The sequence below is a fragment of the Sminthopsis crassicaudata genome, chromosome 1, assembly GCF_048593235.1.
Source record: "Sminthopsis crassicaudata isolate SCR6 chromosome 1, ASM4859323v1, whole genome shotgun sequence".
Taxonomy (NCBI): domain Eukaryota; kingdom Metazoa; phylum Chordata; class Mammalia; order Dasyuromorphia; family Dasyuridae; genus Sminthopsis; species Sminthopsis crassicaudata.
In genome coordinates this window covers 622711320-622783408 of record NC_133617.1, presented here as the reverse complement: position 1 = coordinate 622783408, position 72089 = coordinate 622711320, and the positions used below count along the sequence as shown (strand labels likewise).

The window sequence follows — 72089 nt, the reverse complement described above, 5'->3', positions numbered from 1 at the left end:
AGTACAGGCAAAAAGAAATACAGTTCATGTCCTCAAGGATCTTACATTTTAATAGGGGAAAGAAAGAGGGAGGAATTACTCTTACTTTTAGGGCATAATGGGAAAGTCTAAGATGCAGCCTGGTGGGATATAAATGATGTGGAATTCAGCACCAAAATCATGTAGGTTTTATGTAGACACCATTTGATTATAGGCACTAAAAATTAGGAATGGTAAATATGAAATAGAATGGAACTCACAATTATCCAGAAGGGAGCACCCCATAAAGCTGCAGCATGCCCTTAGCTGGCAGGCTAAATCCATAGAAGGATTTAATACCCTAAAAGAATTAGTTAGCTATAAAGAGGAGAAATGGGGTTGGGAATCATAGTGGAGTTAGAAGAGATATTACATGACATGGGGGAAGGGGAAAGACACTACAAGGCAGTGTTATGATGGACTGATCCAAAGGAAGGCAGCAGCCATTAGATGGCCCACAAGTAGATATTACAGGGGAAATTTAGCCTCAGGGATATGACTTGGATTTCTGACAGAGCATAGCAAGGTGAGACTGCTTGAGACCTTTATAGAGAGTAGGTCTCAGGAATTTTACATAACTTGGATTTCTGACTGGATGATCTCCACAGAGGATAGGACCATGAAGCTAAACTGAACTCTATCAGTGCCTTATCCTTGCCAGCCTCAGTTATTAGTTTTTATCAGTTCCTCTACTAACCATATCCAACATTGAAAACCTCATCATAAAGACATAGCTGGCTTGGGTTCCTTAAATAGTTTTTTTTTTTTTTATTAATAAACCTTAACATTTATTTATTTATTTATTTTAAAATATAAATAGTTATCACTCTCCACTTCTAGCCTTCTCTTTGATCTACTCTACATCTATTCTGGCTTTTGCTCTTGAAGAGGACCAGGATATCAGGGAAGTAATGACATGCCATGCCAGTAACTTGGATTTAAGTGGGGGAGAGCTGAGCAAGATCAGGAGCCTCACATTACCTCCAGAGCCATCTGGGTCCCGTGGCAGATGTAGATTAGGATGACTGGAGATGGCCCTGGATGAAATGGGTGGCCTTTTTAAGCTAAGATCTTATAAACAGATCTCTGTGTGACTGAGGCTGCACTCATTCAATGATTAAGACTAGGTAGCAATTAAGCAAAGAATCTCCTTTTTCACCTAGTCAAAAAAAAATCTAAATAAATAAATGAATACATGAATCTGGTAGGGAGAGACCTCAGAGTTTCTGTTGAAAGCAGAAACGACTGCTATTTACATTTAATCTAAGTCAAATAGGACTCAAACATTGACCAAATGGGGCTTGGCCTAGGACTATTGGAGGCTAAAAAGAATCAGATTGGTTTTGGTTTAAGAAATGGTCCTTAAGGAAAAATCTAGCCATAATTCCCAACATCTTGGAAAGGTTCAGAGGAAAAAAAGAGAAAAAAATGCTTAGAAGAGCAGTTGTAGGTAAAGGTATGCTATTCTATGTGGACAGAGAAAGAAAAGGAGGGAAGAAAGAAAAGAAAAAATGAAAGTCTTTCAACTGACCAATTTCACTTTGTTGGCCAGCTTTACTCACAGTGGTTGTTTTTTTGTTCTTCATTCTTGAAGAGAACCATGACAAAAGGGAAGTGATGCCATGACATGCAAGTGAATTGGATTTAATGAGGGAGGGCTGTGCAAGTTTATCTACTTCACTTTCCCCTCCAAAGCCATTTGGGTCTGGTGGCAAGGTATAGATCAGGATGACTGAAGATGGTCCTGAATGAATAAGAGCACCAGGACCTTTTTAAGCTAAGGTTTTCAACAAATTTCAGTTTGACTGAGGTAGTACCCATTTAGTGATTAAGGCTATGGCAATTGAGGCAAAGAATCTCCTCTTTCACCTAGTCTAAAAAAATCTGACTCTACCCTATGATGAATGGTTGGTGGTGAATTCTTGCTATATTATGAGAAAGCCTATTTGATAGGGTGCAGCATTTTAGGTGAAACATAGCAGTGATTCTGAGGTTCCCTGACCTTAGAGTGCTATTGTTCTAACAATGTCTGTCAATAATTCTAAAGTCTTCTGGTCTTAGGATAGCCCTACAAATATTACTGACTGTCAGACAGATGATCTGTTGATGAGTAACAGCCAAATTCCTGAGACATAGTGAATAAACCACCCCTCAAACCTACCTGTAAGTCATAAAATTAGAAGCTCTGGTCTCTCTAACTTTGTCCTACAAATTTGTTTTCTTTCTCCTGGTTCTTTGCTAAATCCTTTTGGAACTATCCTGCTTCAGTGGGCATTACAATTATCATAAACTTTGCCCTTTGATTTGCAGATGGGTTCAAACATACAAATAATTTTGAGAACCTCATGATACTGGTCTGTGACTCCAACTTTTGGGGGTCTTCTTTTGAATCTCAACATATTTATGCTTTGTTTACTCTCTGATCTGTTGCATCTTAGATATCCTCTTTTCTTCTACCTCTATCTTTGCCCTACTTTTGAACTCTCTTTTGTATTTTCTTTCCTAGTAGAATGTAAGATCCATGAGGGTTAGAAACATTGGTTTTTTTGTTTTGTTTTTTATTTTTATATCCCTATCACTTAGTACAGTTCATGGCGTTATTAAGTGCTTAATACTCTATTTTCTATCTATCTCGCTATAGGCCTTTTGAAATTGACTGTTTTAACCTATATGTCTCTGTTAATTTTCACATGATTTGAGCTGTTCATCATTCTAATCTGTCTAGATGTTTTTAGATCCTGGTTCTGTGATCCAGAACAGCATCTGTCCCTCCAAGACTTGAGTCATCTGCAAATTTAACAAGTATAGCAACTGTGTCTTCATCTAAGTCACTGAAACCAAATGGCCATGGGGACAAGGGAAGATCCTTGCAGCTGAGAATATGGCCATAGGAAAAATGATAGAAGTTCCAGAGTGTTGAAACTAAAATATCGAATCAACAAAGTAGGTCCTGCTAATACTATTATGGTTTATTGCCTATATCCATAATTGAAGAAAATTCTAAATTTCATTCAGAAGTTAATGGGGACAAAGCCAAGATATGAAGTAGAGGGAGCACTTCTCCCCAAAGAAAAAGAAAAACAAACTCCTCCAAATAGATCTACAAAATGTATCAGATCAAATCTTGTTGGGAAAATATAAGAAAAAAAATCATAGTGAATCATTATTCCAGTTCAGGTTGGCATAGGGAAATAGACGGAATGGTTTGAGGGCATCATAGATGGGGTCTGGCCAAGAACACACTGGTGGTGAAAACTTTGTAATGCAGAGAGAGGCTATATAATTGTGCAAGAAGAGATACCAGATTCAGAAAAGAGAGGCCTAAGCTTGTGCCTGGTACAAGAACAGGTACCAGCTGGTAGCTTTATCATTTACTGCCCAGTTCCAGTTCACAGATCCAGGATAGACTAAGGAAGATACCTATGCTTAAGAGTGGAATTCTGAGGTGAGGAGTGCTTATGATAGCTCTAGGCTGTGTAAAGAATAAATTCAGAAGCAAATAGTAGCTTGTGCCAATTGGGTCCCAGGAATGGAATGGGGTTTCAGTTTTAGCTTGTTGTTTAGTTTTTTTTAGTCATGTCTGACTCTTTATGTCCCCATTTTGGGGATTTCTTGGCAAAGATACTGGTGTAGTTTACCATTTTCTTTTCTATCCATTTTACAGATAAGAAACTGAGGCAAATTGGGTGAAGCAATTTCCCCAGAGCTATAGAGTTTGTAAGTTTTGTCTGAGGCCAGATTTGAACAGGGGAAGATGAATATCCCTAACTTCAGGTACAGCACTTTATCCACTCTGTCACCTAGCTGTTTGGCAGTTTGGCTAGAGGGGAAAAAATTGAAAAAGAAAAGTTATGGAAGAAAGAAAATTTTTTCTAATTTATTTATTTTTAATACACATTGCTTTATGAATCATATTGGAAGAGAAAAAAATCAGAGCAAAATAGAAAAACCATAGGGGAGATAAACAAATAAAATGAAGTGAATATAGTATGTGTTGATTTACATTCAGTCTTCTTAGTTCTTTTTCTGGATGCAGTTGGCATTTTCTGTCCAAAGTCTATTGGGACTGCTTTAGATCATTGAACCACTGGGAAGAACCAAGTCTTTCATAGTTGATCATCACACATTTTTGCTGTTATTGTGTACAATGCATTCCTGGTTCTACTTGTTTCATTCAGCATCAGCTCATGTAAATCTTTCTAGGCCTTTTTAAAGTCATCTTTTCATCTTTTTTTTTTTTTTTAATGGAACAATAATATTCCATTACCTTCACATATCACAATTTGTTCGGCCATTTTGACTTTATTTTGGTATAGGTATATATTTTTTCTAGTTTTCCCAGCAATTTTTGTCAAATAGTGAGTTCTTATTCCAGAAACTGGAGTTGGGGGTTTATCAAATACTAAATTGTGATAAACCTTGATTATTGTGTCATGTTATATCTAATCTGTTTCACTGATCCACCTCTCTATTTCTTAGTCAATACCGAATGGTTTTGATAACTGTTTCTTTATAATATAGTTTTAGCTTTGGTACTACTAAGCCATCACCCTTTGTATTTTTTTCCCGTTAATTCTCTTGTTATTCTTGGTCTTTTCTTCTTCTAGATGAATTTTGTTACTATTTTGTCTAGTTTTATAAAAAAGTTTGATAGTTTTATTGGTATGGCATTGAATAAGTAGACCAATTTAGGCAGAGTTGTCATCTTTATTTTATTAGCCTGGCCTCATTATCAACGACTGATATTTTTCCAATTGTTTAGATCTGACTTTATTTGTGTTAAGTGCTTTGTAATTGTGTTCATAAAGTTCTTAGGCTTGTCTTGATAGGTAGACCTATAATATTGATTGGAAAGAAAATTATAGACCAATTTCACTAATGAATATTGATATACAAATTTTAAATAAAATATTAGCAAAGAGATTACAACAATTTATCAATAGGATAATACACTATGATTAAATGAGATTTATACCGGAAATGCAAGGCTGATTCAATATAAGGAAAACTATTATCATAATTGATCATATTAATAACAAAACCAACAGAAATCATATTATAATCTCTATAGATGCTGAAAAAGTTTGATAAAAAGCAACACCCATTACTATTTTTAATTAATTTTATAATTATAATTTTTTGACAGTACATATGCATAAGTAAATTTTTTTTTTACAACATTGTCCCTTGTATTCATCCAAATTTTCCCCTCCCTTTACTCCCTCCCCTAAATGATAGGCAATCCCATATATATTAAATGTGTTACAGTATAACCTAGATACAATATATGTGTGTAAAACCAATTTTCTTGTTGCACGGTAAGAATTGAATTCCGAAGGTATAAGTAACCTGGGTAGAAAGACAGTAGTATAAACAGTTTATATTCAATTCCCAGTGTTCCTTCTCTAGGTGTAGCTATTTCTGTCCATCACTGATCAACTGGAAGTGAATTAGATCTTCTTTATGTTGAAGATATCCACTTCAATCAGAATTTATCTTCATATAGTATCGTTGTTGAAGTGTATAGTGATCTCCTGGTTCTGCTCATTTCGCTCAGTATCAGTAAATCTCTGGGGAGACTGGGGATTTTGCATGGCCTTCCCTCATTTCAATCCAATTTATTTGAATATCATGGCATCATCTCCCTGATATCATGGTTCTCTTTGAGAATGAACACCAAACAGCAACCTCTATAAATAACAATGGTAGGTACTCTATTGGGGACTTAACTAGAACTGGCCAGTTGGGCAATAGATCTTTCTTCCTTTCCTTTCCTTTCCTTTCTTTTCCCTTTTCCCTTTCTTTTCCCCTTTCATTTCCCTTTCCCTTCCTTCTGTTCATATAGGGTATTATACCCTTACTTGAAGGTACTGTACCCAAAAGAATTAAATTTAGATCACTGAAACCTCAAGAGATAGCTTAAGGTTTACTTTTTTAATTTTTAAAGATTTCTTTCTTAAGGACCATGTTTTAAATTGAAACCACTCTGGCTGTCATTGATTGGCTAATAAAAGATCCTAGGCCAAACCTCACTTGGTCATTGTTTAGGCCCTAACGGACATTTTTGCAGTCAAATGTGGTCATTAAGATTTCTTAATTTAAAAAAAATTCTGAATTAAATACTGCAATAAAATCGAAATTTCCATATGCAGAGTAAAATGGAAAAAGTGAATCATATGTGAAACTAATAATCTCCATTATATACAGATTTATTTTCTCTTAAAATATGTAATAAATTCAACATGTAACTTTCAAAGTTGTCCTACTTGTTTGTAATTATTTCTAGCCTTCTTTCCACTCTCTTCTGTACATTAAGAATGTTTCAAAGTCATTATGATTTCGCAACATTCAGTTTTGATTTTTTGTCATTCTTTCCATTGACATTGTTATACTTACTATAGGTATTATTTTCTGATTCTACTCCACTTTGCATCAATTTATATGTCTTCCCATGCTTCTCCAAATTCATCATATTTATCTGTTAGGTTCCTTACTAGGTGGTAAGTTGGTACTTAACAATTCTCTAGCTCAGAATTCACGCCTTTAGTTCACACCTTTAAAAGGAGTTTACACTTTTAGTCTTCTGAAAGGAGTTTACACCTTTAAAAGGAGCTAGCTCATTGTAAGTAGTTCCCAAAAGCCCCTGGGAATACCCACAAGCCCATTCTCTGGGAGGATTTAAGACCCAGGATTCAGGAAGAAGGGATTCAAGATTCTACTGTGGTGCTGACTGGGGACACTTGGACAAGAGCAGATTCACAAGTCTAAAGGAAAAGTCTGCTCATGGAGATTCACAACTAGGATTGACTTCCGGGAAACCCACAATCCCATACTCTTGGAGGCAGAGTCTGATTCATTCTCATGTATACCTTCCCTCTGGCTGGAGGCTTTGGATTCAGAGGGAGTTGGAGACTGAAACTAAGTTTGGAGGCTCCAGAAGCCTCCCAAGAAACCTGCTCCCAGAGAAAAGGATTTACAGAAAAGAAACCTCCTAGAGAAGGATTATAATTGAGAGACAATAGAACATTACATTTTGGCGCCCAATGTGGGGCAAGGACTTTTGATTATCCTGACTGGCTGATTCTGAGCTTTTCAGGGAGCTAGCCTGGACTCTACATTCATCTTCTTTTAGAGCACATTAATATTTAATTTCATTAATGTACCAAAATTTATTTCACCATTCCTCAGGTGATAATCATCTATATTGCTTCTAATTCCTTGCTACTACAAAAATTGCTGTTACAAATAGTCTGAAGTATGGCAGACTTTTATTATTGTCATTGATTTCTTTGGGATCTCTGCCCAGCAATGTACTTTCTGAGATCCACTTGGTATGGAAAGAGCTTTAATTCTTCAAAAAAAAAATGACATCTTTTATATCACCTTAATTCCTTAACAAAACTTTATCCCCTCCCCTACCTATCAAGACTTCCCTTTTAATGAAGGATATAAAAAATAAGAGGAAAAAAGGAACTCACATATTTATAAACAAAAAAAAAATTACTCTAATGCAATTTTAAATAGGTCCTTAAAAGAGTGGCAATTCTTGGACATAAGCCAAACATTACAAAATTCTCACAGGGCAAAAATTAATTTAATTAATGGTTGAAGTAGGAGACTATATAGAGAGAAATTAGTTTATGAAACATTGAGACTCCAGAAGGTGATAGATGGTAGATACAGGAAAGAGATACCCCTAGACTTATGCTTAGGGGATCTCTACTAAGGAGACTGTGGTTAGGGGAGAGAACAGGGCAAGACCAGGACAAGAAGGAGATCACCAGTGAATTATTCTAACTAGTTGGTGAATCTAGTTGGCTAAAGGAATTATGTGTTGACAGTAAACTCTAAATTTTGGCACTCTGGGGAAAAGCATCAGATGTTCTTCCCTAGTTATAGCTCCTGTGCACTAGATTTAGATCACAATGATTCTGTACTCTGACGTACTAGAATAGTAGAGTTGGAAGTAATCTTCCAAATTTGAGATTATATAATTTAATCTCCCTCTTTTACAGATGAGGAAATTAAGGTCTAGAAAGATGAAATGTCCCATATTAGATCACAAAGCTAGTTTAGTGGCAATACTAAGTTTAAAACTTGCATTTTCTGATCCCATGTTAGTATGTTTCTATGTAAGTTAGTCCAATCACTTAAAAGTATAACACTTCAATATTTCGAGAACCAGTCATTTCATTTATGAGTATTCTTTTTCCCTTATTTGATATTGAGCCTGCCTCTTATGATTTGGTAAAAAGCTTTTAATAGTTACTCTGGACAAAAAATTCATACTGTTACCAACCCATTGATAAGCTTTTCTAGTCTTCTGATGAGAATTCCATTAGGAGAGGGGTGGAGAAAGGAAGAAAAGGATAAAAAAAATTACATGATAACTTTGCCATATTTAAAAGGAATAACAAATTGTATACGAAACTGCAAATTTATTATGTACAATCATCTTTTTTATTCTATTAAGTTATGAAAATGCTTTACCCTTGAATCCATCAGTGCTACTACTGGGCTTATATCCCAAGGAAATACTAAAGAAGGGAAAGGGACATGTATGTGCCAAAATGTTTGTGGCAGCCCTTTTTGTAGTGGCTAGAAACTGGAAAATGAATGGATGCCCATCAATTGGAGAATGGTTGGGTAAATTATGGTATATGAATGTTATGGAATATTATTGTTCTGTAAGAAACGACCAACAGGAGGAATACAGAGAGGCTTGGAGAGACTTACATGAACTGATGCTGAGTGAAATGAGCAGAACTAGGAGATCATTATACACTTCAACAACAATACTATATGAGGATGTATTCTGATGGAAGTAGATATCTTCAACATAGAGAAGAGTTAATCCAATTCCAATTGATCAATTATGGACAGAATCAGCTACACCCAGAAAAGAAACACTGGGAAATGAGTGTAAACTGTTAGCATTTTTTTGTTTTTCTCCCCAGGTTATTTTTACCTTCTGAATCCAATTCTTCCTTTGCAACAACAACAACAACAAAATTCAGTTCTGCACATATATATTGTACCTAGGATATACTATAACATATTTAATATGTATGGGAATGCCTGCCATCTAGGGGAGGAGGTGAGGGAAGAAGGGGAAAAATTTGGAACAGAAGGGAGTACAAGGGATAATGTTGTAAAAAATTACCTATGCTTATGTACTGTCAAAAATGTTATAATTATAAAATTAATTTTAAAAAGAGAAAAAAAATCAGACCAACTCCTTCTAAAAAAAAGTTATGGAAATGTTTATTTTAGTTCATAAATTAAAAATAAAATAAAACTAAAAAACCCCCCAAACACTTAATAAAGATTTGCTATGTGGTAGTCACTGGAGCTCTAAAAAGAACAGTAACAAATGGTCCTTATTCTATGGTCAGATCCATACTTTAGTACTTTCTTAACATGGGAGATCTTTTAGGGCATAATTATTAAAAACTAAGGCTCATCTCTGTACCACAATTGAGATATTGTAGAAAGACTTCAGAAATTTACTTAAAAATGTAATAATAGTTGATACAACTTAAACAATAAGCAAGTTAGGTTGCACAGAGTATTTTTTTTTTTTTTTTAACATTTTATTTGGTATTTGAATGTGACTAAAGGGATCTCTTTGAATTTTGTGACTTTAAAAATTCAAACTTATTTTTAAAAAATCCAATGAAGTAAAGTATTTTTTTTTGTTTGAAACAAAATTTTGCCAAGAAAAACAACATGTACATTGTTGATCTTTAGGAAAATTTGGAGTAGACAAAGAATGTGTGTGTGTAAGATAGTCATGTATCTCTCTTTGCCTTCATCGCCCTCTTCTATCAAAAAGAATAGATGTCTTAATTGTTCTGCTGATTCCTGGGTGTCCAGAGCATCCCAGTAATACTTTTCAGTAGTACTGTGCTCACAGAATCACAGATTTTGAAAGGAATCTCGGTGACCATCTAGTCAAATTCATACCCCAAAAGAATTCTTATTATAAAATACCAATAAGTGACAGCTTCTGCTTAAAGATTTCCAGTGAGGCAAGGGTTTATTCATTGTTTAGACAGTTTAAATATTAGGAAGCTTTTATTAACATTAAGCCTAAAATTTCCTCTCTCTCTCTTACATTCATTGTACCTTCTCCTTTCTCTTTCATCATACTTTAACTCTTCTCTTTCTTGATCCAGATGACTGATGATAATAATAATAAGATGAACACTTTTGTTTAAACTTTTATGCCTGATAATACTTTAAGGTATTAGCCCTCTTGGACAATAATTTTTCCCCATTTTTTTCTTTTAACTGATTTCTATTGCCTTAACCAATAGGAGTAAATAATGGAGAGGGCATTATCCCACGCCCATTCTCTGGGAGGATAAAAGAGGGTGGCACTCCAGAGATAGAGAGTCTCTGTTCTAGGTCAGAGTTAGAGCGGCTCTCTGGAGGAGAGAGAGTCTTGTTTGGACCAGACTTGAGGCGGCTCTCTGGAGGAAGAAGTCTCTCCTCTAGACCAGAGAGCGATCAGCAGTTTCTGGAGACAACAGCATGTTACAAGGTGACTTTGTCCAGGGAAGAGGTCATTGGATAGAAAAGCCCTTAATTTACTTCCTGATTCTACTACTTCCTCAGTGTGACTTCTTTGGATTGGTTGGCCTTGAAGATTTCTAAATGCATGAATCTTATAAGAAGATTTTGTACAACGGTGATTTCTGAGAAATTGATAGATAACTAATATTTACATTTTCATTTTATTTTTTTAAAATCACAGGAATGAGAAAATTTGAATTAGGAAAATAATACAACTCGTTTTCTATGATGGAAGGACTCAAAGGCAAAGTCATCATGAAAACTCTGGAATTCTCAGATCCTAGTCACTTGTTTATGTTATTAGATCAACTTTCTTTTTTAGATTAAGTCCAATCTTGGCTGACACTTGCAGGCATTGAAGCACCCATTTACAGGCCAGTGTGTCTCCTCCCATAAACAGTCATTCATTCCTTTGACAAGAATTTACTGAGCACCTGTTATGTGTCCCACACTCCAACAGAAGTATAACACATGTCTTTGCTCTTGAGGAACTTTAAATGTAATAGGGCAGATAAGTACTCCCCAAAATAAGATCCCAAACCTCATTGTTTGGGCTTTTTATTTAAAAATATTTTATTGATGCATTTTATTTTGCATCATATTATTTTTCTGGAAATTCTCACCCCAATGCCATACTGAACTCTTTCTCATACCAAAGAAAAGCAGTTAAGCAGAAACACCCAATGGAGTAATTTTATCTGTGAAAGGGTACAGCATTCTGCTCTAGTAGTTGCCTGCTTCTTTGCCAAGGCAAATTTCATTTTCTAGTCTTTGGGACCCTTGCTGGTTTTTTAGTTGCCAAGAATTCAATGTCCTTTTAGAGATACCTTCACTTATTTTGTTGTAGTCATTGCATATATTGTTTTGATTCTACATGAAACCAATTAATCAAAAGGGACTAAATGTGAGATTGTATGGAGATGATAAAAAAAAACAACTGCAGGAATCCAGAGAAGGGAAAAATTCATTGTGGGCTAAAGAAGTTTGTGAAACTTCATGCTGGAGGTAGCACTAAAAGGAATGATTTGGATTTCCAGAGGGAAGGGAAGGCAAGAGGTGTTTCTGTTGAGAGAAAAAGTTCAATTAAGGTGACTGGAATTAAAAAAATCTTTTTTAATAATTAAAGCTGTTTATTTTCAAAGCATATGCATAGATAATTTTCAACATTCATCTTTGCAAAGCCTTGTGTTCCAATTTTTTTCCTTCCCTTCTCTTCATCCCCTCCACAAGTAATTTGATATATATTAATTACGTTTAATTCTTCTATACATAATTTCATAATTATTATGCTGCATAAGAAAAAAATCAGATCAAAAAGGAAAAAAATGAGAAAGAAAACAAAATTCAAGCAAGCAACAATGAAAAGATGAAAATATTCTGTTGTAATCCATATTTACTCCCCACAGTTCTCTCTCTGGGTGCACAAGTACTCTCCATCACAAGTCCATTGGAAATGGCCTGAATCACCTTGCTGTTGAACAAAGCCACGTCATCAGAATTGATCATCATATACTCTTGCTGTTGCTATGTACAATGTTTTCTTGGTTATACTCACTTCCTTTAGCATCAATTCATGTAAGTCTCTCCAGGCCTCTCTGAAATCATTCAGCTGATTGTTTCTTATAGAACAATAATATTCCAAAACATTCATATACCATAACTTATTCAGCCATTCTTCAACTGATGGGCATCCACTCAGTTTCCAGTTTCTTGTCACCAAAAAAAAAAAAAACGGGCTGCTGCAAACATTTTTGCACACATAGGTCTTTTCCCTCTTTTATGATCTCTTTATTATTATTATAGTTTTTTATTTACAAAATGTATGCATGGGTAATTTTTCAACATTGACCCTTTCAAAACCTTCTATTCCAAATCTTCCCCTCCTTCTCACACCCCTCCCCTAGATGGCAGGTAGTCCAATACATGTTAAATATGTTAAAGTTTATGTTAAATCCAATATATGTATACATATTTATACTGTTATCTTGTTGCACAAGAAAAATCAGATCTAGAAAGAAAGGAAAAAACCTGAGAAGGAAAACAAAAATGCGTGCAAACAATAACAGAAGTAGTGAAAATGATATGTTGTGGTTCACACTCATTTCCCATAGTCCTCTCTCTAGGTGTAGCTGACTCTTCATTACTGAACAACTGGAACTGGTTTGAATCATCTCATTGTTGAAGAGAACCATATCTAATAGAATTGATCTTTGTATAGTCTTATTGTTGCTGTGTATAATGATTTCCTGGTTCTGCTCATTTCACTTAGCATCAGTTCATAGAAGCCTCTCCAGGCCTCTCTGAAATCATCCTGTTGGTCATTTCTTACTGAACAATAATATTCCATAACATTCATATGCCATAGTTTATTCAGCCATTCACTTTCCAGTTTCTACTCACTACCAAAAAGAGTTGCCACAAATATTTTTGCATTTGTGGGTCCCTTTCCCTTCATTAAAATCTCTTTGGGCTATAAGCCTAGTAGTAACACTTCTGGATCAAAGAGTATGGACAATTTGATAACTTTTTGAGCATAGTTCCAAATTGCTCTCCAGAGTGGTTGGATTTGTTCACAATTCTACCAACAACGTATCAGTGTGCCAGTTTTCCCACATCCCCTCCAACATTCACCATTATCTTTTCTTATCATCTTAGCCAATCTGTGAGGTGTGTGGTGATATCTCAGTTTTTTAAATTTGCATTTCTCTGATCAATAGTGATTTGAAGCATCTTTTCATATGACTAAAAATAGTTTCAATTTCTTCATCTGAAAATTGTCTGTTCATGTCCTTTGACCATTTATCAATTAGAGAATGGCTTGATTTCTTATAAATTTGAGTGAATTCTCTATATATTTTGGAAATGAGCCCTTTATCAGAACTATTGAATGATAGTTTATTGCTTCCCTTCTAATCTTGTCTACATTAGTTTTATTTGTACAAAACCTTTTTAATTTAATATAATCAAAATGATCTATTTTGTGATCAATAATGATCTCTAGTTCTTCTTTGGTCACAAATTCCTTCCTCCTCCACAGGTCTGAGAAGTAAACTATCCTGTATTCTTTAATTTATTTATAATATCATTCTTTATATCTAGTAATGAACACATTTTGACTTTATCTTGGTATACAGTGTTAAGTGTGGGTCAATGCCTAGAGTCTGCCGTACTAATTTCCAATTTTCTCAGCAGTTTTTGTCAAGTAGTGAATTCTTATCCCAAAAGTTGGGGTCTTTGGGTTTGTCAAACACTAGATGGCTATACTTATGGACTATTTTGTCCTGTAAACCTAACCTATTCCACTGATCAGCTAGTCTATTTCTTAGACAGTACCAAATGGTTTTGATGACCGCTGCTTTATAATATTGTTTTAGATCAGGTACAGCTAGACTACCTTCATGTGATTTTCTCTCCCTCCCCCCACCATTAGTTCTCTTGAAATTCTTTACCTTTTCTTCTTCCAGATGAATTTTGTAGTTATTTTTTCTAGGTCAGCAAAATAGTTTTTTGGGAGTTTGATTGGTATAGCACTAAATAAATAGATTACTTTAGGTAGTATTGTCATCTTTATTATATTTGCTCAACCTATCCAAGAGCAATTAATATTTTTCCAATTGTTTAGATTTGACTTTATTCAAGTGGAAAGTGTTTTGTAGTTTTGCTCATATAGTTTCTGACTTTCCCTGGGCAGATAGATTCCCAAATATTTCATATTATCAATAGTTATTTTAAATGGAATTTCTCTTTGTATCTCTTGCTGTTGAATTTTGTTAGTGATGTATAAAAATACTGATGATTTATGTGGATTTATTTTGTATCCTTCAACTTTGCTAAAGTTGTGGATTATTTCTAGAGCTTTTTAGTTGATTCTCTGGGGTTCTCTAAGTATACCATTATATCATCTGCAAAGAATGATAGTTTGGTTTCCTCATTACCTACTTTAATTCCTTTAATTTCTTTCTCATCTCTTATTGCCAAAGCTAGCATTTCTAATACAATATTGAATAGTAATGGTGATAGTGGGCAGCCTTGTTTAACCCTAATTTTATTAAGGTTTCCAGTTTATCCCCATTACATATGATGCTTACTGATGATTTTAAATAGGTGCTACTGACTATTTTAAGGAAGAGCCCATTTATTCCTATACTCTCTAGTGGTTTTAATAGGAATGGATGTTGGGATTTTATCAAATGCCTTTTCTGCATCTATTGAGATGATCATATAGTTTTTGTTAAATTGGTTATTGATATAGTCAATTATGCTAATAGTTTTCCTAATATTGAACCAGCCCTGCATTCCTGGCATAAATCCTACTTGGTCACAATGTATTATCTGGGAATGATTTTCTGTAATCTCTTTGCTAATATTTTATTTGAGATTTTAGCATCAATATTCATTAGGGAGATTGGTCTATAATTTACTTTCTCTGTTTTCAACTTACCTGGTTTAGGTATCAGTACTATGAAAGGAATTTGGTAGGAGTCCTTCATTCCCTATTTGTTCAAAAAGTTTATATAATATTAGAGTTAATTGTTCTTTAAATGTTTGGTAGAATTCCATGTAAATTTATCTGATCTTGGGGATTTTTTCTTATGGAAATAATTAATAGCATTTTCTATTTCTTTTTCTGAAATAAGACCATTAAAGCAATTTACTTCCTCCTCTGTTAAGCTGGGCAACCTATATTTTTGGAGGTAGTCATCCATTTCACTTAGGTTACCAAATTTATTGGCATAAAGTTGGTCAAAGTAATTCCTAATTATTGCTCTAATTTCCTCTCAGTACGAGAAGCAAAAGAGAATGGGGATGAACCATTATGGAGAGCAATTTGGAACTATCCTCAAAAAATATCAAACTGTGTGTACTTTTTGGCTTTATATCCCAAAGGAGGGAAAAGGACTCATGTGTGCAAAAATGTGTTTGTGGCAGCCCTCTTTGTAGTGGCAAGAAACTGGAAGCTGAATGGATGTCCATCAATTGGATAATGCCTGAATAAATTATGGTATATGAATGTCATGGAATTTTGTAATTAATGACCAGCAGGATGATTTCAGAGAGGCCTGGAGAGACTTACTTGAACTGATGCTAAATGAAATAAGCAGAAGCAGGATGTCATTATACACAGCAATGACAAGACTATATGATGATCGATTCTGATGGTCATGTCTCTCTTCAACAATGAGATGATTCAAATCCAATTCCAATTGTTCAGTAATGAAGAGAACCATCTACACCCAGAGAGAGGACCATGGGAACTGAGTGTGGATCACAACATAGTATTCTCACTTTCTGTTGTTGTTTGCTTGCATTTTGTTTCCTTTCTCAGTTTTTTCCCCTTCTTGATCCTATTTTTCTTGTACAGCTAGATAACTGTAGAGATATGTATATATATGTTGAATTTAACATATATTTTAACATATTTAACATATATTAGACTACCTGCTATTTAGGGGAGGGGGTGGGGGGAAGGAGGGGATCATTTGGAACAGAAGGCTTTGCAAGGGTCAATGTTGAAAAATTACCCATGCATATGTTTTTTAAATAAAAAGCTTTATTAAAAAAGAAGAGAGAGAGAGAAGAGAGAAGAGAGAGAATGAATGAATGAATGAATGAATGAATGAAAATGAGGATGGGGAACAGAGAGGAGAACAGTTTTATTCCTGAAAGAAAAAACTTTTTATTCCAAACAACTAAATAAATTATAACTTACATAATTTTTGTCAGTTTTAATAGAAGACAAAAATGTTAAGGGACAAATAGGTAGCACAGTAGATAGAATACTAGGCTTGGAATCAGGAAGACTCATCTTCCTGAGTTCAAAACTGGTCCCAAATGCTTATTAGCTATGTGATCCTGAGCAAGTCACTTGACCCTGTTTGTCTCAGCTTCCTCATCGTAAAATGAACTAGAGAAGGAAATAGCAAACTGGAGTCTTTGACAAGAAAATCCCAAATGGAGTCATAAAGAGGTGAACAAGACTAAAAATGATCATTTTATCTAATGGAATAGGTGGTAGGAAATAATAAAATTGGGAGCCAAAGTATAGCACTTTTCTTATAGAAAACTTTTAATTACTATTTCCTGCAATTTTCTTATTCTATTTCCCCTTAGTCCTTTTTTTCTCTATAGCTTAAGCAATTATGCAGATTAAGACAGAAGTTCACTACCAGTGAGAATATTTTGTTGGTTATGGATCTTAAATTAATTTTCCTACTATGGATTTCATACTTCTGAGCAGGCTCTGCTAATTCATTGTATATTTTGACGTTAGGGCTCAGATCCCAAGTAGGAAGCAGGGAGCCAAGTAGGGGTAAAGTTTAGATGTATATTAGCCCTCCTTGATTTTGCTACAAAATATTTTTTTCACCCTTGTTGCTGCTATAATTCCCTTGAACAACAAGCAGGCATAAATCATCTATCAGTTCAAATTCAGTGATGGGATCATATGTTGTTCTCATTGGCATTTAGGTTTAGGTCAAGGGCTCATCTTTGGCTCTTGAGGTTATTTTTATATAAATTATCTTTAGCATGTTCTCCATATTTCCTTAATTTTTAAAAATGCTCCATATCAGTTTCTCAGTTTAGAGCCTATTTAAAAATAAGTTTTTACTGATGTTTTTTTTTTTTTTACAATATGTATTCCTTTCCTTCTTCCTCACCCCTCAAAAGAGCCAACCCAAATAATAAATCATATTTTTAAAGAAAAAAAGTACAAGATGTGAAAAAAACCACAATGATGAATATATTGAAAAAGAACAAAGCATGTGCAATGTGTAACATTTTTGAACTTCCCTTCTCCATGAAGGGATGAATTGGGGATATCTTCTTATCTCTCTTAATTTGAATTTTGCTTCATCTTTATAATTTTGTTAAATCCATTTTTTATTCTTTAATTTATCAATAATAAACATTCATTAAACATATTATTAATATATTAAATTAATATAAATTAATTCATTAAATTAATATAATTTAAGTCATTTAATTAAACATATTATTATATGCCAGGCACTGTGCTCAGTGGTAAAGATGCAAAAATGGAAAAAAACCCACCAAAAAACCCAAAGGCTGTCTTTGTCCTATCTTCAAGGAACTTATAATCTAATTGGGAAAGATAACACATAAAAGGTGTTTAATGTGGGAACATGATGGAGAAGTCAGAGAACTCCCAATATTGCACCACTGAGTGAGAAAAGAGGATATATCTGAGCTGAACTCTCTCCTTAAATTGAGATTTGAAGTTCATGGACCTGCAGTCCAACCAGAGAGGCAAAGGGTAGTGAGGAAGTGAAGTATTATGAGATCCTGTAGTGTGATGAGGTTATTCCCATGATATCTTTTCCTGGAAAAGTAAATAGAGAAGTCAGTAAGAGAAGTTCCAAAGTAGTGCAGCTAAGTGGAAATGAGTGTGTGGTTGTTCTTTCCATTTACATTGTTGTTATTGTGTATACAATTTTCTGGGCTCTACTTAGTTCACTTTGTATCAGTTCATGTTGATCTTTCTTTGCTTCTCTGTATTCTTTCTGTGAATCATTTCTTAATGCACAATAACATTCCATTATTCCTGAACCACAATTTGTTTACTTTCATTCTTCAATTATTCAATTTTGGGGTATTTGGTTTATTGTAATTCTTTGCTACCACAAAAAGTGCTGCTATAAATGTTTTGTTGTATATGAAAACTTCCCCCACCCCCTTATTGATGCCTTCCTTAGAATAAAAGTCTAGTAATGGAATCCGTGGCTTAAATATTTTAGGTTTGCATAATTTGAAATTGCTTTCCAAAATGACTGAACTATTTCATAGCTTCACTAACAATATATCAGTATGCCTATTTCCCTATACTTCCTTCAATATTAACTATTGCCATTTTGTGGTCATTTTTGTTAACTTGCAGGGTAAAATCTCAGGGTTGTTTCAGTTTGTATCTCTTATTATTAGTGATTTAAAGTATTCTTTCATTTGGTTGTGTATGATTTGCGAATCTTTTGAGAACTGTTTATATCCTTTGACTAATATTTCTTCTTATTTTAGATACAAGTATTACAGGTTTGGTTATATGATTTTCCAGTACATGACAGATTAGAAATAGTAAATTAGAATGGGGAGTTAGTTTTAGAATAGGGCTATTAGTGTCAGTAAAGTAGATGGATGGGAGTATGAAGAAGCTGAGCATGTATAGGTTTTGTTTTGTTTTTTTGCTTTATAATAGGAAAAAGAAATCTTATTCAAAAAGTCTTGGCACAATAACAAGAATCAAATCTTGTAAGTTCATGGAAGCATGGGAAGTTTATTCCTTTGTTTAAAGGAAGAATTTTATTTCATAGAAGGGTGCTATAAAATATTTCATACCTATGAAATTTAAACATGAGCAACACATGGATCTTTCCATTGATAAGTCCCCTGGGGCCATGTCTTTTCTTTTTCTTTAAAATTTTTTTTTATTATAGCTTTTTATTTATATGCATGGGTAATTTTATAATACTGAAAATTGCCAAGCCTTTAGTTTGAATTTTTCCCCCCCTTCCCCTATACTCCTCCCCCAGATGGCAGGTTGACCAATACATGTTACATATGTTAAAGTATAAATTAAATACAATATATGTATACTTGTCCAAACAGTTATTTTGCTGTACAAAAAGAATCGGACTTTGAAATAGTGTACCATTAGCCTGTGAAGGAAATAAAAAATGCAGACGGACAAAAATAGGGGTATTGGGAATTCTATGTAGTGGTTCATAGTCATCTCCCAGAGTTCTTTTGCTGTGTGTAGCTGGTTCAGTTCATTACTGCTCTATAGGAACTGATTTTGTTCATCTCATTGTTGAAGAGGGTCACGTTCATCAGAATTGATCATCATATAGTATTGTTGTTGAAGGATACAATGATCTCCTGGTCCTGCTCATTTCACTCAGCATCAGTTGATGTAAGTCTCTCCAGGCCTTTCTGAAATCATCCTGTTGGTCATTTCTTACAGAACAATAATATTCCATAATGTTTATATACCACAATTTATTCAGCCATTCTCCAATTGATGGGCATGCACTCAGTTTCCAGTTTCTGGCCACTACAAAGAGGGCTGCCACAAACATTCTTGCACATATAGGTCCCTTGCCCTTCTTTAAGATCTCTTTGTGATATAAGCCTTTTGCTAGAGCAAAAGATATGCACAGTTTGATAACTTTTTGAGCATAGTTCCAAATAGTTCTCCATCATGGCTGGATGTATTCACAATTCCACCAACAATGTATCAGTGTCCCTTTTTTCCCACATCCCCTCCAACATTCTGCATTATCTTTCCCTGTCATTCTAGCCAATCTGACAGATATGTAGTGGTATCTCAGAGTTGTCTTAATTTGCATTTTTCTGATTAATAATGACTTGGAGTATATTTTCATATGACTAGAAATAGTTTCAATTTCTTCATCTGAGAATTGTCTGTTCATATCCCTTGACCATATATCAATTGGAGAATGGCTTGATTTCTTATAAATTAGAGTCTAGAGACTGGGCAGTAAAAGTATCACTGCCCCAAGCCAAAGCCTGCTGTGGGGCTGTGGGTATTAGCAGTTAACCAGCAAATAGCGCCCCCCCCCCCCAAGTAGCTCCTCTTCAGAAGCACAGTCATACTGGGGAAGTTCTATTGCCCCAGGCTGTGCCCCCCTGCTGTGCAGATTTGCAACTGTCCAGAGGAATAGCCATACTGCCCAATGGGGCTGTACAGCTATGTTGTGGTCTGTGCTGAGTCATTTTTGGTTTTGGGTGGGTATAGCCAGGTCCTGTTAGGATTTGGTGATTTTTGGAATATCCTCTGCCCGTGGCTCTAATTTCTCTGCTGGTCTGCTGCTTTATAACCAAGGGAGAGCAATCAGCCTATGCCAGAGTCGTCTCTGTACTTCTTCTAACCACAGAGGCCAATCCCTTCCCTGTCTACTCTGTTTGCCAGCCTCTCCCACCTCTGGGTTTGCACTGATCTGCTCCGGCCCTTCTGGACAAACCTTTTTGGGCAATCTTCCAGATTATCTTCAGCTCCTGAGTTGTACTTCTAGTCTTAGTGAATTTTGCCAGTCAAGCATTATTTTTGAGGCTGAATTCAATTATTGGTCTTGAGGTATAAGAAGAGCCTAGAAATTTGCACGTGTCTTCTCTACCATCTTGGCTCTGCCCCGCGTATAGGTTTTTTTCTCCCTAGTTTCAGGAAATAACTGAAGGGAGGAACCCACATTTCTAAAGAGATTTTTCAAGAATGCATTAATATGGGGGGGGGCAGAGCCAAGATGGTGGAGAGGACATACGGTTCTTTCTGACCTTCTCCATTGATCTTCAACTAATTAGCAAATTCAGCTTCTCAATTAGTACTAGGCTGGCAGAATTCATGAATATTGGGAGTACAGCAAATTACCAGCAGAAAATAATTTTGAAGATCATCAGAAAAGTTGTTTCAATTGGGTGTGGAAGGAGATGGCCAGGCACAGGCACTGTGCAGACCCGGGGCATGGTGCAGAGTCTGTGTGGTGGAGAATCTTTGGGGAGGATTCTACCACAGTATTGGCTACTTTGCCTTGGCTGCAAGCCAGTAGATCAGCAGAAAAGGTATAAAACATCCAACACAAACACAAAAGGTAAATAGTGAACTCTGAAGCGCCAGAATCTTATGAACCTTGCCACAACAATCTAGCACCTGGAGTGAGTCAGCACCATCCCAGCTCAGCTGCAGCTGCTCCACTGCCACTTTGCTGCAGCCTGTACAGGAAGCTTGGAAAACCTCCCTTGCCCTAAAAGTAGTTCCCAACTTTAAAAAAAATGAGTAAAAAGGCAAAGAGAACTCTAACTATAGATAGTTTCTATGGCGAAAGAGAAGAATAGATTTCAAACCCTGAGGAAACTAATCATCTCCAGATGAAGCCCCAAAAGGTGACATAATCTAGTCCCCATCACACAAGGGTCTCCTACAAGAAATTTAAAAGGATTTCAAAAGAGACCTAGAAGAAAAAGGGAGAAAGGAAAGGAAAACTTTGCAAGAGGCTTTGGAAAAGGAATATAATTCATTAAAAGACAGAGTTGACAAAATGAAAGAAGAAAACAACTCCCTAAAAAACAGAATTTGTGAAATAGAAAAAGAAAATAACTCCTGAAAAAACAGAATTAAGCAATTGGTCAAAAAACTTTTATTACATATTTATTATGTGCTTTGGACTATGCTAGGGATAAAAAGAAAAGCAAAACATATTCTTTCCTCTTGAGGAGCTTGCTTTGGGAGAAGCAACATGCTATGTACAAATAAGTTACATGTGCCATACAAAGATGAAAAAAAGAAAAGCAAGTTTATAATCTGATTGGGGAAGATAACTCGTAAAAGGAAGCTGAATAGCTGAGAAGGCATGATAAAAAGAAGTCACCAGAAATAAGATAGATTTGGAAAGATTTCTTAAAGAAAGAAAGGAAGATTTTAATTGAAATTTGAAGGAACTTAAAGAAGCCAGGAGACAGAGCTAAGAAGAGAGAGCATAATCAAGAAAGGACAACGTATTAAAAAAATGAGGGAGGAACAGAAAAACAATAAAAGTATACAGAAAGACTAAAAAAAATTTGGCAAATTGGCATAGTAACATAACACTATTTAACATTATGGCAAATAGCTTTACATACCAATGCTTTATGGTATAGAGTTCATATGGCAGAGTATGCCACTCAGAACAGTGAATCAGCAAGAAAAAAGTTCTTCTAGGGAGATTCTGTTGAATAAAATATGGAAGTGCATCTGTTTTAAAGAGAATTTTCAAGGATCAGAAGAGGTCTTGACTTCTGTGAGAGTTGGATTTAAGTGAGACAGAGTTGCACAAAGTCATCAGTCTTCTAGCATTACTGAAATCCAGCGGTAAGACAAAAGTCTGATCATGGCCAACCCAAGGATGCAGTGGATGATCTCGGTATCTCCAGTATCCAATTACGCTCTAAGTGGTCCACAGCACCTGGTTTAGCCATCTTCATGATTACACCTCCCTAACTCACTGATGCCTTTGTGTTTTTTCACTTACCCTTAACCTGGCCTAGCCTTTCTGCCAAGATGGTTTACCATAGTGGTGCCCCTGTTATTGGACTGGGGCACCTGTGTGTGCTAGAGTTTCTGGGAATCACAGGTGAGAATTGGATGAAAAGATGGATGATCAACCCTGAAAAAGGCTTGGTAAGCCTTCATAAAGGTACTAGTTCTCCAGTCTTAGAGGAGTTTTAATTTATTTGAGTTTCCAAAGTTTTAAACTTATATAATAAAACATAAAAGTATTAAACTTTAAAATACACATACATACTTTAAAAAATAAGATTCTGTTGCCTGAAAAGAATCATTAACAGAATTTTTTTGCAGCCATCTTGAAAGTCTTCACGATTTATTTGGGGTTTTCTTGGCAAATATATTGGAGTAGTTTTCTATTTCCTTTTCTAGCTCATTTTACAGATGAAGAAACGGAGGCAAACAGGATTAAGTGCACAAGATTCCACAGTTAATAAGTGTCTGATGTTAGATTTGAACTCAGAAAGATGCGTCTTCCTGCATTCAAGCCCAGCCCTCTATCTACCATAGACATAAGTGTCTATGGGCAACCAGAAGACACATGGTAAGTTCTCCTTTGGTAATGGGAGTAGTAGGTTGAAAATGAAACTGTTTATCAGATAGCTGAGTTTTCACTTCAAGTAGCATCTAATCCATAAAGACATAAGACATATTTTCAAATTGATTTAAGGACCATTTTTAAAGACACTTACTTTTTCTCTTGTGCTTATATTTTGTTGAGGAAAAGTCAGACTTTAATCTTCTAAAGTAAACCTTGTTTTAACTTATGAAAGTGCCAGGATATTGCACAGAGCAACAGATATGATGCTAGGCTCTGGTATTTGAATGGCTTTAGCTCCTCCTTCAATTGTATTCTTTCTAATTACTGATCCAATCCATTTCTTTCTTCCTTCCATTCTTCCCCCTCCCCTTTTTGAGTGGGGTTGTAACATTCTATAGTTATAGACCCTAGTTCAACTTTCCCAGTGAACCTCTTGATGCTCAAAAGCTTATGTGATCTGAAGAAGACAGAAGAACAGGGTGGATTTCCTCATGGTAGTGGTTAGTGTAATTCATTGCACATGTCTTGTTGAATATTATTCTCCTGAATATTGTAGGCAGATGAGCCACATGTGTTACATAGAGAGGCCTATATATAGTCCTTCACCAAATGTCCTTAATGCCTCCCTTTGGTGTAGAAGAGACCCTGGGCTATTAGTGGCTTTGCTTATGGATAATGAGCTATATGGAAGTTTACCAATGTAGAACAGGCTTTGAACTATGGTGATAAATTGTTGTGTGAATAATCTTGCTAAGATTATGGGATCACAAGTTCATGGGGTAATAGAGATAGATGGAGAAGACTTAGATGCCCATCTAGTACAACTCCCTCATTTTATAAAGGAGAAAATGGGGCTAGAGGAATTAAATGATTTGTCTAAGGTAATGCAGATAGTAAATATCAGAAATGGGATGTGAATCCAGGTCCTCCAACAACAGAGCTAATATGTTTTCCATTATATTATCCAAAGAAACTCATTACAACATTGACTATATGATTGTCATGGACAATAGATTCTTTTTTTCTTTTTTCTTCCTTTTATTATTCCTTCCTTTTTATTTATCATCTCTTCCTTTGCCCCTACTTTTTTCTTTCTCTTTTGCCTTCCTTTTTCTCTTTCTTCATTTCTCTTCCTTACTTTTTTTTTCTTCCTTTTTAATTGTCCTTTCCTTTCTCCATTTTCTTTCTCTTCTTCCCTTCCTTCTCTTTATCTTCCTTCCTTCTTCCTCTTTCCCTTCCTTCATTCCTCTTCCTTCTTTCCTTTCTTCATCCTTTCACCACCACAACTTTGAAAGATTATCTACATAAGTCATAGAAAATCTGTGCCACTGATGGGCTTATAAACACTGATAAAATTATGGATTTCTAAAGTATTGAAAATTTTAATTTATATTTCCTAACTACAAATAGGTGTGGGTTTGTCTGTATGTACATAATTATCAATAGATATACAGGTATTGCAAGTGTGAAATAACTCCCAAGGTAGGAATTCCTTCTGCCAATACACATTGATCTTCACCCATTACGTAGCTAAGTCCTAAGGAAATGTTTGAAGCACTGACAGCTAGTATCAGAGGAGGGATCTGAACCAAAATCTTTTTGATTTTAAGTCAAGCACTCTGTGCACTTAACTAAACTGTACACACATACATAGAAATATATTATTATGTAACACATGAATATCTATTCTATAGCAGAATTCTAGTCTGGTGTTTTGCTATGCCATGCAGATAATTACGAGTTCCTGAAATCTATGCCAGCCAAGTACTAGTTGTGTTAGTGGGCAATGTTAGCCTGGATATACTTCAAACATGGATTTCATGATGACTAAGATCAGCCTTGCTAATCTCAAAGAGAGTCTGAATAAGAAAGGTGAGCACTAAATGATGATTTTTCTTTTTTGGCCATAGCAACCCACCAAATACTATTTGCACAGGCATTAAAATGTTGTAATCTGAGGCAGAGACAGTTCCTCTGATGAAATCCCCCATCTTCAAATAGATTATTGAACTTATTTTTATATACATTTATTCTGTTAATTCAGATATAAGGAAATGGATTTTTCTAAGAAGAGAGATCAAATGAAAGCAATGAAATGCAAAGAACTCTCACTAAGCACTAAGGGAAATTGCACATTTCGCATGAATTTTAATATGCTTTGGCCATATTTAAAGTTGTGTACATTTTCAAGAATGATAATCTACTTCACACACTTACAGGGTTTCCCTAAATACTAGCTGCTGATTGTTGGCAAGTGGGAAGGAGGAAATTCTCTCCCACTGCCCTCACTCTGCCATTTTTTTAATAGATAAAATGGATCAAAATTGATGCTGAAATGAGACCACCATCATTTCTCAGGCTGCTTACCATGTATGGAGCTCAGAATGATTAGAAAATATGAAACACATGTGAGCAGCCCAGACCCCTTTAGTTAAATCCCATTTATATAGATCAGTTTTCCCATGAGATTTGATGCTGCTGAACTTTTAGCAATTAAAACACACACACACACACACACACACACATACACACATACACACACACACAGAGTCTCTTGCTACAGCCAAAAACATGGATGAGTTAAACCATATCAGATGTAAGGGTTTGTTTTAAATTTTTTTTTCTAAGGGTGTGTATTTAAAGAAAATAGGAAAAGTGGAACTGAGGGAAAGGCTCAGGTCCTGAGGTAGGAAATCTGATCTCTTGCTCTGGTCTGGATATAGGAACTGGTACTATTGATGCCACAGAAGTCAGAGGTCAAGAAATTAGAGTTCCAATGTTAGTTTGTGTGTGCTTTCTGTCTCTATATTTAGGGAAACCCCAAATTCTTGAATCATATTTGGAGTCTTGGAAGGCATAGAGACTGAATATTCAAAGTCAGCTTTGGGCTTGATTTTTGTGGTCAGTAGGGTTCTGGGAGCTACACTTCAGGATTCTGGAATAACAACTTTTAGGAGAGAAATTGCTCAGTAAGGTTTGGAATCTGCTTATCTGCCATGTTCAGAAGCAAAACTCTGAGGCCTAAAATCCCTTCCTTCAAACTGCTAATATTTTCAGTTTCAAGACCATTTGCCCTTGGCTAAATGTAGTTTCCTGTTTCTAAGAAAAGAGGCTTAAAGGGACCTTCAGAAGGCTTCCCAGACAGTCTCACAAGGCTTCATAGACTGCAAACAACTCTTAGAAAACAACAATTTGATGAGTTAAGTGTAAATGGATAAGAGACATATGGATTACATTTTTTGAATACACATGAGCTTAAAATGTAAAGTGGGGTGGAGGGGATGGTTTGGGGGAGAATGCTTGGAAAAATGTGGTTTGGGTCCTGCCAATTGCAAAATCTTTCAGATAAATAATTTGAGATCTTTTGCCTATTCTAGAATGTGACTAATGTCACCCTTTATTTCTATTATGTTGTTATTTTCAAACTCAACATTCATTCTAGTTCTGTTCTGGGTCTTAAGTCACTTTAGCAAAATACTACTTTAAAAGACCTTTTCTTGTGATCTTTATATATTCTGTAAGGATAGGAAAATTGGGGCAAATTTAGGGTCTCAGTATTCATAAACTGAAAAGGATTTAATGAATTTCTGCCAGATCCATCCTTCTACCTATGGACTGAATTATACTCATTTGTTCATTCATCTGTTCATTCATCAGGAGACCTGTGCTTCATGCTGTGAATAAATGGAAAAAGCAAAATAGTCCCTGCTCCTCAAGGAGTTTACATTCTATTGCAAATAAATAACATGTACAGAGAAAAATAAATGCAAAAATAATACAAGAGATAATTTGAGAGTGGGTAGTGGCACTAGCTCTGGGGTAACCAAAATCAATTTCCTTTAAGAGGTGGTCCTTGAGTCTTGAAAGAGATTTTGGGATTCTATAAGGTGTGGGTGAGGAGGAGTGTATTCTAGGTCTAGGGACAGTGTGGGGAAAAAGGTGTAGAAGTTGGAAATGTAGTCACATATTTGAGAAGTAATTGGGGGAGAGGGAGGAGAGAAGGAAAGAGAGAGACACAAGAAAAGAAGGAGGAAGAGGAGGAGATGGAGTAGAAGAGAGGAGAAAGAAGAAGAGAGAGCACCAGCAGATAATGTGTCTTTCACAACACTCCCATTACTCCCAATCAGTCTATATCATGTCCCTGTGCCAGGCTTGTGATCTCTATTTCCTCTTTTTTGTTCATGTGGTCTGTAGTATAGTCCAATGATGAAATCATTTCTGATTCTCCCTTCTTTGACCTTCATCCAAATACATGTCATGTCTCTGACCTCTGAGTTCTATATTTCCTTATATAATATGCCTTCATAATACTTTTACAATATGCTTCCAACCCCGATATATTTAATTTATCTTGTTTCTTTTGAATAAAGCATACTTATTCTGAGACATAGGCTAGTAATGAATTTTATCCTATCAAATTAGTGATATCTGTGAGGTCAAATTTGTTAAATCTCTTGTTTATTGCCTGAACTTTGGAATTTGAGTATGAATGTTCAAGGCTCTGAGTTTTACTGCTGGATTCTCTTTTGGATTTGGAAATTCATTTCCTATGAATTTATGAATGTTTGAGCTGCTATTTCCCTCCCTTCTTGTGGCTACTGTCAATTGCATCTAATATAAGGGACATATATGTATCTCTATATATATACATATATATATATTATACTCATAGGGACATATATGTATCAATATAGAGAGATATATGTATATGTATTATACTCATAGGGACATATATGTATCAATATAGAGATATATGTATATGTATTATACTCATGGGTAGTCTTTTCCCTTTCCTAGCCTTTAAAATGTAAAACCCTTTTGATTAAATTTATGAAAATCCTGGTAAATATTCTTACCATTGTTTGTTAAATGCACTCCATCTATGACCAAGAAATCTGCCAGTCCTATATTGGAAACTATGTCTGAGAAATTCAAATCCTCTTCTTAGTTACTACCTTTTCAATCAACAATTTACTTCTAAAATAAATTTTTTTCTGTATCCCTTGCCTTTAATAGCCTTCAGTGAAGAGAAAACACATTCTATTTCCTCTAATGTCTTTAGTTTGTTGCCTAAGACTTTTATAATTGTTGGAAACACTTTTTGGATTCCTTCTGGAAGTATCATTTATGAATAACCAGAAATAGGTAGTTGTCATCTATTTTAGTAAGTCTTGAGACTTATGTTTCCGATATGCTCTGGGAAGACAAAAGACCACTCTATTGTTGTTATCAGATCAACAAATAGCTTATTTCCTTAAGAGAGAACCAACAACTATTATTACTTTTTTCATATTCCTTTGACCTTTATTGAGTGATCTCCCAAACAGTAGTTTCTGTATCTACTATGTCATGCTTTGGAGAACAATTTGTCTTTTTTCTCCTTCCTTTACTGTTAGCTATCTAATTTTATGTGCAGAAATAAAGCCCCAATTGTTTCTCATTAATTATGGGAGTTGCCCATGTTTAGAACTTTAAGTAGCACCTTCCTAATGCTCTCTGATGCCACTAATTTTAATTTTCAAGCTCCCTCTTTTAGTAAATACTTCTAAGCTCCCATGTTTACTCTTTCTATCTTAAAAAATTTCTATTGCAGCCCCTAGATAAAAAACAACACACAAACAAAAACTAGATATGTATCTTAGACAGCAAAACCTCTTTGGGTTATGCCAAAAATCCACTAGCAAGCCTCTTGGTAATAATGTAAAAAATACAGATTTTTATTAAAATGGAAAGAATGGGGCAGTTAGGTGGTAATGGATAGAGTTCCTGTCCTGAAGACAGGAGGACCTGAGTTCAAATCTGGCCTCAGACACTTAATACTTCCTAGCTGTGTAATCCTGGGTAAGTAACTTAACACTGATTGTTTCAGAAAAAAAAAAAAAAGAAAGAAAGAAAAAATAAAGGATTTAGATCTGGAAGAGATTCCAGAAGCCATCCAATTAAATTTTCTAAGTTTTGGATAAAGAAATGCAGCCTGACTTGTCCAGGGCTGTACTTCTAATGTTTGGTAGACTTTGAACTCAGATCTTCTTGATTGGAAGCCCAGAACTCTGTCCATTGTACCAGAACCTAGATTCTAAAACAAGTGAATTAGAATACCTAAGTCTCACAAAGTCTTTTCCTGAGAATTTCCTAGAGTTATCTCTGTCTAAGTAATCACTGTTACTTATGCCTTGTGATTAGATTTCTCTCTACACTTCCCCTCTCTGGGTAGCCAAGAGAGTGTTAGGAGGATGTCTTCTTGTCTTCTCTTCTGAGAGATTTAGCCATAGAAGCTGAGAGTGGTAAAAATATGTTTATCTAGGGTTTGGCAAATCTAATTTCCTGAAAAGGAAGTGGGGAGTATTATTTCAGGATGTCTATTAAGCTAGATATTAGAATAGTTACAGTATAGGAGGCATAATTATAGAAATACTCAGAAATTGATGAGAGACAGAATCCAAGAAACACAAGCATTTGTTCCCTATACACAAATAAACAAAAGGTAACCAAAAGGAAGTACGCATGATTCTAACTCAAGAAGGCAAGTTTCACTTATTAATCCTGAGGTTTGGATTTGTGCTCGAAACATGACTTTGTAAGAAAATGCCTTCTTTAAGATAAAAGGTAAAAGAGGGTAATAGTGATGGTGACGAATTCACCAGTGATTATTAAGATATAAACAATGAAAAACTGGGGGGTGAGAAAGGGGAAGGGATCACTTCATCTTCAAATTTGGGATAATAAAAGTAAGGAAAACTGGGTATCATTTGATATATACCCTGGAATTTAGAAGGGTAGATTTCAAAGAATTCAGGTAAAGGACAAAACTCTGAGGTTTTACTTCACTTTTGAAGTCAAATTTAGTTCTTTGCTATTACAAGATATTCTGTCATAAATATTTGGTATGTATGGGGTCTTGTGATCACTGACATCTTTGGGGATGTAAGATTAATTGTGAAGTCTCTGGATCAGTGGATATGGTCATTTTAGTAATTTTCTTTGCATAAACATAAATTTCTTTCCAAAATTGTTGGACTAATTCCTAGCTCTACTAACAGTGCATTATTGTGCATATCTTTCTGTGTAACCTTCAACAATAATTATTTATATCCTTTGTCATCTTTGTTAATTTGCTATTTGTGAAGTAAAACCTCAGAGTTGTTTTAACTTGTCTTATATTATTAGCATTTTGAAACATTTATTCATATGTTGGTGGAATTTTTTTTTGAGAACTGTTTGCCCCTATTCTTTAATCATCTACCTAATCTTATATATTTCTGTTACCTATATAGTTTGGATATCTGTCCTTTAAAAAGATTTGTGTAGCAGAAGAAAGAAAGGAGAATCAACAAGTGAAGAATACAAAAGCACAATATGATCCTGTTATAATAATGTCAGAATGAACTGAAGATAACTTGGAATGCTAAAGATAGCCAGAAGGTCATTTTTAGAAGTAAGTGAAATGATGAAAATGGATAATATAGGATAAGAGCTATTTTATTAAATAACATGAATGCTTTAAATATGGAATGAAATGGCTGTTTGGTAATAAATATTTGTCCTTTATTCTTGAATAAGACTTAAACATCTGGGCGATAATATGCAAATTAATTGGATGTAAGTGAGAGAGAGAGCTGGGCAAAGTTACCAGATTCATCATGGGTAAATAACATAGTAAAAGAGAACCTAGTTGCCCTCTATGAGTTCAAGTCACTAGGCCTAGGAGAACTATACTTTTAGATACTAAAAGAAATGCTATTATGATTGCTGAACCACTGTCAATAAACTTTGAAAGATTATGGAGATTAGACCAGCATCGTATGCTATATATCAAAATGGGTAAATGATTTAGTAAGTAAGTAAAGAAGGCCAAACAAGAGATAGAGAAGAGTAGGGAAAGTATAAAGGATACTTTTGATTACATAAAATAAAAAAAATTTCCACAAACAAAACCAATGCAGCCAAAATTAGAAGGGAAGCAGGAAGCTGGAAAAAATTTTATAGCAAGTTTCCTTAATAAAGGTATCATTTCTTAAATATATAAAGAATTGAGTCAAATTTGTGAAAAATAAAACCATTTTCTAATTGACAAATGGTCAAAGATATGAACAGATTGCTTTCCAAAAAGAAATCAAAGCTACCAAAAGTTACATAAAAATTTCATTTCTCAATTTTAAAATCACTATTGATTAGAGAGATGCATGTTAAAACAATTTTGAGGTACCATCTGATACCAGATTGTCTAACTTGACAGAAAAGTAAAAGGACAAATGCTATGGGACATGGAAAAATTAGGGAGACTAATATATTGTTGGTAGAGTCATGAACTGGTTCAACCATTCTGTAGGACAATTTCAACCTATGCCCAAAGGATTATAAAACTGCCTACTCTTTGACTCAGCGATACCATTACTAGAGATATCTCAAAGAGAAAAAAAGACCAATTTGTACAAATGTATTTATAGTGGTTCTTTTAGTAGTGACAAAGAATTGGAAATTAAAGAGATGTCCTTCAACTGGGGAAATAGCTGAACAAGTTGTAGTATATGACTATGATGGAATACTATTGGGTTATAAAAAATGACAAGCAGAATGGTATCCAAAAAAAAAAAAAAAACTTGGAATGACTTATATGAAATGATGGAAAGCAAAGTTAGCAGAAGGATGTAAGGATGGTAACTCTGTAAACTTTAGGTACTTTGAGCAAGACAATGATCCAAAACATATACAAAAGAACCCTTAAAGAAAAATGCTATCCACTCCCAGAGAACTGATGAACTGTTCTAAGTAGAGATTGAAGCATATTGCTTATTTGTGTTTTTTTTTTTTTTGCAACATGACTAAAATGGAAGTGTTTTTCATGATTTCATATGTATAATTGAAATATTGCTTGCCTTTTAAATAAATGGGTGGGGAATAGGTTGAAAGAGGGAAAGAATTTGAAACTTAAAATTAAAAAAATTGAATCTTAAAAATGTAATTGAGAAATATTTAAATTCTAAATCCTTTGATTGGTAATCTTAAAAAAAAGAGATTGTAAAGAATAAGAGATGTATGTGTGCTGAAGGCAGCTCAAACTAACTTGCAAGGGCTAATTATTAAATTTTCATTATTAGGTTTAGACCTTAAAAACTGGTAAACATGACAAATCAGACCTTGACTTATTGATTGTTGATTATCTAAGCTTTGAAAATGACAGAGAAATATTAATAATGCAGATTAAAAGTATCTCCTGTCTACATTCCCCCTTCCCTAGAGAACTGGTTGTTAATAATTTATTAGCACATTCCTGGAGTAATGCCATAGTATTTGAAGAAAGACAAATGTTCCAATTTTCAAAAAGGAAGAATTTAGGTCAGTGAACTTGAACTCAATTCCTGGCAAAATTTAAAAATACATTTTTGAAGAGATAGTTGTGAAATACCTAGAAAAGAAAGTGATGATCCCAAAGAGCCAGTATTTCTCCATTAAGAACAAATCATGCCAATTTTCTCATTTAATCTCATTTCTTTTTTCAGGAATGGATGGGTGGAGGAGGGTTACTTGACTGATAAGTCAGAGCACTGGTGCAAACATATTTTGCTTCTATTTTAACAAATAACATTTGACAAAATTTTTAATGCTACTCTTATGAACAAAATGGAGAGATGTGGACTACATGAGAGCATAATAAGGTTACTTCAAAAGTAGTTTGCTAGAGTAGTAATGATTATTTTAAATATCAACTTGGAAGGAGGTCTATAATATAAGGTCCATTTATCAGTCTCAGGACTAGTGCTGTTTGCTATTTTTACCAGTGGCTTAAATAGAGACAAAGGAGCTTATCATGTATATTAATTATATTTTCACATGACTGAGGAGGGATAGCTAACATGTTGGATAAAAGAATTAGCATCCAAAATATTTCAATATTCTGTTACATTGGGATTGACAAATTAAGATGAGATGTAATATGATAAATGTAAAATTATATTAGTCTTCCCCCAAAAAATCAACTTTATAAATACAAAGTGGAAGAGGTATTGGTAAACAGCTCTTCATATGGAAAAGATTGGGGATTGTAGTGTTTTTTCCCTCTTTGGATAATATAGCATTTTACTTATTTGTTTATAATGGAAGGAATCCATAGGATATGTGCTTTGGATGCATTGTCTTGCTTCTCCCATACTAGTGGTGGCTATACACACCTAGTTATCTAAATGAGCCTAGGCTGGATCTTAGTTCCCTAGCTGCCTTCTCTCTTTGTTTCTTTCCCAGAGAACTTTCAATTGGAGTGGTCATAATATATTCTTATTCTCATTTTTCATATTACAGGGGTCAAAGGATCAACCAGGAGCTTATGGTTGTATGTGTTCTTGAGCAAAAAGCCAGAGCATGTTCCATGGAGTTATTTTTTATTTGTTTGTATGTTATATTACCCTTCCACCCCTAGTAAAGAATAAGCTTCTAGAGGGGAGGGTCTGTTTTGCTTGATCTTTGTGAATTAAATGCCTTTACTTAGTAAGCATTAAATAAATGTTGTTAAATTAAAGTATATAAATGAAAATCTACAATTAGCAGAAGAGAAAATTGGGAAGAAATGATGAACATAGAAGAGACAAAGAGTTTCAAAAATAAAGCTGGGTGAGAAAGGTGAATTGAGAAAAAAAAAGTGATGTACTAAGTGCTTGGGAACATTTATACAACCATATATAGGCTTTGGGTCCCTTTCTCTATTAAATCAGGGGATTGAATTACATGTACTTAAAGGCCCCTTTCAGCTGTTACATTTTGGTATTTTATTTTTTCTCCCTCTTGCTTCACTTTCTCAAATAAACAGACTTTGCCACTAACTAATTCTAATTTTTTACCATTATGTTATTTTGTCTTTGAGCTCTGAATTTCCGATTGCTGAAATTCCAGGAAGTAAGTAGAAGAGTCCCATCGCACACAACTTTGGACTGTGCTGGTTGAGTTGAATCAAATTTGTTTATTTCCCAATGGGCCATCCTCTTGAGCCTAACCTCATCCTGACCTTTATGGTTCCAGGCACGACAGAAAAGTTTTCCATCTAAATATAACTTTGCAAAGGAGATGCATTTGATGTTATAGAATTTTATAGAAGAAGAAATTGTGGGAGCTGAGAAGTAAAGTCAGTTGCCCAGGAACACACAAGTAGTAAATGGCAAAGCTGCAGATGCAGTCTGGATTTTTTGATGGCGAAGTATCACGTTCTCCATTACACATTTACTATTTCTAATCATAGTCTGGAAGAAGAGAAATCAATTTATCATTATAAACAGTTTTTCCACTTTTCTTCTTGTAGTCTGGGGATCCCTTAAGAGGATGAATGCCCTATCCCCAGCTTCTAACTTGTTGGGTGAGAGGAGGAGGGTACTAGAGAGAATCTGGCTAAATATATTTGTCCTCATACAGCTGTTGTAATCACTCACTCAGAAGAAGGGATTTTATATCAAGGGCACTTGATTGTCTCCTTGTTACACATAGTGATGTACTGAAAAGGATAGGGTCCTTTTCAGGAGAGGAAGTTCTTTCACATTCTTATTGCTATTGTCATTTGGTTAAATATTTTATTGACATAAATATGATCTTTTTTTCCTCTGGCCCAATAAGACATCATAGAATAGGACTTTTAAACCAGAAAGATTTTCCTGCTTGAGGAAAGGTGTGACACGGCAAGCTGAGAAAGAAGAGGGAATTATTATTATTATTATTATTATTATTATTATTTTGCTTTAAAAGGATGACTTGCAATAGTCTGAGAAGTGATGGAGTGATTGATAGCAAGTATTTGAGAAGGAAGGCAGAACATGGACGTTCAACAGTTTTCTAGTTGTTTATAGATCAGATCTTTGAAGTTTCATTTTATTGTTGGAAAAGTTGTGAATCCCTAGAACATGTTATTGTTGTTAAGACTTTTTTCAGTTATATCTGACTCTCCGTGAAACCATTTGAGATTTTCTTGTCAAAGATACTGGAATGGCTTGCCATTTCTTTCTCCAGTTCATTTTACAGATGAAGAAACCAAATAAACTATTACTTGCCTAGGGTCATACAGTTAGTATATGTCTGAGGCCACATTTGAACTCGGAAGGATATATCTTTTTGACTCCAGGACTGACACTCTATCCACTGTGTCACCTAGCTACCTAGAACATAGAGATACCATTATTCAAGTGAAAGTATAAACCAACATTCCCTAGATTAACTATAAATGAAATTTAGATTGTTTGTCATTTTACATTCTCTACGTTAAATGTAGTCCAGCCATCCTGTGAGGCAGAGAATTGTATTTAGGAAACCTGATTCCAGATGTGTGCTCCAATATTTTCCAGCTGTGTAACCATGGACAAGTCTCCTAATCTCAGCCTCAGTTTCTTCAGCTATAGCAAGATGATTTCTAAATTACCTTTCAATTCTAAATCCTTTGATTGGCAATAACCCTTTCATCTGGTAGGCTGTCCACCTGGCAAATTAAAAGTGATTATTTTTTTCCTAAAGATGGCAGCTAGGGCATTCATGAAGCAACTTCCAGGGCAAGCCAGTTTTTTTAATGGGGCAGCAGCATGGGCCTGACTACTATCTTTTCCATCAAACTTCACTCAGGTTGTGTTCCTGCATGGCTGGCAATCTGAATCTGGGTATCGAGTGCTTGGCCTGCTTGTTTATATTGGATTAGGTGTCTTTGGGGAAAACAGGAGACTTAATATTTTAGAACCTGGCTATGCTCAGGGCATTCTGTTGCTATGTCCTGGAAGGACCGAAAGCTATATGACCCATAATGCCATGTGAGGAGAAAGTGGCTTAGAGAGGTTGTTTATTTTAAGCTGATGCATACCTAGAAGACAACACAGGTCTGTGGCCATATTTATTGAGCTCTAAGGAAATTTGGAAACTAAATAGTTGAAAGTGACTTTTCTTTCTCCTGGAAATTAAAATAGTATCACACCTAAGAACATCAATGAGAGACTATCTATGGTTTCAGTATATCAGAGTAAATGATCTCTCCCTCTCCCTCTTTATCTCTGTATAATAGCTCATGGTGTTCTTGAGAAAAGTGGCCCTTTTCTCCAAAATACTTCCTCTACTAGCTCATCATGGCATGAAATTCTTACCATTAAATCCATTCCTTTGCATTAAAGCATCTTTTCCTAGTTCTAAAACACCAAATATCTTAGGAGGGCTCAATATAGCTCTATTAACACATAAGAAAAATGAAATCACAAAAATTTGCATAGCAATTACCTTACATGGGTGAATAAATAAGATTTAATTGGATGAGATTATGGAGAAGTAGAAAAGAATGGAAAATAGTCTTACACAGATGACTACCCAGTGAGGCAAGCCCAGGTAGAGAGCTGCTGCAGTGAAAAATTGAATACTGATGAAGTGGAGCAAGAACAATTGAGAAAGAGATATAAAATCACTAGCACCTTGTAGTTTCTTGAAGTAGGTCTTAGGGTGATTATTATATTTGAAAGAATTTGTGCCAATAGGCTCCAGCAATGTTATCAAAGAAACTCTGACTACAATATTAAAAAATTTAAAAGGAACATGGGGGAAATATAGGAAACTTTGATTTATTGGTGTACTTTCCCCATAAAAGTTTAATGTAGAAATTAACTCTCTTTTCCAAAATGCTACTGCTAAACTTGCTGATCTGGGGGAATGTGAGAAGGAGGCAGAGTGAGATTCTTTTTTTTCTCCTCTTTTCAGAAGGACATATAGGCTTAAAGGTGAGAAATAAATTTAATGCAAAATCATTTGAATTATTAAATCCATGAATTATCTCGTGTGGGATGATCATGTTTAGTTTTGAGGTGAAGTTTATGTTTAAGTTAGGTATGATCACACAGAGACATAAACTTCAGCCTAGCCATAGGCTGATAGAAGATATCCTCTTGAGTTGAAGTCTCCTTTCAAGTGGAAAACTCTTGGAACTGCTAGAAATCCAAGAGTTCTGTTCCTTTATTGGATCCTATCTGCCCCCAAAGTCTACATAATCTTTCCAGACTTATGATAATACATTGAACTTGAGATTTTTCTTGAGTGGGGAAAGAACTTGGGGTTCAGAACTTTCCTTTAGGACCTGCATAGTTCTCATGATTCAAATTTCTAGTAAAGAGCAGGCTTGATGTTTATTATTACACATTTAGGCTTTGTGTCTTGCTGCTCCTCAGCTCAAGGTTTCTCTTTGTTCAGGAATTGCTTATCATTGGGTTTTTTAATATCTCCAGGTCCTCATGATTGCTTGGAGCACATGACTTTTCAGAGGGGCAATGTGGATGCCCAAGGAAATCGAATATGTCCACTAGCTTCTTTGTGTCCAATTTCCCAGCTTAAGTTCTCTATGTGTTTATGCTCATATGTTCTTATACTCCTTTTGAGAAGATAAATAAAAAGTTCTACAAACTGACTGAGAAACAATCATGTAATTCTTGTAATATTAAAGGGGCAAAGAAACCACATATTGTCAAATAGATATTTTTAGCAAAAATTGATATCTTATGTATTTATACCTTTGTTTCTCAGTTATCTCCTTTGCATAGTAAGGGATATACCCTTTGTAACAAAGATTAAAAAAGAAAGATAAAAAAGCAATTCAGGAAACTAACTGGCATGTCATACAAGTCTAACAATATATGAAATATTCCACACCCATTTTCCTTACCTTTACAAAGGAAGCTAAACTTATTAATTTGACATCTTGAAGAAGAATTAGGAGGATAATTTGCATTATAGCAATAACATTATAATTTGTACTATAGCAACAATATTATAAAAGCAAACAACTTTGAATGAATATAGTATAACTGGTTGTAGGAGTGGGTAGATCACTAATTGGGAGAAATCAGGGTGTGAAAGTTCTCCAAGAAGTAGGATGACAACCCTATTTTTATCAAACATACCACAATCCATACAGAAGAATGGAATCCATTCTTCTCTTATACCTTTGTAAAAGAGAAGAATGGATTCCATTCAGAGGTAAAAGAGAAGAATAGATTCCATTCTTCTGGATGAATGGTGGTGTGTTTGATAGGAATAGGAAAGTTAAGCTGAGGGGTAAATTAAGGGAAAAAGATTGTTTTTGTTCATATTGAGTTTAATATGATTATGAGACTCCAAATAGTGATGTAAAGTAAGAAACTGGTGACATGGGATTAGAGCTCAGCAGAAGAGTGAGGGCTGGATATATATATATATATATATATATATATATATAGATATAGATATAGATAGATATAGATATATAGATATATAGATCTATCTATCTATCTATCTATATATATGTATATATACATATGTACGGATCATCTTGATTACAATATTATTGAATCCAAAGAGAGTTGGCGGGATCAGAGAGAGTATATAAGATGAGATAGGAAAGGGCCCAGAACAGAGAAATGGCTTCAGAGAAGACTATCAGTTCTGGTTTGAATACTTATTATCCCTTTTTAAGTCTGCTTATGTACTTTTGGTACTCTCCTTCACAAATCTCATTTGTGGCTCCACAAAACTATACCAAGAACAGCAGCCACATACTGGTAACCTTTCTCAGTTAGATGTCTAAAACAGGAGGATAACTGATAGGCCTCAGACTTTTTGATGAGTTAGAGGATTGTTTATCTCAAATACATAAAGACTTTTCCTGGTGGAATTGGAGGATGAAAACAATTTGTTCCAACAGTCTTGAAGGAGGCTAAAGAAGGTAATGTGAAACACTTAGAGGTACTGAAGATGCCAAGTGCATCTAATGCATTCTGGGTTATTATCAGTCATCTTGACTTTTGCCCTCCTGGAATTTGGTGACTCAGGAAAAGAGAGTGAGACTGAGGACTTTGTGCAACTCTGCCTCACTTAAATCCATTTCACGGACAAGTCAAGATATCACCTGTGATATCATAGGCCCTCTTTGCAAACAAAGGATAAACAACAACAGCAACAGCTACAAATAGCTGGGGGGAAGAAGCATGAGTTATGATCCAATAAAGTGGACTGAGAAGGAAAAATATCTAGAAAATATAAGGACAAATATGTATCTAATAGGGAGTTGTAAATTAATGAATCAGTACTTATTAAGAACCTATTATTAGTTATACTCTAACACTTGATTTGAAAACTTGTGAAACAGCAAAAAAGATTCACTACTTTACAATAACCTACAGACTAAAACCCTTTTGGAGTCCATTTCCATAAGCAAATTGTGTTTTTTCCCCAAGATGAAATGCCATATTTATTATATCTTTTCTAGTGTAGTAGGAGCTTCGAGGGAAGGAGGACTAATCCACATCCACTTACTCACTTCTCCTACCCATACACCCCGTTCAGCCAAGATTGTATTCTATTTTCCTTCCCATCCAGTTGTACCTAATGAGGCTTCCCTCTCTTGACCATAACCATTAATTTTTCCAGCAATCCAGAACCTATGATAACTGGAGCATAGGCTGAGCAGCTGCCCTAGACTGCTGTAGATATAGCCACTATTTATCCTAGAGTTTACATATTTCTTTTAGCCATTTAACATGCATAAGTTAGTGCCAGCATCTTTATTAGGTTCCTTTCTTTTTTTCTTTTATATCACTTACAAAGTTTTTGAGCATTGTGCCCCTAATTCCATTTCTCCCATGATCCCTGTAGTTTTATTATGTAATTTTGCAAGAGGATTCTTAAGGACTAAGAAAAGCAAAACCCAGCAAAGGGAGGGACAAGAAAACTCTTCAAGGAGCACAGAGAGGTGAGGAGAATTAAATGACTAAATTGATGGAAGGCTGGATAAACATGCTATCCACATGCTCAGTGAATACAGATTAGTGTTTTTCAGGAGAAAAAAGACATAGCCTCAGCTGTGTCTGAGATGCAGAGATAATGCCTTATTCTTTAAAGACAGCAGCAGCTCTTATTGTGGTAGAAAATATAATTGGTTAAGAGGAACTTGTCTAGTCTCTGAAAGGAAAGCAAGCCAATGAAGGAGCATGGTATGAATATGAAATGTACTACTGCTTCAAAACAGTCATTGGGCAGACTGTAGGTTTTTGGCCGAGTAATACCAATCAATCTTGAAGGATTCTGGACTTATAAGGCATAGGAACACTTCCAGAGGATTAGTTTCAATTTGGGAGATGGTAACACTAATCATTATCATCATCGCATCCAGAAATGTGTGTTAGAACTGGAGTGGGTATTGTTTGGGATACTAGAGATGTTTCTGTGAAAGCCATTACCAGCTTCATTGAACCCAGGTCTGTTGATGACATTTTCCTATCCTCACTGGGAGCATGCACATTCTCCATTTCTAGTCTTAGATGACTGCAGGTGTGTACCTTCTGGCCATGTATGTAACCCATCAATAAAATAATTACTGTGATAAACAGTTCTAAAGAGTCTCTGAATTGGCTACTGAGTCAGAAAATTGACCACCCATTTTGCACCTCTTCTCCTTTCTGATGGTAAATAACATGAGTTCTTTCTAGCTTTATCCCAAGAATCATATGAATGAAGGAACAACTGCTTCTATATTCCCTCTAACCTGTGTGTGTATGTGTGTGCGCGCACGCACGTATGTGTATGTTTCCTGAGTAGGTGACCTAACGTTAATCTCAAGACAAACATGCCCAGGGAGTGACTTTGTATTTCAAAGCTTTAGAGATATGAGAGCTTGGCAAGGATTGCATTCACTGGAAAGAAAATGGGATATTCTCTGGAATGGTCTGTGGTAAAGGCAGCTGTAGAAGCAGTTGACTACAGGAAAGGCTGAACAAAGTTTTCAAAAGAATTTTGGATTTCAGTGGAATCATAGTAAAGATTAGAGTGAAATTAAAAATTAATTGATAATCAAGCATCTCATAAATCTGCTTAAAGCATTTCTTTTAAATGTTTTAGAATATTATTTTATTCTTCAATTAAATATTTTCTATCCCTCCCACCCACCTAATAAAAATGCCAAAAGAAAACCAAAACTCTATACATATTCAAGCAAAACCAATTCCACATTGTCCACATCTAAAAACATATATCATAATGAGAAGACTAGTTCCTCATTAGTCTTTTAGAATCATGACTGGTCATTACATTGATCAGATTTCTGCAATCCCTTCAATTTACCATATTTTGTCACCACAAAAAGAGCTGCTATAAATATTTTTTGCACCCGTAGGTCCTTTTCTCATTTTTATGTTCTCTTTGGGATATAGTCCTAATAGGAATATTGCTAGATCAAAGAGTATTCACAGTTTGCTCTCCAGAAATTTTGGATCAGTTCACAATTCTACCAACAATGTATTTCCCCCATCCTCTCTGAACATATTTTACATTACCTTTTTTTTTTTTTTTTTTTTTTTGTCACATTAGCCAATCTGTCGGTGTGAGGTGATATCTCAGAGTTGTTTTAATTTCATTTCTTTAATCAAAAGTGATTTAGAGCACTTCTTCATATGCCTAGAGATAGCTTTGATTTCTTCATTTGAAAACTGCTTGTTCACTCCTTTGACCATTTATCATTTCAGGGAATGGCTTGTATTCTTATAAATCTAACTCAAATCTCTACATATTTGAGAAATGAGGCCTTTTACAGAAACACTTGCTGTAAAGATTATTTCTCAGCTTTCTGATTTCTTTCTTTCTTTCTTTTTTTTTTTTTCTTTTTTCTTTTTTTGCTGAGAACTGGGGTTAATTGACTTGCCCAGGGTTACACAGCTAGGAAATGTTAAATGTTTGAAGCCAGATTTGAAGTCATGTCCTCCTGACTTCAGGGCTGGTGGTGATTTATCCACTGCGCCACCTGGCTGTCCCTTTGCTTTCCTTTAAATCTTAGTTGCATTGGTTTTATTTGTACAAAAGCTTTTAAATTTAAAATAAAATAAAAAAAAATATTTCATAATGCACTCTATGTATTGTTTGATCATAAATTCTTCCCCTCCCTGTAGATCTGACAGAAGGACTATTCTTTGTATTCTTTGCTCTTCTAATTCACTGATTGTGTCATCCTAGACCATGTGCCCATTTTGATCTTATCTTGATAGGTGGTCTAAGATTTTAGTCTCTACCTAGTTTATGGTCCTATTGATTTCCAGTTTTCCCAGCAGTTTTTGTTATATAGTGAGTTCTTATCCCAAAGCTTAGAGTTTATGAAATACTAGTTTGTTAAACAAAAGTTTATTAAATACTAGATGACTATGGTCATTGATTACTGTAGCATTGACATGATCTACCACTATATATATATTTTAGTGAATACTAGGTAGTTTTGATATCTATTTTATATACTTTGAGATCTGGCATTGCTAGGTCATTGTAATTTGTATTTTTTCCTATACCAATTCCCTTCATTGTTGACCTTTTGTTCTTCAAAAAGAATTTTGTTTTTATTTTTTCTAGCTCTCTCAGATTTTTAGTGGTTTGATTGATGTGGCTGAATAAATTTAGATGTAAATATAATTTTTATTATATTAGATTGATCTCATGAACAATTGATAATTTTCCAATTTTTTAGATGATTTTATTTGTGGGAAGAGTTTTTTAAAAAATAATTTTACTATAGTTTTTAGGTCTTGGCAAGTAAACTCCCAAATATTTTATATTATTATAGTTACTTTAAATGTAACGTTTTCTCTCCCTTACTGACGGGCTTTGTTGGTCATATAAAGAAATGTTGATGATTTCTGTGAATTTATTTCTATATGCTGTAACTTTGCTGACGTTGTTAATTATTTAGAGTAGTTTTTTAATTATCTAGGATTCTGTTTAGGAAACCATATCATCTGCAAAAAGTGACAGTTTTATTTATTCATTGTCTATTCTAATTCTTTTGATTTCTCTTTTTTCTCTAATTGTTTTAGCTAACTTTTCTAGTACTATATTGAATAATGATATTCTTGGTTCACCCCTGATTTTATTGGGAAGCTGTTAGCTTATCTTCATTACAAATGTTTGCTGATGGTTTTAGATAGATATTGCTTATCATTTTAAGGAGCATACTCTTTTTTCCTATGTTCTCTATTGTTTTTAATAGGAATGAATGGAGGGAGGATTCTGGAAAGAAGTTGGTAAATTTCAAGTTCTCCCAATTTTCTCCACAAATAGAACAAATTTGTGCCTCAGGGTCAACATAGACTCATCAAGATTTGGGGTAGAAGGGGAGGGTATCCTCCTGTTACAACCAAAGAAAATCTGAAGAAAGACCCAGGGTTGGGATTAACCCCTGTGAAGTGAAAATACCCCTCGGTTACCTCCACAGAAACACTGAATGGGGAGACTGGGGTGAGCTGGGTGTCGCTGGAGCCTTAGCAGGAACCACAGAGATTTTAACTTTCTAGACTACTTGTGAAATCTAGGTCTGGGAAAACTGGGTGAATCTTGGCTGTTTAGGAATGCCAGGCCCAACTGTGCTGCTGAGACATGGTCCTGGGCAAGAAGGAACCAGTGCACCCTTGGGTGCAGAGGTAGTGGGGCAGGGATGCTGTTGTTATGAGCATTTGCTAGAGGGTAGAATTCTTGGTTTGGGATTCCTGATCAAAGGAGAGAGCTGAAATGAAACTCTTATTAAAAATGATCTGGCAAAGAAAAAAGAACCCCACCACAGAAACATACTATGAGAACAGGGAAGACTATGCTTCATCTTCAGAGGAGGACACTGAAGTAAAAGCATCTTCCATTCCAAAGAGTAAAGTGAAATGATTTCTGCCAAGAGAGAATTTATAGAGTTCAAAAAAGAATTTAAAAATCAAATGACAGACATTTAGGAAAAATTAACTAAAAACAAACAAACAAAACCCCCCCAAGATTATGAAAAAAAAGTTAGCTAACTAGAAAAGGAGATTTTTTTTTATAACTCCTTTTTTTTTTTAAATTAATTTTATAATTATACATTTTTTTGACAGTATATATGCATGAGTAATTTTTTTTTATAACATTATCCCTTGTATTCATTTTTCCAGATTTTCCCCTCCCTCCCTCTACTCCCTCCTCTAGATGACAGGCAATCTCATACATTTTACATGTGTTACAGTATAACCTAGATATAATATATGTGTGTAAATCCAATTTTCTTGTTGCACGTTAAGTATTGGATTCCGAAGATATAAGTAACCTGGGTAGATAGACAGTAGTGCTAATATTTTACATTCACTTCCCAGTGTTCCTTCTCTGGGTGTAGTTGTTTCTGTCCATCATTGATCAGCTGGAAGTGAGTTGAATCTTCTTTATGTTGAAGATATCCACTTCCATCAGAATACATCTTCATACAACATTGAAGTGTATAGTGATCTTCTGGTTCTGCTCATTTCACTCGGCATCAATTGATGTAAGTCTCTCCAGGCCTCTCTGTATTCCTCCTGCTGGTCATTTCTTACAGAGCAATAATATTCCATAACCTTCATATACCATAATTTACCCAATCATTCTCCAATTGATGGACATCCATTCATCTTCCAGTTTCTAGCCACTACGAAAAGAGCTACTACAAACATTTTGGCACACATAGGTCCCTTTCCCCTCTTTGTATTTCTTTGGGATATAAGCCCAGTAGTAGCACTGCTGGATCAAAGGGTATGCACAGTTTGATAACTTTTTGGGCATAGTTCCAAATTGCTCTCCAAAATGGCCGGATTCTTTCACAAAGGAGATAGAGTCTTAACAACGAAAATAACTCTTTGAAAATTAGAATTGGTCAAGGAAAAGCCAGTGAAACATAACAAAAATGACAGATATGGAGAGCAAATCAAGAAGAGAAAATATAAGAATAATTGGACTGCCTAAAACTTGTGATTAAAAAAAGAACCTCAACACAATAATGTAAGAAATAATCCAAGAAAAATGTCCTGGAGTGATAGAACATGAGGGGAAAGTAGAAATAGAAAAAAATCCGCTGATCACCACTTCAATAAGATCCTTTATGGAAAACACATAGGAATACTACTTCCAAATTTTAAAACTACCAGATTGAAGAGAATATTTTGCAAGAAACAAGAAAAAACAATTCAAATAAGCTGGAACTCCAATTAGAATTGTACAGGACTTATCAGCAACACAATAAAAGACCACAGGTCTTGGAATCATATCTATCAACAAAAGAACTAGGCCTTCAGACAAAAATATCATACCCAGAAAAATTATAATATTAAATGAGAAAAAAATGGATATTCAATGAGCTTGCAGATTTTCAGGACTTTCTATCAATGAAACTTGAACTTAATAGAAAATCTAACAGTTAAGAGCCAGTATCAAAGATCAATTTCAAGGAATTCAATATAGATAAATTATTTATTTTTTTTACATGAGAAATTTATAAGCTATGTTTAAGACTGACATTAACAACACAACAAATCAAAGAAAGATTGGGGCAAAGTTAAGATAAAGATAGTGATTATGGCATGCAAATGAGGTGACCTAAGAGGAACAGGCATTAGAGGGGGGAGGAGGGCTGGTAGTTCTAAAAACCTAATCACATCAGGAATGGGCTAAATAGATAGCACTATATTTCTCCCCCTCCCCCTTTACTTAATCTCCCCCTCCTACTTCACTGTCAGGTAAGAGATGTCTGTATCCAACTGATTGTATATATTATTCCCTCTTTGAGCCAATATTGTTGAGAGTAAGATTCAAGCAATGCCCATTATCAACCTTCCCATCTTCTCCATTGTAATGAGTCTCAAAACTGTTTATATAAAATAATTAATTTCATTCTACCTCTCCCTTCCTTCTGTACTTAGCATACTACTCTTTTTTATGTCATTATCTCAAATTCACTTTATACTAGTACCTTCTGTCTATATATATATATATATATATATATATATATATATATTCCTTCTAGCTGTACTATTAGTGGTGTAATTTTGAAGGATAGCAAGTATCATCATCTTCCCATGTAGGGATATAAAAAGTTTACCTATATTGAATCCTTTCTGTTTTCTCTTCCCTTTTTACTAGTTTATTCTTCTCTTGGATCTTGATATTAATGATAAAATTTTTGGTTTAATTCTTGTCTTTTTATGAAAGCTTGAAATCCTTCTATTTTATTGAATGACTATTTTTTCCTTTGAAATACTATGTTTAATTTTGTCAGGTAAGTAATTTTTGATTGTAGCCTTACCTCCATTGCTTTCCAGAATATCATGTTCTATTGCCTCCAATCCTTTAATATTTCTCAAAACTGAAATCTGCTCATTTCCCTGGCTATCCTGAAGCACATGAGAGGTCCTAGTATTGGTCCTAGTATTCACCACACTGAGTCTCAGAATATAATGTTAATTTGCTCAGGTGGGGTTTGCTGCTAGTTTTCTGGATTATTACCTGTCCTGGACAATTCTCCCCTTTTATTCAAGTTAGGCAGACATTGCTTTTTGATCTTCCAAATTTCTTGAGCTCACAGATTGTTTTGCCCTGATTTTTAAAAATGGTTCTGCTTTTTCAGAATTTGTTTTGTGTTGTTTGGAGTTAAATAGAGGAGAGTTATGGCAATTTACTCTTTATTCTGACATCTTGGTTCTTGGAAGTCTTGTTGTGGCATGGATATTTTAACAAATTTACTTGGATAATTCCAAATTTCCAGAAAAATCTTTTAATTCTATTTTTATTCTAATTATTCTAATTAATTCAAAATTTTAAATTAATTAATTAAATTATTCTAATAATTTTAATTTTATTTTTCTGTGTGTTGTTCCCTCTTGGTAATGTATCAACTTATTCATACCTACCTTTACTTTCTTCAGTATTTGAATCACTTGCAATTTTGATTCTTTGAAGATTGTGTTTTTTTTATGAATCACAACTATATCACATCAATGGAAGTATAGTGGTTTTAAAAAGATGGGTAGCATTAGGAATGTACCTCAGATTTTTTCACTCTTTCCTTACATGTAGCAAGTGTTCACTAATTATTTACTAATTGTTTGTTGGATTTTATTGAAGGGGATTGTTTCTTCTCCCCAAATGGATGGAGCCTGACTAGCAGCAGGAAATTTCCTACCAGAGTAGGAGTAGAAGGAACTAAGTTATATTTCCAGCTTTCCCACTTATTAGTTGTGTGAATGAATATGGGTAAGGCACCCTTAAGTAAACTTCAGTTTTCCCATTTGAGAAACTGGGAAGAGCTTTGCTCTTCTATAGGGTTATTGAGAGGTCACTTGAGGTAATAGAAGGACAAATCTTTGAAAATGATTTAAAAAAATGCAAACACAAAAGATTATGAGTGAGTGCTGTGACTCTCACATGGAATCATCCTTGGGTAAAATTGTGAAGACAGTTTAGTTTTTAAAAGTACTTCACTACCCTTTTCGGTGTTTCTCACCTTGATACTTTGCATCATCATGTATTTACATCTTTTGGGTTCTACTACCCCCACTGTCATGTCTTATTAGCCACAAATAGCATAGCTCACTCTATGCCTTTCCCTAATTTCCTGCCCATGTCCAATTTTCTCTTTATCTTTGAACTATCCTCTTTCTCTGGTGCTAACTGGTTAGTAACAAATTAGTCATATGAATTAATCTCTGCTAATGTTTTAGGAAGTAAAAGGTTACCTTTCCTAGGGAAAAGGATGTCATTCTTCAGAATTTGTGGGGTGAAGCTGATCTCATTGATCAGTCATCCAAGTCTTCTCTTCCTATGTGGTTCCTGTTTATCTCCTCCCTCAAATACTCCTTAGAACATTTACTTAACCTGTTGGAAATCTTTCTTTAGGTCTTTGTATATTCTGTGGGTTCCAATATAGCACTCAGCTTGTCCACTTGTTAATTTTTCACTATTGCTGAATGGTCCTATCTTTTACCTTTTTGATAGTAATAGTTAACCTTTAAAATTTGGAAAGCACTTTGCTTAAATTGCCTCATATGACAATTTCTTGTAAGCAGGGCATTATTGATGATATACTTTGACTATTTATGCCTATCGTGCATTTTAAGTTGCCTCTTGGATCATCTACAACTTTGATTTTTTGGAGGTTGTAAGATTCCATGATTTCTAGTCATATATCATTGTAGGGAGAATGTTATTATTTTTTCATTCTCTCTCTGTTGCTCCCTCCCTCTCTTGTTTCTCCCCCTTTCCCATTTTTTATCCTTCCTTCTTTTTTTCCTTATTCTATCTCTCCAGAAGAAGACACCTTAATTCAATAAAATAATGTGAAAATCAGACAACATTCCAGGTCAATGAAGAAGAAATTTTGGAAAGAAATTCCATTTGTCTCTCTTGTTTGATTAGATTATGAGGTCATTGAGAGAAGGAATTGTTTTGCCTTTCTTTTCATCCCCAATATTTAGTACACTGCCTGACACATTGTAGGCATTTAAGTTCTTGGTGACTAATTTTTAATTTCATCACATCATTGAATCCTTGCTCTACCTATGTAGACAGCTGATTTTTTTCATCTCTGAGACTTATAGTCTAGAAAGAACTCCTTTTAAAGAAGACAGAGTCACATCAACATAACTATGTCAGTTATATCATTCAGTGGCTATACTTACAAATGACTTTGCCAAAGGGAAAAATCAATGGAGCCCAAGGATTTCACCATCACAAAAGTTTACTCTCTTATGTCAGATATATAATCCTTTAGATGGAAGGGAAAACAATATGGCTTATAATAATGAAATTATAAAACATTAGAGCTGGAAGGGGTCTTAGAGATCTCTATAAATCCTAGAGCTAGAACCATAGAGCTCAACTGGTACAATTTCATCCTTTTAAGGATGAGGAACCATATTTGTAGAGGTGATGACTTGTCCAAGTTAACATAGAAAATTAAATGATGGAGCTAGGATTAGAGAATTTTCTTTCCATGGTACCATACTAATTTCAATTGGACTACTATGCACTATTTTGTGAGTAAATTATTGTTATAAAAAAGAATGGGATGGTAGAGCAGTAAGTATCATGAGATAATTAGAAATAGTCAGATTTGAAATTGTAGAGGTTAAAGTCAAAAGCAAGGGAGCAGGTGAAAATACAGAATTTGGTAGTAAGAGGTGAGAAGGTCAGATGCAGGAAAAGTCTCAGGACCATGGACAGCTCTGTTTTAGCTTGCTATGAAAAAGGTTCCAAGTTCAGAGGTTACTAGGGCTATTCAACTGTTTTGTTTCTGAACTTAATTCTACTTTAAACAGAATTTAATTTAATTTATCTCAAAATTTTATTGAAGGAATTGGTTGTTTATATTCATCCATGAAATTTTTAGTGACATTTCTGAAGAACCATATTCTCAGTCCAGATTTGAGATTCAGCAGGGAATTGTCAAGGAAGACACCTGAATTGCAAGTCTGGATAATTGGAAGGAAGTAGGGAAGTTAGGAATCTTTTTGGAGAAATGATAATAAGCTGATTTTAAGATATCTAGGAGACATTCAATTAAAGATATCTAATGGACAAGTGTATATGAGAGTCTGGAGGTCAGGATAGGGCTAGATAAAATGATCTGAGAGTAATTTGCATAGTCATAATATTTGAATCCATAGCAGCTGATGAGACTGGAAAATGATATAGAATAAAAGGAAAAGAGAAAAGGGCCTAGGATAAAGTGGTAAGGGAATGGATGAAGCAAAGGAACCTGAGAAGATACAAACAGAAAGAAAGAATTGCCTAGAGAGTGAAATGTCATGAAAACCTAATGAGAAGACAATATACAGAATTGGGTGATCGGCAGTGCCAAAGGCTATGGAGAGGATCGAGGAAAGACATTTAATTTGATTAAAAAATCATTGGTAACTTTGGAGAAAATGGCTTCAGTTGAATGATGAGGACAAACTGAAGAGAGGTAGGAAGAGAGTTGATAGCAGAGGAAGTAAAAGCACCTATTGTAGAGGCCTTCTACCATAACTATCATAGATAGTCATATAAAGGAACAGAGATATAAAGCAATTGCTAATGAGGAAAAAATTAAATAAAAAAATTATGGATAAAGTATGTTTATAGGTATTTGGCAATGATCAGTAACAAGGGAAAGATAGAAGATTAGTGAGAGAGTGATCTTCTGGGAAGATGGGTTAGAATGAGCTTACTTGTGCAACTAGATGAGTTTGACAAGGAGAAGTACTATCTACTCATGTGAGATGGGGATGAAAGAGATTGTAATGGAAGGGGGAGCTATCAATGAATGGACCCAAATTTTTTTCAGTGAAATATGAAGAAAAATTATCTGATGAAAAGATAGGTAAGAAGACAGTTATGGCAGGCTTGAGGAGGAATGAAAAGACTTGGAAGAGCTACTATGATAAGGAGAACAGTGAGTAGACTGGGTAAGAATAAAAGAATTGCCTTACTGCAGTTGAGATTGTGCAACATGAATTTATAGTGGACCCTGAATAATTATGACAGTTGTGTTGTTAGCTAAAGTTCCCAGATAGCAATGCCAAGGGGAAGATTCCATTGAGTTCAAGAATGGCTTCATCACAGATTCCTTCTGAAGGCATTTAGGCAGAACACCTAGTTCTTCTTTTGCTTGATATTTTGTCAAATGAAAGAAACTATTATGTGACTTCCCTCATTCCATCTTCCACTCTCCAGACTAAATATTCTATTAGGGAGTTTTCAAGAGGCATGATGATTTCAGGGCCTTTTATCTTCTTCAGGGACTAGCACAAAGTAATGCTTAATGAATATTTATTGAATTGAATTTCAAGCTAATGAGGGTTAATCAAAGTAAGTGGTGTACTGTTATGTGTTTAGTAATTAGCTTCAAAAAATGCACAGAGGACACTTTTATTTAAGTGGGTAAAGTATTTTTTTAATTATTAAAGTTTTTCGATAAGATCAAAATGGGTCCCTGATTTAGGCATAAAGAATGAGATCATAAATAGATTAGAGGAAAAAAGAATAGTCTACCTCTCAGACCTGTGGAGGAGGAAGGAATTTATGACCAGAGGAGAACTAGAGACCATTATTGATCACAAAATAGAAGATTTTGATTACATCAAACTAAAAAGTTTCTGTACAAACAATACTAATGCAAACAAGATTAGAAGGGAAGTAACAAATTGGGAAAATATTTTTACAGTTAAAGGTTCTGATAAAGGTCTCATTTCCAAAATATAGAGAATTGACCCTAATTTATAAGAAATCAAACCATTCTCCAATTGATAAATGGTCAAAGGATATGAACAGACAATTCTCATATGATGAAATTGAAACTATTTCCACTCACATGAAAAAGTGTTCCAAATCACTACTGATCAGAGAAATGCAAATTAAGACAACTCTGAGATACCACTACACACCTGTCAGATTGGCTAAGATGACAGGAACAAATAATGATGAATGTTGGAGGGGATGTGGGAAAACTGGGACACTGATACATTGTTGGTGGAGTTCTGAAAGAATCCAGACATTCTGGAGAGCAATTTGGAACTATGCCCAAAAAGTTATCAAACTGTGCATACCCTTTGATCCAACAGTGCTACTTCTGGGCTTATATCCCAAAGAAATACTAAAGAGGGGAAAGGGACCTGTGTGTGCCAAAATGTTTGTAGCAGCTCTTTTCGTAGTGGCTAGAAACTGGAAGATGAATAGATGTCCATCAATTGGAGAATGGTTGGGTAAATTATGGTATATGAAGGCTATGGAATATTATTGTTCTGTAAGAAATGACCAGCAGGATGAATTCAGAGAGGCTTGGAGAGACTTGCATGAACTGATGCTGAGTGAAATGAGCAGAACCAGAAGATCACTATACACTTCAATGTTGTATGAAGATGTATTCTGATGGAAGTGGATATTTTCAACATAAAGAAGATCCAACTCATTTCCAGTTGATCAGTGATGGACAGAAACAACTACACCCAGAGAAGGAACACTGGGAAGTGAATGTAAATTGTTAGCACTACTGTCTATCTACCCAGGTTCTTATGCCTTCAGAATCTAATACTTAGCATGCAACAAGAAAATGGGATTTACACACACATATTATATCTAGGTTATATTGTAACACATGTAAAATGTATGGGATTGCCTGTCATCTAGGAGAGGGAGTAGAGGGAGGGGGGGAATAACTTGGAAAAATGAATACAAGGGATAATGTTATAAAAAAAAAGAAATTTGCTAAAAAATTATTAAAGCTTTTCATTTTCAAAGCATATACATGGATAATTTTTCAACATTTTACTCTTGCAAAACCTCGTGTTTCAAATTTCCCCACCTCTCTTTCCTTCACCTCCTTCCCTAGATGGCAAGTAATTCAATGTATGTTAAACATGTACAAATCTTCTATACATATTTCTACAATTATCGAGCTGCACAAGAAAAATCAGATCAAAAAAGGGAAAAATGAGGAAGAAAACAAAATACAAGCAAACAATAAAAAAAGTGAAAATGCTATGTATTGATCTACACTCAGTTCCCACAGTCCTCTTTCTGCATATAGATGGCTTTCTTCATCACAAGATCATTGGAACTGACCTCAGTCTTCTCATTGTAGAAAAGAGCCACATAGAGGACATACTTTTAAGTTTAGTCTGCATTGCTAACATTTTTCTTCATAAATTTCTTGTTCATATAATCAACAAAACAATAAATCAAGCCATATTTGTCACAGTTGCCAATTTTCAAGGTGTAAAGGCTCCCACAGAAATGTTAGTTATTGGCTCCCTCAGTCTGGTTTGAGTCAATTCCAGCACACTCTTAGGAAGTTTGGGGCTGAAGGATTAAAAAAAAGAATCTCCTAGCCTTCTGTCTCTTGAATAAAGAGCTGGGGAGTAGGGATATCACTGTTTTGATTTATTATTGACTTATGAGATATATTCACCACTTTAAGAACTGCAGGGGCTGTGGTCATCTCAATCATTTGGGCCTATGGGGACATATAACAGAAAAGGCACTTCACTCTCTCTTCTTCCTTCCTCCCTCCAGCAATAAAAATGATACTCTCTGTTCTTTATTTGGAGGCAGGAACTAGATTGGCAGTTTTATATAAATTATAGGTCAGAGCTTAATGAGACCAGAAAATATTGAAATAAAAGTTTGTTCCTCTCCAATTCTCTCTATCTTCTTTTCAATTTTTTCTAAAGCTAGGTTTTTGGCTACAGAAGTAAGAGAATTCTATGGAGCTTTGCTAGTTCAATTTCTGTAGTGATAAATTCCCAGGCACATTCTCTCTCTCTCTTTCTCTCTCTCTTTCTCTCTCTCTCTCTCTCTCTCTCTCTCTCTCTCTCTCTCTCTCTCTCTCTCTCTCTGTTTGTCTTTCTCTCTTCCTTTTCTCCTCCCTTTCTCCTCTTTTTTTCTCTCTCTCTTCTCCCCTCCCTTTTCTCTTTTTAATTGACCAAAGATTCATCAGTTTTGTCATTCTTTTCAAATAAATTTATCATTTCTGTAGCATCTTTTGAATATAGTCTATTGATTATAGTTTTATGTTATTGTTTGCAAATATTGTGTTTTGCATTTGTACTTTTTAAAAGCTTTTAAAAATAATTTCTCTGTGCCTTATCATGTGACCTATTTTGTTTTTTATAAAGATGTCATATGATTCTGAGATATGTATATCTGTTTTATGTATTTTTTCTTCTCTCTGGGCATATACACAAACCCACTTCAGTGTTTCCATTCAGAAGATGCTGTAATTTATATCTAAATTCTTTAATAATATATTTAGTGCTATATTTTCTTTTGTTTATATTTCTATTGGATTTGGCTAACATTGAGAGAGGAATATTTAAGTCTCCTACTATTACAATGTTACAAGCTATATGTTTTTGCAATATCATTTAGTTTTTCCTTTATGAATTTAAGTACTATTCCATTTGGTTTATGCTTATTATGTTTAATATTGATATTGATTTATTGCCTATTATTCCTCTAAGCAATATATTTTCTCTGCTACCCTTTCTTTATCTCTCCTTATTTTTTATTCACCTGATGAATGGTTAATTTTATTCAAATTACTCATTTTCATTTATTTTCAAAAACACTTTTTATAAACAACCATTTTGGGGTTTTAATTTCATATTTATTCTGCCACTCTCACTTTATTTGATTGTTTACTACCTTCACATTTAAAGTTATCAGGTTTGACTTCTGTGTGGAAATTTAAAATTTTTTTTATCCCATCCTTTGAACTTTATACTTTATCTCTATAATTAATTTTTAATCTATTTTGATTCACAGGCTTTTTTTCATTTTGTTTTTGGCCTAATTCCCTTCCCTTCAATCTGTCCTGAAATTGTATTATTAGATTTGTGGACAATATATAACATTATTTATTGCTTCTTTAATCTCTGTTGTTCATGTAGTTAAGATTTTTGAAGGATTATGTTTGAATTTCCACTTCTAATTATTTCTTCACTTGTTGACTTTATAAATTTTCTCTCTTCCTCTGTCATGTTAATATATTTCTATATTAGTCATGTTGTAAAAGAAAAATCAAAATGAAAGGGAAAAACAATAGAAAGACAAAAAACCCCCCCAAAGTGAAAATAATATGCTTCAATCTATATTCAGTCTCCATAGTTGTTTCTCTGGATATATAGCATTTTCCATCCCAAGTCTATTGGAATTGTCTTGGAATTGTATTTCTGAGAAGAGCTAAATCTGTTGTAGTTGACAATCACATAGTCTTGCTATGACGGTATATGATGTTCTCCTGCTTCTGCTCACTTCATTCATGTAAGTCTTTCAAGGCTTTTCTGAAATCAACCTGCCCTTCATTTCTAATAGAATAATAGTATTCCATTATATATAAATACCACTACTTATTCAACCATTCCCCAATTGATGGGTATGCACTCAATTTGCAATTTCTTGCAACCATCAAACATTTTTGCATATGTGGGTTCTTTCCCTCTTTTAGAATATCTTTGCACTTTAGACCCAGTAGTAACATTGCTGAATCAAAGGCATTCCCAGATTTATAGCCCTTTGCACATAATTACAATAGAGAACATAAGTTCTTCAGAATGGCTGGATTGGTTCACAATTCCATCAACAATGCATTAGTGTCCCAGTTTTCCCACATCCCCTCTAACATTTATCATTATTTTTTCCTGTCATTTTAGCTAATCTGATAGGTATGAGGTGGTACCTCAAGATTGCTTTAATTTGAATTTCTCTATTCAATTGTGATTTAGAGCTTCTTAAAAAAATATGAATACAGACGGCTTTAATTTCTTCCTCTGAATATGGCTTGTTCATATCCTTTGACCATTTATCATTTAGGAAATAATGTTTTTATAAATTTGACTCATTTCTTAACGTACTCTAAAAATGAGGCCTTTATTAGAAACACTGGCAGTAAAATATCCCCCAGCTTTCTGATCCCCTTCTAATCTTGGCTGCATTAATTTTGTATGTATAAAATCTTTTTATTTTAATGTTCAAACCCCTCCTTTAAAAATTAAATGTTCATCTTTTTCATTGATTATTGGCTCAGGTTTATATAATTTTATATCATAAACTGAGTTCCTTTGCTTTTTGCTTTGCTATTTTATTTTCTTTTGTCACTTTTCAGATTTGAAGAGTAATTTTATGCTATTAAAATTTTCTGCTGTTTATTTTGGAAGACCTCTTCCCTGACTATTTGAAGAATTTGTTTTTGCCATTGAAATTGTTAAATTTAACCACTTTTTTGACTTGGAGTTTGAAATGCAGATATCCCCTTTTTTCTGACCCTCACCTGCAAGAGGTAACATGATATTTTTAGATTTTGCTTTATTTTTGGTATTCAGAAGTTCTGGGCAGTTTTATTGAATTATATTTCTTCCTTTAAAATATTCTTCTTAATTTTTTCCATGTTTTTATGGGAAACCTATGATTGTTAGGTTATGTATTCTGCCTTAACGGTCAATACTTTGACTTGTATGGAGTTGGAGTATTATTTTAGCATTGCCTTCTTCCTTTATGTTCTATTTTTATATTTTATATTTTATTTTTACATTTATATGATCTCTCACTTCTCTAGATAAAACTCTTCTTTAAAAATTCTATTAATTGAGTTCTAAAATTGCCCTTTGAGGTTCTGGTTTATATTGATTTCTAATTTCTTCTTTTCTGTATTTCTCTTTTGAACAATTCATATCTTTTTAATTGTTTATCCATGTTTTATTGGGAGTCATGACTTTATAGTGTGGGTTTTGTTAAGAAAGCTTTATATTTTCTTTGAGGATTTTCTAGCTAACCTTCCTTCTTGTTTTAAGATCCTCTCTGTTAATATATTTGCTTGTAGTTTAGGTATTTAGGAAGAGTTTTTCTTTAAAAATATTTCTTTTTAAAGTCTCTCTATGTATTCCCATGCAACATACTTTCTTGACCTTCCTCTTGTGTAGTCATACAACTTAAGTCTCCTCAGTTGGGATTATAGAATTCACTGGCCTCTGTCCTTGCCCTGAATATCCTTTGACAAGAGATCTGCTCTCAGGTAGTTGCAATCCCCTTTCCTTAGGGCTCAACATTGACATATAGTCACCTGTACCAAATATATGCTTAATTCCATACTTTTGCTTTTTTGGATTACCAGAATCAACATTTGCTAGTTTTTGTGAGGGAGAAAGTGAGTGAGTAGGGGAAGTATTCTAGCCAGTCTTTGAAATAATAGACTTCCTAACCTAGAATTCTTTTCAGAAGGCAGCATGATTTTGATACTTCTTTTTTCCTCTTTAGCCACAAAAACATTCTAGGACCCTGGTCTCCCTTGTGTCTGCCATAAGAATCTAGAGGTTTGTAGGTAACAAGTTTATCTACTAAGTTACACTTTATGAGTAAGAATTTTCTGGTGTTAACTCATAAAGCTTTTATCTTGTTTTATCTTTTTATCTTTTATCTTTTTTGGTCTTTTGGATTCAGTTATAATTGCTTTACATTTGTTGCATAATTTCTTTTTTTGGAAGGTTAGAGAGTTAAATGGATCCAGAACAGCAATCTACAATCTTGCTGATCATATGAGCTTATTTGTTGGATTAAATTGAATTATGGTTCTATAATTACTTTAGGTATTGCACAATTTCCTGTTCTTTAGAATGATCCATATACTTTAGTATTTCACACGGATTCAAATTTTTAAAAAAATGGAACAGTTCTTGCTCTTAGGGAACTTGTTATTCAGTCATTTTAGTCATATCTGACTTTATGATTTTGATGACCCCATTTGGTTTCTTGACAAAGACACTGGAGTGGTTTGCCATTTCCTTCTCCAGTCATTGTACAAAAGAGGAAACTGAGGCACCCACAGTTTACTAGCTTGTTGAGAGTCACATAGCTAGTAAGTGTCTGAGACCAGATTTGAACTCAGGTCTTTTTTACTCCAATCCTGGTACTCTATCCACTTACCTTCCCCATAGGGAACTTAAGATTTGTCATAATTTATTGCTACAAAAGATCCAGAGGAAGAAGACAAAACCAGGCTTGAATAACCCAACAGGCCTATTCCATTTTACATCTAGGAGGATGTAAAGGAAACTTACCTCACTTACAAATGTACAATTCCAGGGTAAGCATATCCCAGCCATCTCTGAATACATGAATCATGAGTATTTAGACAAGCAAAGATGTACATAGGGACTAGTACAATTCTTTCAGTGCCCCGTGATTATATCTATGGATTCATCAGTCATTCTGGTTGCTTCTGTTTCTGTGTTCCTCCTCCTTACTCTGGGAATCAGGGCCTAGTCTGATCAGATTGCCTCATGTAGTAGACTGCTTAATTGCTACATAACATTTTTTTCTTCTTCTCTATCCCTCACCTGGCTAATTTCTGGGCCGATTTTTATTGGAAAGATCAAATTTCTGGGATGATAGGTTTTTGTACAACTCTCAGTAAACTAGAGCACAATCAATATTTCATAGTAAAACCCCAAAATAGCAAGCTGGCTCCCCCCAATATTAAACTGATTGAAAAAAGTCTCCACATTGAGAAGTAGTAGGAAAAAAATCTTAGCAATTGAAGACATATGCAGCTATGATAATCCTACTCTTCTGGCAGTGTCAGAAAGAAAGGGTGTATGCATGTTGCCCAGAATTTTACAGCTCCTCGAACACATCAAGAATGCTTGTCAATGTCAGCACTTAGTTCAAATAGCAATACCTTGAGTCTATAACAAGGGCTGTATATCATTATATATGCTGTGACTATGTCTAAAGAAGGAAAAGACAATTAGTAAATTTGCAAATATAGATTAAGAAAACTCCTTTGCTTTGTTTGTAAATATGAGAAAATTGTTGAATGTGGCAAAGTTCCTTCTTTGAAAGGTAAGATGTATGAAATTCAAACATATCTGATGGAATTTAAAAACTTTCTAACTAATGGCTTTAATGAAGGCAAACCCCATAAACCAAAAAAAGAGTGGCTTGGGAAAGGTAAATGTAAGCAAATTTTTGTCTAAGTTGTCTGCTTGTTCTTTAGCCTAACAAAGGCACTTTAAAAGCCAAGGGTAACTAACAGACATGAAATACTTGGGCAACTGAAACAGTATTACCCTTTGAACCCCCATGTGATGGAAATTTATTTAGAATGTGCTGGATTGGGTTCTCTTTCTCTCTCTTGCTCTCTCTCTCTTTCTCTCTCTCTCTCTCTCTCTCTCTCTCTCTCTCTCTCTCTCTCTCTTTCTTTCTCTCTCTCTCTCTCTCTCTCTTTCTTTCTCTCTCTCTCTCTCTCTTTCTCTCTCTCTCTCTTTCTGTCTCCCTCTCTCTCTCTTTCTGTCTCTCTCTGTCTCTCTCTTTCTCTTAGTCTGTATCTTTCTGTCTCTCACATCTTCCATACTTCTTATGTCTCTACTTATTATTCATTTTTGAGTATGCACATCCTCCCATCAGACTCCTCTGGACAGAAAACTTTCCTTCCAAGATATTCTGGATAGATCCAAAGAAAAGCTGGCACTTAGGAAACCCCGTTTTTATGAATATGTCTCAGTTACCGAATTCTGGTCCTAATTATGGAGTTGGAGAAGTGATCTATGTTTGCTCAGATTAACTTTACACCAGCTACTGTAATTGGTTAAACCTAAGCTCTTTGCCAAGGCAGTTGGGTAGCCAAGGAGAAGTGGGATCATGTAGTGCGGCAAAAAGTCATATTCTCCTTTGGAAAAAGCACTTCCAGAAACTTCTTTTAATGGCATGCTTTATATATATTGGCTGAAGTTTTAAACCGGGGGAAAAGTGCAATAAACATGGGTAATTTATATTTTTAAGAGTTTGTAAGTTGTCATTTCTTGCCCTCAATAAAGAATGCTTGTGTCTATCCTAACCACAATCTCACCCAATTATACATGCTCTTTGTAAATGGTTATTGGGTAGTTAAGTAGTTGTAGCACTTATTGGTAGTGGACTATCAGAAGCAACATTTTTTAAAAATTCAAAATTGTATTTAATGGCAGAGGGAGAGTGAAAAGTAAGGAATAAGGTTGAAGTTGCATACCTGAGTGACTTGAAGGATGGTGGTGCTCTTGATAGAAATAGAGATGTAAGGAAGAAGAGGCTTCTTTTGAATTTTCCTTTGGACTTATCGAGTTTGAGTTATTTCTGAAATATCCAGTTGGAAATCTAGCAGGCAGTTGGTGTTATGAGTCTAGGATTCAGGAAAGGGTCTAGGTCTCCACATATATATTTTGTAATAATTAGCATGGGGATGAACTCATGGGTCCTTATGATATGTGAAAAGAAAGAGAAAAAAATAGGGCCCAGGATTAAAACCTAGGGGAGGATACCCACAGTTAGGAGGTAAGACATGGAAGATAATCCAATAAATGAGAGTGAGAAGTAGTGGCTAAAAATGTCAAAGGAAAACTAAGAAAGGACAATGCCATTATAACCCAGATGGGAGAAAATTTTCAGTTGGAGGAGATAATCAATAGTGTCCAACACTGTTAAGCAGTTCAAGAAAGATGAATGATGAAAAAAGGCTGTCAGATCCATCAATGAAGGCAGCACTGGTGACCTTGAAGAGGTCAGTTTTGATTGGGTGATAAGTCATATACTTAGACCAGGAACAGACTTATTGGCGCCCATGCCTGGCCAAAAAGTGGTCAGTGGATCCTTGTTTGAAATGATGGATGACATATTTGTTTCTGTGTATCCTGTTTAGTAGCAGCTGGTGCCTGCATTATACTCCCTATATCCTGTCGTTGACAATAGAAAGATTTGTTGATTTATGCACATTATTTACCCAGTTGTTCAGAACAAAAGAATTTAAGGAGCTCACCTCTTTTCTTTGTTGTAGGCATCTTAGCACATGCAAGTTATTGATCAAATATGGAGTAAACAGAAGGAATAATAAGATTGGGATAAAGGGCCTCTTATTGGTAGTAGATATCACTACTGTAACATGTGATCTGATCTTACTGATGCTACTGTACTGGTCATTTTTCCTTATACTGATACTAGTTATTAATTGGACCATGTTTCAATTGCAATTCCAAATAGCATAGTCTTTCCAGCAGAAAAACCTACCAAGTACTCCAAAGCTAAGACCCTGAGGCCTGGAGGAATTTGTCACTGACAGGATTCAAATACTTTCATATCCTTTCTTGACAAAATAACTTTTGTGGTGAGAGTTGTGAGAGTCCTCCCCTCCAAACCCAGAAGGAACGTAGTCAACTGGATTAACACTACTCTCAGACAACAGATCCAGCCCTATTGCTGGGATTTTAATGCTTTTTCAGTATGGTAGAATCTATTGGAATTTATATTTTCCTAGAATAACCTTTGAGAACCCAGGTTCACTTCTATGCCAATAATATTTATAAAGTATCTGGCACATAGTAGGCACTTATATATGCTTTTCCTCTTTCTATCACTTCATGGCTGCTTAAGGCAGCCTAAAATCACCTTAGTATTGGTTGCCCTTCCATAGAATTGACATATTAAACTTATAGCTCACACTTTCAGATTTTTCTCATAACTATTTTTAGCCATATCTTTCCCCTAGTCTATATTTGTAAAGTTGAGTTTTTGAATCCATATAGAGGATTTTAAATTAATTATTCTTAGCCTTTATCTTAGAAATAGTCTGTTGTTTTAGTGTATGAAATCGTTTTGGACACTGTCTCTGTTTTTCAGGGACAATTATCTATCCCTCATAGCTTCATGTTATGAAACTAAAAGCATGGCAATTATGTAGTAATACATATTATTGACAAATTATTATCCTGCTGGTACATTATTTGTCTTTATTTTTATTCTGTATCAGATCCTTATTTTTCATGGTCCTTCAGAGGTCACTAACAGCAAATTAGCAACCACATCTACCAGTTCTTTTTTTTTTTTTTTTTTTTTTTAAAGTTGGATATAGTTTGGTTTGATCTGAAAGTCCAAATTCATTGAAAGCAGCTCGGTGATCTATCTTGGGCTTCAACCAGGAGTGTTGTGAGAGTTAATATAAAACACTTGCACACTTATATAATACATAACATAAAGCACTTAAAATATTATATAAATGCTAGTGATTATGATGTTGATGATAATTAAGATTAACCTGCAGTCCCCAGACTTCTATGCTTGTGATTATTTAATTACATGAGCCTTCTCCATTCCTTCTGAGCTTAAGAAATATTTACAGAGCAACACAGAGGTGTTTGCCAACGCAAATGTTTAACATATAACTTTTGGAGGGAGGGGAGGATGTATACAGGCATAGTTTTAAATTTAATCTGCATTAATTTAGATGATTAATAAAGCAATAAATCAAGCCCTGGTTTATAGAATGACTATTCTTTAAGTGTAAATGTGCACATTGAAAATTGAACAAATAATTTTGGAAAACTGATTCAAGCTGGCTTCAGCATTACCCTAGTTTTTAACTCTCTGTTAGTCATTTTTATTCTGTTCATTTCATTTAGAAAATCATTCTCAGTTGCTGGGAATGGCGGCTGACTGGTTCACTGCAGGCATGCTTTGACATGAGGCCCACCCTGCATTTGTATCGCAAAACCCAGGAGCAGAAGCAGCATCTTCTGGAGGAGAAGAAATTGAATTTCAAGCAAGCCCTTGAGGAGAATCAGCCACTTCCCACTGAACTCTGAAGGGAAGCCCTGATTCTAGAGTAAGCCTTGGAGTTTGATGATTCAGGGAGTGAAAGTGTCTTGAGCCACCAAAATGACCAGTACCACTGGGCAGACACAAAAGATCTGAGGATCATGATCACCACTTCTCAGCGCCCCAGCTCTTGGCTCAAGATGCTTGCCAAGGAACTGAAGTTGATATTTCTTGGTGCTCAAAAGATGAACCAAGGTTGGCATGAAATGGGTGCCCTGGTCCATCTTTATAAGGGCAACAGAGTGACTGACCTGCTGCTGGTGCATGAGCATTGGAGTTGGTCTCATAGTGAGCCATCTGCCCTTTGGGTCTACTGCATATTTCACACTGTGTAATGTGGTGATGTGACACAATGTCCCTGATCTTGGCACTGCCCCACAAGCCTTTCCCCACCTTATCTTCCATGGATTCTCCTGCCACCTTGGACAGCGAGGCTCAAATATTCTCCAATATCTCTTCCCAGTACCCATGGATGTTTGTCTCTTTGTCATTACTTTTGCCAACCAGGATGACTGCATTTCATTTCAGCACCATGTGTACCAGAAATCAGATCATAGCATGGTGGAGCTGACAGAGGTGGGGCCAAGATTTGAAGTGAAATTGTACATGATCCGCATAGGCACTCTAGAGCAAGAAGCCACTACAGAAGTGGAATGGTGTTGGTACCCATATACCCACATGACCCTCAAGAGAACCTTACTCAGCATCTAGCAGCCCCCCAGGGAAAGCATCTGCAAAGCTAGCACCAAACTATGCAATTGGGAAAATGATTATAATTTTCATAATTATCAATATGACACTTGTATTGAAATATACTAATGATCTAGGTTTTTTGTTTTTTTTTAAGTTTTACCATTTTCCCAGAAGAGTTTGACTTAGGAATTGGACTCTTACAACACAGCTTGAAACAGTCAGTTCTTGTCAATATCCTCTTGTGTATGTTAAGTGAGGTGAATCTAAGATTTAAGAACTTGTTCCTGTCATAGAATTCTGGTCCCAATAACATGGGACTTAGGACTCTTCCCACAGAATTGGAGAACACCCCTATTATCCTGGCTTGTCATGGACAACCACTCATTCCCTGTATTATAACTGTATTGATTGTATTATATATGATTATATGATTGTATTATAATTTACTTTCCCACTTATGATTTGTATGTAACATCTTTTTGCTGCAACAGGGGGAAGTCCCTTGCCCAAGAGAGCTTCCAGATTACAAACTATTCTTCACTTGAAAGTAATGAATTAAACCATTACTTGATCTCTCAAAAAAATCATGCTTTTTAGATGTGAAAACAAGAGGGGAAAAAGTTCAATAAATCAATCTTTTTTCTTTTATTCATAATCTTCTAATATACTCTAAGCTATGGTTCTATCATTTTTTCTTTTCTTGTTCTCCAACACAACAACAATAACAACAACAACAAAAAGCCAAATCCCAACCATCCTTTTTTGGAATTTTTTTTTTAGCATTCTTTATCATACTCATTTCAACCTGAGCTTTAGAGAGCCATGTAAAACTTTTGTATTTACCCTCTATTACATCTTGACTGTCTTATTTGGTACATATCTTATAAAGTTCTGAGGTAGTTGGTAAATTCCCCATCCATTCATATTGATCTCTTTAGACAACTCTCCCTTTTCATCTTCACTGTTTTCAGAATTCCTATATCTCCTGGGCTGACTTCTGAAGAATCTTAATTCAAGGAATGCTATCTTTTATCGGAATCATTTGAAAATTGCTCTCCAAAATCTATAGTATCAGGCTATATTCAGCTTTCCTCTAGCACAAATTCTAAAATATAACTTACATCCCCCAAAAGTTATACTTACTTCTATGTTAGCAATTTTTCCTGCTTTGGAATAAAGTCAAAGTGTAATGATTTCTCACATTCAACACTTTAGAGCTGGAGTGCTTTAACCTTATTTGTAGGCTTAGCTCTAATTGGCTTCAGGGCCAATTTAGTCTATAGGCAGAGGAAATTTAAGGAGCCCTAGGTAAATAATTTAGTGTTTTAGCATTTGCTATTCCCATTCTGACCTTGTACATTGGATAAAATAATCAGGGCTTCCACTGATCTTTGTTTAACTTCCTAATCTATTCCTCCAAGCCTTAATTCCCTGTTCATTATATCATTATATCTAAATATTATAAACTTGGAGGCAGAAGTTCTGAGTCAAATTCCAGGTTTTATAATCCACTTTTACTCTGTGTGTGACATTAGGTAAATTACTTCCCTGGATCTCATTTATCCATAAAAAGAGGGGCTTAAAATGTTTGTGGCAGCCCTTTTTGTAGTGGCTAGAAACTGGAAAATGAACAGATGCCCATCAATTGGAGAATGGTTGGGTAAATTATGGTATATAAATGTTATGGAATATTATTGTTCTATAAGAAATGACCAACAGGACGAATACAGAGAGGCTTGGAAAAACTTACATCAACTGATGCTGAGTGAAACGAGCAGAACTAGGAGATCATTATATACTTCAACAATGATACTGTATGAGGATGTATTCTGATGGAAGTGGATTCTTCAACATAGAGAAGAACTAATCCAATTCCAATTGATCAATGATGGACAGAATCAGCTATACCCAGAAAAGGAACAATGGGAAATGAATGTAAACTGTTAGCATTTTTTTTGTTTTTCTCCCCAGAATATTTTTACCTTCCAAATCCAATTCTTCCTTTGCAACAATAACAACAACAACAAAATTTGGTTCTGCACATATATATTGCATCTAGGATATACTATAACATATTTAATATGTATGGGAATGCCAGCCATCTAGGGAAGGGATGGAGGGAAGTAGGGGAAAATTCGGAACAGAAGGGAGTACAAGGGATAATGTAAAAAAAAAATTACCTATGCATATGCACTGTCAAAAAAAAGTTATAATTATAAAATTAATTAAAAAATAAAAAAAACCCAGCAATGTCATTGTTATAACACACATAGTAGGCATAGAAACAATATGTAATGACTGAATAGATGAATGAATGAATTCCCTTTGAAGTTTATAATTTTTAGTAGCTTAGTTCCAATTAAATGATCAAATTCTGAGTCAAAAAAAAAAAAAAAAAAAAGAGAGGCTTGTATTGCTCTGTAGGCCCTTTCTAGCTTTAAATCTATGATCCTGCTTGTTGGTGATAACTGAATGCAGAAATGAAGCTCCCTTCATTGATTCTTCCACCTTTTAAAGGATGAAATTATCATTGAGTAAAGCCAAGAAGTTATAAACTGCTCTTCTTTGAGGAGAGAGGGAACATTAGTTTTCTAATAATTCAAAACCCTAACAGTTACTGAATCTTTTCTCCATGTTAATTTTGTGATCTGTTTTCCAAATTCCTCATCAATTTCTTTTAATTTTCTAGATGGGAGTATTGATGGTATTGCTTCATTTCTCCCTTATCACCCAAATGATTTTCAACATGGCTCTCTCATTATGCAACTAGATTTCCTCATGTTAGTTTATTTTCTTAACAAACCATATTGCTTCAGCACCCTTATTTTAGGCATTCTCTTGGATAAGGTATCTTTTTTTCTATAATCAAATTCTTATCACGATTTCCATTCTACCAAATCTTAGTGATGCTTTGTCACTAAGGTCAAATCTGCTTTCTTATTTTAGTATATCTTTTTTGTTGTATTAACTATTCATCATCCTCATATTTGGTTTAGTCATCTTAGGTCATAATTTCTTCAACATCATTACCATTGGTTATCCCTACTGATATTTCTGTTATATATGCTAATTTTCCCTATGAATTATCTCATTCTCGCTTCCTTTTGATTCTCATTGCAATTCACTCTTGGGCTATAGAAACAGATTTTCTGCCTAAATCCCAGTCCAGTGGATTAGAACATGGTACTACTGAGGCAAAATGCTCAGTTTCCACCCGTCTGTCAGTCTGCTTTATTGTTCTCCTACTTACTGCCAGCTATCTTGAAAATGCATATTATTGGTCACTAGGGAAAGCAGGTGATAAGAGTATAGATGAAATAATGTAAATCTGCTCCTACAACAGGAAAAAAAAAAAGCCAAGCTCAAAGCACAGTTTTGGTTATGGTAGTTATGGTAGTTCAACAGTGTTTTCTTTGGATAGAAATGACTGCATTTATTATATGCCACACTAGTTGTTTACAAGTACACATTTTATAAATCTTACATTTCATAGCACAGATTTAGATTTTGTCACCTCTAAGTGATTAAAAATTATTTGCGAAACGTTTATTATGTTCAGAACACTCTGCAAAATGCCAGCTATTAAATGGAATTTAGATATATTTTCTGTATTCCTGGAGTTTACAATTTTGTAAGTGAATGAGCCTCATAATCACACACACACCTAACTATAATATAAAATAATACATAAGCACAGAAGTGAGATACAATGAGAGGCCTTAAAGAAAAAAAATCATTATTGATTGGACTGGGGGAAAGGAATTTGAAGGAAGACTTCAAATAAGGCATAAAATTAATCTTTAAATTACTCAAAAATTACATAAAGATAGGAATGTTTTGTTGACTCAGACTGAGGTCCTTCTATAGCTTAAAAGGCAACTCTTATTTCCATACCAAAAATATTTTAAAAAATCAAATAATTCTATTTGAATGTATTTTTTCTTTTGTAAACTTTTGATTTTATAATTAGAAACTGTTTCAGTTTATGATTTTTTTTTAGTTCTTATGGCTATCAACTATGTTTGGGCTTTAGGTATAACTGTGCTCTTTGGAGATGCTTTTGCTTTAATGAGCAATCTCATCTCTGATTGCTGCTAGCCTCCTTGCAGCTGTTGTTTGCCCATCAGGACACAGTCATACCAAATTGCCTCAAATCGTGCCTCTTGAGGCATTTCTATGGCCCACCTTGCTCATAGATGCTCCTAAGTCAGCTCCATTGACTGCAGCTGTTTAATTGGGTTTCCTGCTTTCATTCATCCTTTGCACATTTGTGAGATTGTGTTGCTATCTTTAAGCCAGCAGACTTGAGTGTGCTCCAGAACTTCATTACTAGGGATCCTGTCTGGTGGTTCATAGGATCATAGGATCAGGATATAGAACTCCAAGTGATCATCTGGTCCAATCTTCCCATTATAAAAGGGGAAACAAAGGCCCATAAAGTTAAATGACTTGTAAATAATAAAGATAGCATTTGAACTCAAGTCCATTAGCTCTAAATCTAGTGTTCTTTAACTCAGAGCAAGAAAAGCAAATACCTCTGGTCTTAGAACTTGATAAAAATTTGAGTTTCCTTACTTTAAAATTTCTACTTGGAAAAGTAGGGCAGGGCTAGCTCTGCCTATACTCCAGACAATTGCTTCCATTAGCTGGTGGAGCAGTGGGCGTGGAGTCAGGGAAATTCAAATCCAGTCTCAGATGTTTACTACTCTTGTGGCCCAGTCTAAATCACTGCTATCCCTTAATTTACCGAATTATACAATGGGGATAATATTGATGGTAATAATAATAATAAAATACCTGCCTCCCAGAATTTTTATGAATATCAAAGGAGATATTTGCAACAAGTGACTGTAATTTGTACCTCTAGCATGTAACACAGCTCCTAACATGTAGCAGACACTTTGTAAATGCTTATTCCGTTCCCCTTTTCCTTTATTCTGCATTATATTGTCTCTATATGTACACTAGGATTATATTCTGACTCATGTGATTCTATGTCAGATGTGTGTCTTAAAGGGATTGACATAAGAAAATGGTCTTGGATGGGTTTCATTGCTATAGGGAATATCCTGATTAAAGAATATCACTTTTGCAATGCAGGATGGCATCTTATCTATAATTTATAGTCTTAGAGAATTCTGTGACTGTGCTACCCATGTCAAAAATTAGACAATTATGGAATTATAGGGTCTCAGAAATGAAAGGGCTATCAGGTCCAAACCATACTTGAAAGAGGATGCCATTAAATTGTACCCAATAAATGACCATCTAGACTCTGCTAGAATATTACCAGTGAGGGGGAACTCACTTTCTCTTGAAGCAGCCTATCCACTTTTGGAAGGCTCTATTATTATTAAGTTTTCCTGACCTCAAGACTAAATTAAATTGCCCTCTTTATAACTTTTATCCTGTGTCTCTCCTATTTAGTAACCTTGGGCCATTGAATTTGTTCTTGTATGATACGCTGCCCATAACATACAAAACCATTCTTTATGTGAAGCCTTGCCTCTTAGGACAACCTGACCATGTATTTAGTTAGCCTCTTTATGGAAGCATGACTTGGAATCAATGTCTTAGACCATCTTTTGGTTGTCTCAAAGTGGAATGAGCTCCCTTGAGAGGTGATTAGTTTTCAAGTAGAGCCTGAATGACCACTGTTGACACACATACAGATATGATTTTTGAGATAGCCCAGTCTTTTCTAAAGAAAGAGCTTTGTGTAGATTTGGGAGTGGGTGGGTCTCTATTTCCTGGTGCTTGATAGCACTTTACTGAAAGTATCACAGGTTTTGGGCCATAACTGTTTTGTATCTTATATTATTCTCTGTTTTAAGGCTGACGGTTTTTCTTTGAATCCAACCATTCACTAGTGTTAGTTTAGTAATTGGGTGCTTTAGGCTGCATCTGGTCATGTCCTTCTCACTTATCACTGAATAAGAAAAGCTAATAACTAGAGAGATCTTCAAAAGGAGAGCAGCCTCAGCCCCAGGACCCTCTTCTCTTGACTTCAGAGGATGTAGGTTCCTTTGGGCCTCTTACTGTGAGGAGAGAAGTAAGGATTGGGTGCTACACATGGGAGCAGTTTGCTGGAGTGGAGGCAGCCCTATCCCTGCTCCCATTCTTTTTTTAAAAAGCTTTTTATTCACAAAGTATATGCATGGGTAATTTTTTCAACATTGACTCCTGCATAACCTCCTGCCTCAAATTTTCCCCATCTTCTTCCATCCCCTCCCCAACCCTATAGGCAGTCCAATATATGCCAAATATGCCAAAATACATGCCAGATTCAATATGTGTATACATATTCACACAGCCATCTGGTTGCACAAGAAAAATCAGATCAAAAAGGAAGAAAAAGAAAAACTGAGAAAAAAGATACAAAATGCAAACAAATAATAACAGAGTGAGAATGCTAAGCTGTGTTCCACCCTCTGTTTCCATGGTTCTCTCTCTGAATGTAGATGGCTCTCTTCAACAGTGCATAAGTAGAACTGGTTTGAATCATTTCAATGTTGAAGAGAGTCACATCCGTCAGAATTGATCATCATATAATCTTGTTGTTGCTATGTATAATGATCTCCTGGTTCTGCTCATTTCACTTTGCATCAGTTCACATAGGTCTCACCAAGCCTTTCTGAAATCATCCTGCTGGTTGTTTCATATAGAACAATAGTATTTCATAGCATTCATATGCCATAATTTATTCAGCCATTCTCCAGTTGATGGACATCCACTCAGTTTCCAGTTTCTTGCCACTATGAAGGGCTGCCACAAACATTTTTGCATATGTGGGTCCCTATCCCTCTTTTAAGATCTCTTTGGGATATAAGACCAGTGGTAACACTGCTGGGTCCAAGGGGTATGCATAGTTTGATAACTTTTTGAGCATAGTTCCAAAATACTCTCCAGAATGGTTGGATCCATTCACAATTCCACCAACAATGTATCAGTGTCCCACTTTTCCCACATCCCCTCCAACATTCATCATTATCTTTTCCTGTCATCTTAGCCAATCTGAGAGGGTGTAGTGGTATCTCAGTTATCTTAATTTGCATTTCTCTGATCAATAGTGATTTGGAACACCTTTTCATGTGGCTACAAATAGTTTCAATTTCTTCATCTGATAATTGTCTGTTCATATCCCTTGACAATTTATCAATTGAAGAATAACTTGAACTATTATAAATTTGAGTTAATTCTCTATATATTTTGGAAATTAGACCTTTATCAGATCCTTTGGATGTAAAAATGTTTTCCCAGTTTATTGCATCCCTTCTAATCTTGTCTACATTAGTTTTGTTTGTACAAAAATTTTTAAACTTAATATAATCATAATTATCTATTTTGATATCTATCTTATCTCTAGTTCTTCTTTGGTCACAAATTCCTTTCTCCTCCACAAATATGAGAGGTAAGCTATCCTATGTTCTTCTAATTTGTTTATAGAATCATTCTTTATGTCTAGATCATGAACCCATTTCAACCTTATGTTGGTATATGGTATTAGGTGTGAGTCTATACCTACTTTCCATACTATTTTCCAATTTTCCTAGCAGTTTTTGTCAGATAGTGAATTCTTATCCCAAAAGATGGGGCTTTTTGGTTTGCCAAATATTACATTGTTATAGTAATTGGCTATTTTGTCCTGTGAACCTAATCTATTCCACTGATCAACTGGTTTATTTCTTAGACAGTACCAAATGGTTTTGATGATCACTGCTTTATAATATAGTTTTACATCTGGTACAGCTAGGACACCTTCATTTGATTTTCTCTTCATTAATTCCTTTGAAATTCTTGACCTTTTGTTCTTCCAGATGGATTTTGTTGTTATTTTTTCTAGTTTAGTAAAATAGTTTCTTGGCACTTTGAATGGTATGGCACTAAATAAATTGATTAGTTTAGGGAATAGTGTCATCTTTATTATATTTGCTTGACCTATCCAAGAGCACTTGATATTTTTCCAATCGCTTAGATCTGACTTTATTTGTATAGAAAGTGTTTTGTAGTTTTGCTTATATAGTTCTTGACTTTCCCTTGGCAGATAAATTCCCAAATATTTTATATTATCAACGTTATTTTAAATGGAGTTTCTCTTTGTATCTCTTGCTGTTGGATTTTGTTAGTGATGTATAAGAATGCTGATTATTTATGTGGATTTATTTTGTATCCTGCAATTTTGCTAAAGTTGTGGATTATTTCTAATAGCTTTTTAATTGATTTTATGGAGTTCTCTAAGTATACCATAATATCATTTGCAAAGAGTGATAATTTGGTTTCCTCATTACCTACTCTAATTCCTTTAATCTCTTTTTCTTCTCTTATTGCTAAGGCTAGCATTTCTAATACAATATTAAATATCAATGGTGATAGTGGGCAACTTTGTTTCACCCCTAATCTTATTGGGAATGGTTCTAGTTTATCCCTATTATATATGACACTTGCTGATGTTTTTTCAATAGATGCTATTATTTTAAGGAAAAGTCTATTTATTCCTATATTGTAGGAATGGTTGTTGGATTTTATCAAATGCTTTTTCTACATTTATTGAGATAATAATATGGTTTTTGTTAATTTGGTTATTGATATAGTCAATTATGTTAATACTTTTCTAATATTGAACCAGGCCTGCATTCCTGGTATAAATCCTACTTGGTCATGGTATATTAATCTGGGGATGATTATCTGTAATTTCTTTGCTGATAATTGTTTAAGATTTTTGCATCAATATTCATTAGGGATATTGCCCTATAATTTTCTTTCTCTGTTTCTAAACCTACCTGGTTTAACTATCAGTACCATGTCTGTATCATAAAAGGAGTTTGATAGGAGTCCTTCATTGCCTATTTTTTCCAAATAGTTTATATAGTATTGGAGTTAATTGTTCTTTAAATGTTTGGTAGAATTTACATGTAAATCCATCTGGTCCTGGGGATTTTTTTAAGGGAATTTTTTAGTAGCTTGTTTTATTTTATTTTATTTTTTCTAAAATCCTTCTCCCATTCTTTTAAGGAGAATCTTTAAAGGAAGAAAACTACCGATTCATTGTGGGTTAACATTAGAGGTATTTGCCTTTGCTGTTTTGAGTTAAGTATATATGTTTCTTTTGGGGAGGAGGTATTTGAGTGGGTAAGTCAAGGTGATTTACATGAGAAATGAAGAGGCCCAATTTTAGCTTAGTTCAAAGAGTGATGCCAGCACGTCCCTCAAGCTCTCTTGTAGAATCTCCCTTCTGTCACAAGATGAAAATAAGAACAACACAAGTTCCTA

At 34.8% G+C, this 72089-nt stretch overlaps 1 pseudogene; it reads left to right on the top strand.

Moving 5' to 3' along the window:
* The first annotated feature begins 23026 nt into the window (after nucleotides 1-23026).
* LOC141555561 (U3 small nucleolar ribonucleoprotein IMP4-like) lies at nucleotides 23027-62918 on the top strand (annotated as a pseudogene).
* The last annotated feature ends 9171 nt before the right edge of the window (nucleotides 62919-72089 follow it).